General features: G+C 38.9%; 1 protein-coding gene across 1 annotated transcript; it reads right to left on the bottom strand.

The window, feature by feature from the left end:
* Positions 1 to 38984: 38984 nt before the first annotated feature.
* LOC149154832 (laccase-17-like) lies at positions 38985 to 41634 on the bottom strand. Its single transcript, XM_089438459.1, has 6 exons — positions 41477 to 41634; positions 41140 to 41291; positions 40741 to 40985; positions 40487 to 40615; positions 39433 to 40392; positions 38985 to 39310 (listed from the first exon to the last, which is right to left on the bottom strand). The coding sequence occupies exons 1-6, from the start codon at positions 41582 to 41584 to the stop codon at positions 39180 to 39182; spliced, it is 1725 nt and encodes a 574-aa protein (XP_089294585.1). The 5' UTR covers positions 41585 to 41634; the 3' UTR covers positions 38985 to 39179.
* Between the last annotated feature and the right edge of the window lie 30455 nt (positions 41635 to 72089).

Below are 72089 nucleotides of genomic sequence, written 5' to 3'. Positions count from 1 at the left end.
GTGCTGTAACATTAGTTGTACAAATAGTGATTGCATTTTAGTTTTTCTTTCACACTTATTTTGTTTAAATTTAGATTTAATTTTTGATTTAATTTTTCAATTTTTTCACACTTTCCGCTGGCATATTGAACACCTTACTATCAAACACTCAATTGATGCATTGCCCGATTGGGAAATTGAAGTTTCATATTATAATCATGAGCATCAAAAGATATCAATATTTCAATTTCAATCAATGCTAATGTTTCATCAAAAACTTCTATTTTTTCAAAGGCAATGTCAACAAGAGAATGTATTTTTGCAATCTGGTCAGCAATTCAATTCAATTAATAATTTTCCATTTCCTTTGAAAGATTTCCATCCATTTTTCATTAATTCATTTGAAAAATATTTGGAAATTATTCTCTCAAAGGAAATGGTTAATAGCTTAACATTTGTACATAACACTAACAATTTTTTCCAGGCCTTTGAATTTGAAAACTCATATCCACAATTCGGCCTGTCATCTCCTCTTTTGAACGTTTCCCAATCATTAATAGAAATCCATCCAGATTTTTATGATCCAATTGGTAATCAATTGGAAAGGAAATTTCAGGAGAGAGAGATTTTAATTAAGTTTCTAACAATAACTGTACATTCTGATTTCATATTTATTTTTCTTAGTTTAGTCAAATTTGTATTTTTATTACTAACATTTGAACTGTACATACATGCAGCAATTAAAATGAGAAAATGACTACACTGAAAATATGACTATACCTAGTCATTCTCATGTATATGGTTAGAATAGGAGTAGAATTAATTTAGTTAGTTTGTTTTGTATAGATAATTTATTTTTAACAGTTTCGTAGATTAAAAAATAAAACAAAGCAATCAGCCTTCTCATACATGTTCAGCAGAAACATTTTTCCTTATCAGGAAATTTTAATTCTTGCTTTCCTTTTTGAAATTTCTTATAGCGATATCTCTACTCTGCCTATTTTGAATAATGTCTTGATTAAATTCAATTAAAGTTGCACTTGGTATCGATTGCCTCAAAGCCACTTTTTTTTATTTTGAAATTTCCTTCTAAGATTTTCTTTTGAAATTTATATGATAAAGGTTGAAGATATAAAAGCTTCATGATCTCATTATCCCATGAAATGTATGACTGTCTATGATAAGCGTAATTTTAATTCCATCATTATTAGTCAGTCCAACCTTTCACGGTAATCATATGAAGTTCATATTATCTTCCTCGGAATTTGCCAAAAGCTGATCTTAAGGATATCCATTTTGCCAAAGTGCACACATTCAAATCTGTTTTGACATTTCTCCACAATTAGTGGCTTAATCTCATTCTAATCTTTAGTTTATTATCTGATGCTGTAAAATGCATCATCTTTATTTACTCAAGGCATCATTGAACAGTCACTATAACAAAACAGATTTTTCTCAAGATTAATTCGGAATGAGCAGAGGTAATAAATTGTTGTTTCACTTCGAAAGGGAAGCATAGCTTAATATTTATTTCTGATAAATTTTATATTCCCTGGACATGAATAAACAGATTTTATTTAGGCTGATTGCACACTTAGATTTAGAATAAATGATGAGATGATTTTGAACAAAATCAAAATTTTGATAAATCAAAGGAAGAATTTGAAGAATCGTAAGGTAAAATTTGCAGACAATTTCCTTCTAGGTACGCATTTGCAAGTTCGTTCTCATCTCTTATTAATTTCTCTTTTCCTTAGTTTATTTTTGATTTGTGTTATGTTTTATTTGCAGGTTTTTATTTCTTTTCAAAACATAAAATAAGCAGTAAACCCATTTCAAATTTGCAACAAGCTCAGGGAAATTTTATTTGTGATGCATTAGAATTTAAGCAATTTTTTTTTAACTTTGCTTTCATTCATTAGAAAACCCAATTGAAATTTCAAGAAATATCATAAGACCATTCGCATCATAAGATTTCATCGGAAGTAGTTCTTAGCATTTCTTTTGATCACAAATTGTTCATCAAAGACCTCCGATGTATTATCTTACTCATATGTCATATTGCATTTCGCATATCGGAGCTTTCCAAGTGAAGTATACTTCCATGAACATGAATCGCCGATCTCCGATAATCGACTTTACCGATATTGCGATAAACACATAATTCCGGACCCGATATGAAATTCAAATCAAATTCATAAAATATCGCGTCCGCTTAATCGCAATAATGGTAGGAGCATAACTTTAAAAGGACCAATCTCTCAGATCCGATATGTTATCAAATTTTCATCATAAAATTATCGGGTCCACTCTTCATCGCAGATCGGCATATTGAGAATTGTTATATCGTGCGCTTAAGATTGCCGATCGCGATCGCCGATTAGTTATGTCGTTCATCACATCGCCGATATCGCAATCGCTTCCTTGCAGTTTTATTTATGGCCGATGTCTCGGATCCGATATGTTATTGAAATTCCATCATAAAAGTTATCGGGTCCGCTCTTCATCGCATATCGGCATTGCAAAAAATAAACTGTGTTACATCGGGTACCTAAAGTTTGTCGATTGCCGATTAAGCTATGACATCCATCGCATCACCGATAGTGCAATCATTTCATCACATTTATTATGCTCACGTCACTTCTTTGAATCTACAATGTGCGTTTTGCGATACGGGAAGCACAATGTAAATATTTTCTGATCCCCGATATAATGTTTCTTTAATGATGTGATCGCTTCATTTCATTGCACATGTTCTTATCAGCAATTTTCCATTGCAATCTCCGATGCGATAGCTTCCAATGCATGCCTTTGAGCCATTAACATTTAATCGATATATGGCATAGTAATAAAAGTGAAGTTTTGCAGATTAAGTTTGAAGCATGGTGAAGAAACATGTTATGTAAATCATCCGATACGGCAATGTGTTATTTTAAAAGCGAGCTTGGGTAACCACTATGGTAAGAAAGCAGTTAATGACCAATTTGCAGCATATTCAAATTATTTCAATTTCTCATACATTTTAGTTTAAATATATAATTCCATAATTAAAAATGGAATTCAAGACCTCTCTATCTTCATATTTAAATTTTATTATCGTAGATTTGGTCTTGATTCTGGACAATTTATAAAATCATGGAGTTTATATAAAACTAATAATATTTTGGGAAACAGTCATTACTGCAAATTCTCATTTTCATTTCTTATGCATTTCTTTTGATTTCAATTCCCTTGAGCACTAAGCATTCCATTTTTATTGCTTGCTTTAGTTTAAATAAAATAAATAATGATTTTGGGGTTATATGATTTTGGTTAGTATGACTTCTTCATGTTTTTAATATTAATTAAAATAAGAAGTCAGCCACTTTGGAGAAACTGATACCTTTCAGGTAAGATCAAAAGCAATGATCCAATGGTAAGATTCATGTACCCACTTTCATTAATTTCCATTTCATCACTCTAGTTTCATTTTTTGTTTTTAAATTATGCTGATATAAAACTCTGTTCTGCAGCGCTTCACAAAATTTTTCAATCTTCTGCCGAATCATATTTTCAAAGTCCATACTCTTCTTCTGGCTTTATTTCAATAAGCAGCAATAATCTTCATCGAAACAGCTACACCAGGAAGTTTCTGAACCTTTAATCTGTTTCTTTAAGCATTCCTTTTCTTTTAGAAAATGATTAAGATGATGCTTGGGAACAAGAAGACTCATATCAAACAGAAATTATTCATTGTGCCTGAATTTTACGATCACTGTTATCTAAAAGCCTAAAGCATTCACAACTTTGCAAGGTATGTTTTTCTAAATCTCAACATAAGAAGGAATGATTACATGCTTATTTTCTTTTTCTTCATATTGTTGGAGACATTGGTATAAACATTCTTGTTTGAGTTTATCTTGCGAGACTTGGATTTTCCTTTCCATTTTTAGAGATTTCTTTGTTTTTATTTTTGTTCGCTGATTTCTTTTCTCATTTTTAGCAGAAGAATTCTTTTCCTTTGGATTTCAATTTTGATTTTGGTGAATTTGTCATTATTTATATGGAAGGCCTATTTGTTACCTAACAATGGTCAGGATACGTGGAGAAAAATTGTTAATAGTCATCTATTAGCTTTTTCTTAAATCTCTTAATGAAGTTTGATTTTCTTATTATAGAGGTAAACATACTTAAGGAAGAGATTACCAATCAAGAGAAGTTGGCAAAGTATCATAAAATCTGAAAATTTCTTTTTCATCAAATTGTAATCATTTTGAGATTTCAAAATTTTATTAAGATCTTTCAAAGTTTTATTATCAGTCAAGAAAAGTTATTTTTAACCAAGTAAAGACACTTTACAACAAAGCACCTTTAACTCTGAAATTGTCATTCTTAACTCTTAAGGAGTCAATGATTCTCCCTGTCCCAAAAAGTCTTATTTTTCTAGAGTATAATCCAGAAATATATTTAAACTTAAAAGATAAGAGGTCTCATCGTGAGCCTGCTTACCATGATCATAGGGGAAAAATAGACTGACATTACCAACACTGCTAAACAAATCAGGGTAATGGCTTATGATTGCAAACAATTATAAGACATGGGGTCTCATCACGAGCCAGCTTGTTCAGTCCGATTATAGCCAGTGAGTGGCATTGTCAACTATCTGGCCACCAAACCAGGACAATGGCTTTTAAGATTTATAACAAAAAAAATATATATATAAATAAATAAATAAACATATATAAATGGATTTATCTCTAGATCAATAATTCTTAAACAGATGGGATTCTGAATCATTCATGATTAAAAGGTAACCCTGTCGAAACTATAGATGTTTGCTGGCAGCAGTGGCTCTACCTATGACAAAGGAGTATATTTTAAAAGCTAAGCTGTAAAGTGACACTTGCTTTATCTCTACAACTAATTAAGGATTGATATAGAGTTTTGAAATATTTTAATTCATGAGAAATTTTGAGAAAAACTACAATTAGATGATTCCTGTTTTTATTCAGATTAATAAACTTAGTCAAGCATTTCAAGCATAATTTTCTCTTCTTTAATTATTTTTGCTTTAATTTTAGGAAAATCTCATTCATAACAGAGATAACTAGTTCTTCTCCCGTGTGTCGCCATTGTTGTGGTAAAAACACAACCCCCCCATTATTGATGTGTTCACTTCAAATAATGGGGACCCTTTCTATAAAAAATTTTGGCTAAGCACCTTTTGAATTTTTATTTAGTTGATTGCCCTACGCTTTTGTTAATTTTTCGTTTTCTTTAGATTCTTGTTTTGATTGCTTTGATAGAATCGATTTTTTATAAAGCTTCTCATTGATGCTTGTTTCGCCTCATTTGGTCAACTGGTTTGAAAATGGCACTTTTTTGAAAGTCTGATTATTTATGTAGCCTAGGTTGAAATTGCATAAAATGTACAATATTTCATTTTGTAAATAAATTAGTTCAATAACTCATTCATTTTAAATATTAACCCATAGCGTGTTTTTACTAACATTTTTCCATTTTTAGTTATGCAGCCAAATCATTAATTATCAAGATTTTAAGAAATTCACTCCGATGTCTAAATCAATTATTGATCTCGAAAATCCAAACATTCAAGTGGCTGTAGTTTATTTTTCATTTATTTTCCAAGTGGCTGTAGTTTAGTTAATTTCATAACTAAATTTCATTAAAATAAAATCAAAATAAAACATTAATTTTATATATTAAATTTCAAAATAATTAATTTTTTTTTTTTTTCTAGGTTAAGACTAAACTAAGTACCCACGGGGAATTGAACCAGTGACCTATCGCAAGGAGTGCCTTAACAGCGCACCCATTCACCGTCAATCCAAAGCCCCGTGGGCTTTCAAAATAATTAAATTAATTATTATATAAAATATAATTAATTTAATTAAATTAAAATTTAATATATATAAAATAAAATTAATCACGTCGGGACCTTTTTATCGCATCACAAGTTTATTCGCAACATATTTTAAATCTCATAAGCCACCCAATATCGCATCGGGATTTCGCGTTGTATTAAAAGGGCCGACACCTCCATTCCCCGATTTGCCGATGCGATAAGACATCATTCTTTAACCTAAGTCTCATTAAAACGTTTTGATATTTGTTTTTTTTAAATCACTCACGTATGAGTGAAGTGAGGAAAGGTGAGTAAATATAAGGTAGGTATATTAGTTTAAATATATAATATAAGATATTAAATTAATTTTTTAATATTTTAAATTAGTTAATATATATTAATTAATTAATAAATTTTAATTTAATCAGATTAATTAATTTATGATATTTAATTAATTTGATTAATTTAGATTTAAATATCATTTAGAATTAGTTGTTAATTAGATTAAATTTGTTTATAAATAGTTAATTAGATATTAGTTAGTTAGATTAATGATTAACAATTAAATTAGAAACTAATTTAGGATTAGATTTAAATTCAAATTCTGATTTTTAGCCCAGCAACAGAATTTCCAGATTCATGCCAAATTTGACTCATCAACTTTGGAAGCCCATAGAATGAGTTTTACTTGGCCAAATGAGGCCTAGGATGGCTCATTGGAAAGAGAAAATCAAGGAGAATATTTCTGAGGAGATTTCATTGACAGATTTGGTCATTTATTGGGCAAAAAATCAGGCAGAAGATCAAGCTCCGAATTTTGAAAACAAAATCATTTTTCTGAGTTTTATTTTCATTGGTCCAGGCCTCTTCTAATTGCAGATTCACTCATCAATGATATTCTTGGCCAATTAAATCATCCAAGGCATCAAAAGAGAATTTATATTTTATAGAATTTGATTGGATTTGATTTAAATGCCAGCAATGCCATGATTGATTTTATTGTTGCATTTTAATTTATTTTGATTTCTTTTTGCAGGAAAACAGTGGAAAGAATATGGAGAAAAAGATCTCAGTCAATGAGAATGCTCCAGCAATTGAAGATCAGAATTTTGAGCAAGTAAAATTGGATTTAGCAGATTTCTCTTGAACAAACTCTCCTCTCCAAAATTCCTACACAAATATTATAAATAACAGATTGTAGAATGGAATAAGGGCTACTCTCCTCTACAATGCTAGACTTCTAAAAGCACTACTGTAATAGGAATTTAGAGTTGTAGGAGAGAGGAGAGAAAATCTCAGATCTGGGGATTATTGAGGATTTTTCCTTTGTATCTTGAATTATGTATGAGGGGCAGAGTTTTCACTATTGTGGCTTTAGCTTTGAAGGCAGAAGTTCAAGCAATGTAAAGGACTGTTGGAGACCAAGATCAAAGAAATGGATGCAATAAATTGGTATTTTTAATACTACTGTTTTAAATATCAGTTTCATTTTTATGGTAACAGGAATGTGTCATTTTATTCATGTTTGTGCATTATTGTCAATATGGGTAGTTTGTATCAATGTTGTTATCATGTATCTCTGTTCTTATGGATTAATTTCTGATTTCTGAGTAACTATTTACTCAGAAATCTGCCTTATTAAAACTAATTTATTGAGTGGTAATATGTTGTGAACTATTTCCACATATTATTGTTTAGTTATTGGATTTGCTGATTTGATAATCAATATCATTTATGTGAACTACTTCCTGAGTGTTGTTGGTTTATTATTTCAGTTAAAAGGTCTCAATAGGATGTGCTTTGATATCCATAATATCAGTTAATTGAACTACTTCATTAACTTGATATTCATTATAAACAAGACATATCTAAATCCCAATATTTTAATTATCTTGCTCTTAGTTGGGTTAGATCTATATCTGCCTAATTAAGATAGGATTTAGATTAATTTCTTTTGCTTGCATCATAAAATAAGCTTGCATTTAGACTAAATTCTACATTCTTTTAAGTCCTCTCCTCAAAGAGGCAAAACTTTAGTTGTGGCTTGGCTGGACCCAAATCAGCTTAAGGGTCATTCTTTTGCCTGATCAGCAAGAAGAAGTGATTTGATATCCCTGTCTATTGGTATGTAAAGATACATCATAAACCAATAGCAATAGGAAGAATGTAACTGGACCTAGTTGAACAGTTGGAGCCACCACACCAAACGGAAAAGGAGCTGCTTTAAGGTCCAGACCGGGTGGTTATCCCCCAATGTTGTTGCAGCGATTTTCGAGGCATCAACAGATCATTGTTAACTCAAGATCATGCGTTGAATAGTTTTTCTCATGCTCATTCAGTTTTCGTGAATCATAGCACACTACTTATCTTTCTTGCATAAGGACTCCACCAAGTCCTCTCTTAGATGCATATGTACATACTAAAAATTCATTGTCTGGATCTGTGATCTTTAACATTGGTGCATGTGTCGACAATTTCTTGAGCTGCTAAAAACTAGCCTCACACTCCTTTATCCATTCAAACTTCTTACCTTTCCTCTACAATGATGTAATAGGAAAAATTTATTACCTTTCCTCTACAATGGTGTAATAGGATATGCAATTTGAGAGAAGTTCCTGATGAACCTCCTATAATAGCCTGCTAGCCCCATGAATGATCTTATGTCATCCACATTTCTAGGAGTCGCCCGCTCCATGATAACTCTTATCTTCTCTGGATATACAACTATGCCTTCCTTGGAGACCACATGCCCCAAGTAATGTACCTTTGTCTGAAATAAAATGCATTTATTGATCTTAGCATACAAATAATGATATCTCAACAGTCTCAACACTACTGCTAGATGCTCGACATTCTCTTCCTCATTCTTAGAATATGTCAAAATGTCATAAATGAATACAATAAGAAATTTTTCTAGATAAGGATACAACACACTATTCATCAAGAAAATAAAGGTAGCTAGAGCATTAGCCAAACCAAATGGAACTACAACAAACTCATAAGCCCCATACCTAGTCCGGAAAGTTGTCTTGTAAATGTCCTCTTCCTTGATGTGCACCTGATGATATCCGGATCTCAAATCAATCTTTGAGAACACTGCTACTCTATTTAATTGATCAAATAAGTCATAAGTCCTCGGCAACAGGTACTTGTTATTGATGGTCACCTTATTCAACTGCTTGTAATCAATGCATAACCTGAGAGTACCATCTTTCTTCTTCACAAACAAGACTGATGCACCCCACAGTGATACACTTGTCCTAATGTATCCCTTGTTAAGCATTTCCTTCAATTGCAACTTCAACTCTACTAGTTGTGGAGTGCTCATCCTATATGGTGCATTTGATGCTGGTGCTGCACCTGCTACCAAATCAGTGGAGAAGTCCACTTCTCTGTGAGGAAACAACTCTGAGATCTCTATTGGAAACACATCCCGAAACTGTTGTAAAATTGGGTACCTGCTCAATATATCCACATCATTATCCTCCTTACATTTATCACTAAAAATGTGTACTACAAATAATGTGCACCCTTTTCTGTGACTACTTTTTTTTTTCATAGTTGTCACTATCCTAACTGATGTTGCTTTCTTCTTACCCTACAAGATTCTCTGCTCCCCATTGTCATCCAAGAACTCAATGAATTTGTCATAACAATCCACTTTGGTCCTATGAAGATATAGCCAGTCCATACCCAAAATCATACTATATGACCCCAATGGTAATACATTCAAATGTGTTGAAGTAGGCATACCATTCAACTCAAATGCACAAGCTCTTACCCAATGATGAACTCTCTTCTTGGTACCTGTAGCCAACTATACTAACCAAGATTTTGCATGCACTTATTTATTCAAACCACACTTATCCACCAAGTTAGGGTTAACATAACTATAATTAGATCCAGGGTCAATAAAAATAGAAATAACTTGATCAAAAAGCTTACCGTTCATCTCAATGATAGGTGCCTAATGATTTTTCTTCCTATTATCCAACGTGGCATAGATACGAGGAACGCTTTACCTAATATCCCCAACAGTTTGTGCCTCCTGTGCACTAAATATTTGGCACCTACCACCTTGATTCTATGAAACATCCCTCTTAAGATTCTCCTTACCACATGTCCAACACTCCAACCATCCTATGTCATCGCCTCTATTATGTTGTTGTGTCCCATGTCCCTGTCTAGCAGCAATGAACTTCTTATGCGGTGCAACATTCTCTTTTTCTTATGAATTTTGAGGCCTTGTTATTTTCAGCTGCCATTTACCTTTACCTTTATCTTTCCCTTTCCATCCTTGCTGAGATTTTCTCTTGTGCTTTTCTATTCATAACAATGCTTTAGTTTCCCAATAAATTCCTCAAGTGACTGAGTCTCATTATACTCAATTCGATCTCTAAATGCTAATGGAAATCCATTGACAAATATATGAACTTTAGCCTTTTCATCTTTAAGATATGGTACATACCTCAATAGCTCCAAGAAGTTGGTCGTATACTCCTCATCTGTCATTGATCCCATTCTGAGCTCATGGAATTCCTTGGCTTTGCTATCATAATACCTTTCCGACAATTACTTTTTTCTAAAAAGTATCTTGAATTCATGCCAACTAAACTCCTCTATCCTGATGTCTTTGACCTATTTTACATCTTCCCACCAAATACCTACTTTCCCATCAAGACTGAATATAGTTATTCTAGACTTCATATTCTTTGTATACTCATGCAGTTTAAAGAAATTATTCATGCCAAGTAACCAAATCTCTGCATCCTCTGGCTTCTTCAACTCTTCATCAAAATTAGGAGGCTTCACTTTCTTAAACTCATCCAACAAGTATCCCCTATCACGTCTTCTGTAAGGGTGATAACGATAACGATCATAGTGCTTGTGAGAACTAGAACTAGAATAGTACATGTGTCCATCACCTCTCCTATCCAGAATATCCAAGAATCTACCATCTCTGATCGTGTCATGTCTATATAAACTATGACCACCATGAGACCTACTGCCATATGCCCCATTAGTCCCATCTTCATGTCCATAGCTAATCTGGAGTGGTCCCTGTTAGGGTCCTATAATTTTTATAGGGTCACTTGATTATAGCCGATGATTATTATATTTGAAATAATGTAAATAATATTTCATCCTCCAAATTGTTTCCAAGAAGGTGGTCAAAAAGATAAAATGTGGTTAATTTTACATGCAATCCTAATATTTGAGTTCATTATGTCTCTATCCAAAGTTCGGAGGCATTATGTATTATAACCAAAGTTTTCCGCTCATTTCATAAGGGTCAAAAATGACAAAAGGAGTTTGTCGCTTGTGGTTAAGTCCCGTGCACCATCTAGCCGCCTGATCGTCACTCCATCAGATCAATGGTCAATAGGGTTTTTTGGCCCCCCCTTTCCATCCTACCTTTATTAGGGGGGGTTTAAAAAATGGTTTCCTCACCGTTGGACACACCCTTACATGTCTGCTCCTAAACATTTCGGACCCGCTTCACTAATACCAAAATCCACCTCTACCCCCCTCCAAAAACAGTATCTGATCCTTGCACAAATCGTCTTCCCAGTTACATCAACCGCCACTTGGACTATTGTCCTCACTAAACTCCACGTCATGCCTCCATATCATCCCCCACCTCCATGTCACCTCTTGCCTCCATGTCATGTGTTCATTTCATGGTCAGTTAAAAATATGTTTTTTTCCCTATATAACACAGTACTTTCAAACATGGTTTACAAACAATTGAGAACGTATTTTCAAATACTAAAAGAGGTTTTTGTTTCTAATATCCTATTGCACAAAAAACTCTCTTAGTTTTGTGACAACTATTACGGTTTTTGATATACAAAGGGATTACAGGACCCTATTTTTCAAATTTTTAGGAGGAAAAAGATCAAAGATAGTTAGTGACTTGGATGCCACCTCATCAAAAAAGAGTTGCAATCAAATTCAAATTTCTCTTCTTTGTCACCAAAAATCCATAAAGATAGTGCCAAGTAGATTCATTAGTTTTGAATGTCCTATATTTCAATTCTATTTGTGTAATACAGTTTTAGATATTTGTAAACAAATCTTGATATTTTTTCAAGGTATTTTAGTTTAGAATTTGTATAAATACTTCATAGTTTGAAGTAATAGAGGGTTGATTGTTAAATATAATTTCCTCTGCAAATTGTAATTTTTCAAAGTCACCGGAAGCATCAATAATATAGGGACATTTTCACAGGATTCATGTGGTGTACGAAATGCTGATGTTTTTCTTCATTTTATGTGTTTAATCATTGTCTCTTTTCTCTGCTATTTCTAAAAAGCCTAATTACATAACAAAAACTGTGATGAATAGGATATGTTATACAGAACACCCTATTCTAGCTGTTAGTAATTTATATGTTTTCTTCTGAAGTCAAATTAAGGAATTCTTCATTGCTCCTTAGTTTCTACCAAATCTTACATTTCTTCTGTTTCGTAATCTATTTAAAATTCTAAAAGATCCAACTAGTGCAACCTAGCTTGCCCTGTGAAACTTCTTTAAAATTTGATGCAGATCCAGTCAATCATTAGAATCCATAGCCCAATGGAATTATAGAAATTTAATCAACCAAGCAATCTAATCAAAACAATTAGTGCAGTAATAACTAGCCTAAAATTCACATTAAACATAGCTAACTTTTATAGAGAGATCCCTCTCTGAAGCTAGCAGGGCTAGATCCCAGCTTCCAAAGTGGTTTTGATGTTGTCCTATGTGTTTACTCCCTCAACCTCAAAAATACAGAACAAAAACATAGTGGTGACCATAGTGGGGACTGTGAACATTTCAGGTCCCTAAGAAAAACATATCAAGTTCTAGATCTGATTACTAACGGTGGACAGTGATCAGACACAAGAAGGTTGTATCATTCACCTAGCGACAACATGTTTCAAGAATTCGGAGCTCAAAGTTTGCATGGTGACTACCTTATCAAAGAATCTAGAATTGTAAAGAAATTATGGTGACTCCATTCCATTGTTGATTGTTTTCAAAATGAGTTCAAGAATACAATGCAAGTATGCTGCTATGGACATATGAAGACTTCCATGTTTTCCAAATCCCATGCCCAACAATGATTGGTTAATTTATCTTCCATTGTTTAAATATAGAAAAGGAGATGATGCTGCTATACCTTTATTGAGGTTTCTTATGCACATTCATAAGCTTAAAATCAAATTTCATGAAGATTGTCTTATGAAATTTTTTATGGAAACTTTGGAGGAAAAGGCTAGATCTTGGTATGAAAATTTGCCTGTTGCTAGTATATGTTCGTTAAAGAATTTTCATACTGTTTTTTGTGAGAAATACAGAGAGGATTATCCATCTTTGTTGTTGATTCAAAACTACTGTGATCATTTTGAAAGTTTTATTCAATATCTAGAAGATTACTATGATGATGATCAGTTCACAAACGATGAAATACTAGAGGCTTTAGATGGAAATCCTTTTCAATATTATGAACAAAAAGTAGAAGTCTTGCTTGAATTGTCTTCCCCTCAGGAAGAAACAAATGATGTATGTTGTGTATATGTTCATGAAGATTCCCCACAGGGAATAACTCTTGCAGCACCACAACAAATTGATCAGCCAGAGGTTAAGGAAGAAATTTAGCAGCCTGAACCCGATCAAGAAGATGACAACAGTGAAAATCAGCAGGATATTTGAGATACCATGGATGAACACATTAACACTATGCTGTCTCAATCGCAGAAGATCAAATTAAAGAACAAATTCCTTTTCTAATTAGCAAGTAAAGGTAATTGAGCATATTTTTGAACATTTGTTTGTTGATTTACAGTAGTCTTGTGATCCGAAAGAAGAACCAGCAGAGCTTAATTCTCTTGATCCAAAAGAACATTTTCAATAAGTAGTGTTTTCTTCAGTGATTAAAGATCAATCATATTTTCATAATGAAGACTTTTTCTCCAATTCTCTTTCATGTTATATCTTGTCTCAAGTTACAACACTTGAAGAAGATAATAAAAGTTCTCAATCATTAGTTTCTTCCTTGGATGTTAATGAAGAAAGGCAAAATATTGATGCAAATCATATTCCTTCACTTGAAATTAATGAGCGTTCGCAACTACCTTGTAAGCTTTTGTGTGACCAAACAAATGATAAGGATTCGCCTGTTGCATATGATATTGCTTTCATATTTGAGGAGATTCAGGAGCATCCAAAACACTTGACTACAGTGGATAATAACAAGGAAAAACAATTTTCTCCCATTTTGTTTTAAGAGAATCAGTTTCAACACATAAGCAAAACAACAGTTTGGAATGAGGTTTGTTTTCTTGTTTTAAATCATCTTGAATATCATATGTTAAATACTTTCCATGATCCTTTGGTCAGTTTATTACAGTCATTGGTGAAGGGAGAATTTTCCAAATTCATCAATGCAGCTATTGGATCTAGTGGAAAAGTTGAGTTTCCATTTTCTGAATTTAAATTTCCACCTAAAGAAGTGAAATGCAAACTTTAGTTAAGTATCCATTTGCTTGAATGGTTGCACTGGATATTTGTTATCACTTGATATGGAAATCATTTATCATATCAGAGTAGGTAGTAGAGTGCAAATAAGCTCAGTTCCTTGAGCATTTTGTTTTTCAAAGCATTCTTTCTAGTTTTAGTTTTAGATTGCAGTGCAATTTTCAGTTCAGTGTATATTTCAGATTTCAGTGTGTAGATTGGTCTTGATTTCAGTTTGAGATATTTTCAGTCACAAATATTTTTATGACAGAATAGGTTTCAGATTTTGGATCAGCGCAATGGATAACGCTACTAGTCTACGATGTTCTTGGCACCTCCAAGGAGACTACCATCCCCAGTTGGAGCCACTGTTAGGGTCCTATAATTTTTATAGGGTCACTTGATTATAGCTGATGATTATTATATTTGAAATGTTGTAAATAATATTTCATCCTCCAAATTATTTCCAAGAAGGTGGTCAAAAAGATAAAATGTGGTTAATTTTACATGTAATCCTAATATTTGAGTTCATTATGTCTCTATCCAAAGTTTGAAGGAATTATGTATTATAACCAAAGTTTTCCGCTCATGTCATAAGGGTTGAAAATGAAAAAAGGAGTTTGTCACTTATGGTTAAGTCCCGTTCACTTTCCAGCCACCTGATCGTCACTCCGTCAGATCAATGGTCAACAACATTTTTCGATTCCCCTTGCCATCCTACCTTTATTAGCAAGGGGAGGTCTGAAAAATGGATTCCTCACCATCGACCCCACCTTTACGTGTCGCTCCTAAAAATTTCGGAGCCCCCTTCACTAATACCACAATCCGCCTCTACCCCACTCCAAAAGTGGTATCTGCTCCTTGCCACAAACCGCCTTCCTGGTTACATCAACTGTCACTTGGATTGTTGTCCCCACTCACCTCCACGTCATGTCTCCACATCATCCCCCACTTCCATGTCACCTCCCGCCTCCACGTCATATGTTCGTTTCATGGTCAGTTAAAAATATGTTTTTCCCTATACATCACAGTACATTCAAACATGGTTTACAAACAATTGAGAACATATTTTCCAATAATGAAAGACAATTTTTTTGCTAATATCCTCTTGCACAAAAACCTTTCTCAATTTTGTAACAACTATTACAGTTTGGGATATAAAGGGATTACAGGACCCTATTATTTAGAATTTCGGGAGGAAAAATCTCAAAGACAGTTAGTGCCTTGGATGTCACCTCATCAAAGAAGAGTTGCAATCAAATTCGAATTGCTCCTCTTTGTCACCAAAAATCCATAAAGATAGTGCCAGGTAGATTCATTAGTTTTGAATGTCCTATATTTCAATTATATTTGTGTAATACATTTTGAGATATTTGTAAACAAATCTTGATATTTTTTCAAGATATTTTAGTTTAGAATTTGATAAATACTTCATAGTTTGAAGTAATAGAGGGTTGATTGTTGAATATAATTTCCTCTACAAATTGTAATTTTTCAAAGTCGCTAGAAGCATCAATAGGATAGGGACATTTTCACAGGATTCATGTGGTGTATGAAATGGTGATGTTTTTCTTCATTTTATATGTTTAATCATTGTCTCTTTTCTTTGTTATGTCTGAAAAGCTTAATTACATAACAGGAACTGCAATGAATAAGATATGTTATACAAAAAACCCTATTTTGGCTGTTAGTAATTTATATGTTTTTTGCAGAAGTCAAATTAAGGAATTCTTCATTGCTCCTTAGTTTCTACTGAATCTTACATTTCTTCTATTTCATAATCTATTTAAAATTATGAAAGATCCAACTAGTGAAACCTAGCTTTCCCTGTGAAACTCCTTTAAAATTTGATGTAGATCCAGTCAATATTTATACTCCATAGCCCAATGGAATTATAACAATTTAATCAACCAAGCAATCCAATCAAAACAATCAGTACAGTGATAACTATCCTAAAATTCACATTAAACATAGCTAAATTTTACAAAGAGATCGCTCTCTGAAGCTGGTAGGGTTTGTTACACTAAAAAATGTCACCATGACTATTTACAGTTAGTATGGCTCTATCAACAGTCATGCTATCCTCTTAGGCAAGTCTTATGCCTCTGCTCTCCATGTCAAACTCCAAAAAGAGAGAAAGTCTTTATAAATGTATTTATCTCTGGGTACGCAGGTTCTCTCAACCTTACCTGCGGGTACGCACCCAATGTTCACAAAAGCTGCGTACTTGTACGCTCTGTATGTAAAGGGGCAGGTGCGTCCCCCTGTAAAGGTCAAAATGTGCAAGTTTCATCTTTAAAAAGTTACTTGTGGTCATTTCTAGAGCATTCTAGAAGGTTGTTCGACGTGTATTGAGCGCCTCCAGATGGTTCATGTACCCCTACCAAAGAGGAACTTATCCCATCAATAAGGGAGCTATCCCATCCAAAGAGGGGATTATCCCATTGATGGTGGACCTGAATAACTTCCTCTAGACCACTATAAGTATAGGCATTGGGCCAGAAGGAGGAGAGGCTAGAAGCTATACATTTCTAAGGGTAGATGCTGCTGGAATTAGGACTCCCATTTAGAAGCTTGTGAGGAGAGATTGCCATCTTTGCTTGTTCTATTTGGAAGTGGGTGAGCTTTGTCAAAGTAAAGGATAACTCTTGATGGACCCTGGGAGGGACTTGCACAACACCAAGGCTCAGGTTGTAATTGTTCCTTTTGTTTCCTATTAATGCAAATGAGTCCATTCTTCTCAATAACTTGTTATTTATGAGTTATTTCATGTACTCCTTGGTCTATGTGTTAAATATGTTTTATTCTATGAGATTATCAAGTGCTATTTAATCATTTGATTGTTAGTGGATGCAGGTTTCAAAGTGAAGGAGGAGCTCATCCAGATCAGTGAGGCTGGACTACTACAACAGCGTTGGATTACAGGTAGGATCTAAACACTTGATTTCTTATATAGTAAATGCATGTTTAGAGAAGGATTGCTCTTGTTTTTCTTGTTTGTCACTAGAGAGTCTTAGGCTCCTAGGGAGGTTGGTTGTGTCCGCACTATCGACTCTTTCCGCCTGACAAATTGGTGACTCCACTGGGGATGCCATTGATGTGAAAGTTTTTTCCTTTGTATGCAACTTTGATCTGAGAAAAGTCATTTATCTTCTGGTTTTTGGCTCTGTGACTTTGTATTTGGGTGGGTTAGCTTAGAGTCAATTTAGTTTTTATTTTTCTTAGCTTTGCCAGCAATATGCAGTCTCTGGGTTTAACACAGTGCGTACTTGTATGCACTGCGTCTTTGTGCACAGTGCGTACCCGCGCCTGTGTGAACAGATGACCTGCGTACCCCTGTCAATTTTGAGAAAATTTCAATTTTTGCTTGTTTGCTCTTTAGATTTTGTTTTTAATTTGTTTTTTCTGCCCAGATCCACTGGTTACCTGCCATAAATCTTCACCTAAGCTTGTTTCATTAGCATTCCTGCTCTAAGCTTTCATCAATTGGGTGTTTTGAGTCTCTTTCTGGAGAAATTCTTGATTTGTTTTCCTTTGGTCATTACTTGGAGGTTTCTCTCAGTCTTTTCACAATTTTGCATCTTTTTGCTTTTGTTTTTGCAAAAAAATTTCCCCCTCATTCACCGGGGGGGGGGCTAAATTGTGTATGAGTGTTAATCGCCTTTGAGTGTTCTTATTTTTTGATCTTTGGAAGTCTCACCCAATTTTCTCGACTTGCACTTGATTGGTTCTTAGATGACATTAGAATCGTCTTATGTTTGAGAATTCTCTTGCATAGATCACATTTGCATAATTAGAATTCTCATTTTTGGAATATGAATGAAAAATGTGCATAGATTACATTTGCATACTTTTCAAGTGAATTGTGCATAGATTACAATTGCATAGTTTACATTCTGAAAATCAAACGTAGATTTAGATTAGCTTTCTTTGATTTGAATTTACATAAAAAATAAAAATAAAAATAAAAGGTTTGGAATTGATTTGCATTAGTTTTTCTTGATAAAATTAGTGCATTAGAGAATTTGTTATATTTTCTCTTAGTGATCAATTTTTGCATTGTTGGAAGTGAATGGAAACTCTCTCCTTACTTTAGTTAGGATTCATCGAATTGAAAATATTACATTATCATATTCGATTGCATTCAGTTGAGTCGGGTCATAACACCATTGGTTTCGTATCCATTTACCCATTTGAGTAATAACAACCTTAATAACACATTGCTTAATTAAAATTCATCTAGTAATTTTTACATTTCTAGGGCTCTGAAACACCAACATAGCTTAAGCTAGTGTCTTGGAGTAGGAGAGTAATTAACTCTCCAAGATAGAAAAACCAAACAAGTAGCTCATCTTGTGGTAGGATAAATCCAACTGTTACATTTATGCTCTGGGAAAGCTCCTCTTAAAGGAGAAGCACGAGACCGTGTCCGAACCAGTGAGGGGATCAATCCTCCTTCATTGGGAAAGACGCCAGATACGCACGTACTACAAACGGTAAACCTCGGATTATTGTCGAGGAGCCTGGGGTCACTTGTCGGTAAACCTTGGATTATTGTCAAGGAGCCGGCAAGAGGATTGAGCTTGTTACTCTACCCTTGCGTGCTATCGGGTCGTAGACTATTCCCCCAGGTGTATTTGTTGCCGTTGGTGACCTTAGTGACCATTATCTTTAGGGTTCTACCCAAGGTGACGGTGGAGGGAAGATCCCACTGTACCTGGAGCAGACGTCGGCTAGACTCACTTGGATTTTCTGGGGGGTTCACTTCACTCGAGACGGTTAAAGGGGAGGAACTTGGTCCAGTCTATTCATTAAGCAGGTTGCCAGGGTAACTGTTCCACCCGCCACTTCTGTACTGAATTCTGCGATGTTGGATTTCATCCCCAACTAGTGTTTTCGGTCCGGAAGGTTACTGTTTGTGTATGGTTTGACTCCTAGATTTGATAGCGCGTGTTAATTCGTTTGTTTTTACTTTTAGAGACCATAGGTGTGAATTGTGAATTTTAATTGTTAGGTGTGAATTGTGAATTGTTAATTTTAGTTATAAATTGTTAATAAAATTCACTGAAGTTGAATATAATGGCAAATGTTCCAGAATTTATCAACCTAGGAACCCCTCCTAACGAGAATCCTAGTACTTTTCCTTACTTTGGAAATGTTGGTCCTCCTTATATGGCTACTTTTTCATTACCTGGATTTACAATAGGTTTACCGATATGGTTATTTTCAACTTCGTTGGCCCAAAGTACTCCAATTGTTCCATCTCAACCGGATGCTTCACCTCAACAGAGTTCACCATCTCAACATCACCAACCTTCTGTTGACCCTTTACCTTCTTCGCCTAATTTTTCTTCCTCCATTTCTTCCTCTTCGCCTGGTAAAAGCCTTGATGCTAGTAACCAGGAGGCTAAGAAGAAGAAGAAAGGGAAGAAGAAGAAGAAGAAGAAGAAAGGGAAGAAGAAGAAGAAGAAGAAGAAGCAAGATAAGAAAGAAGTCAACCAACCAACCACGACTGTAAGTGTTAGTTGTGTTGAGGAAAACTCCGACATGCATCGTAAACCCAAATACCCTTGCAGGCTTTGTAAGGGTGACCACTTCCTTGTCAATTGTCCTGGTATTCCAAAGGTCTTGGAAGTATGGTCAGAAAAATCTCATCAACTTTCCATTGATCCATCAACCAGTGATAGTCAGGTTCTTGGGAAAAAGGGTAAAGTTAGGTTTCCTTGTAAGTTATGCAAAGGGAGTCATCAAACTCACATTTGCCCTCACATGGATGAAGCCTCAAAATTGTTTGAAAATCTTACTGTTCCACAGCAATAATTTCCAACTGGTTACCGTAAACTTTCTCCCAACCTACCGTCAACTGACGGAGTGATTGATCTAATTTCAAGTACAGTCGATCACACTCTCCCATTGGAGAGTGAAACTCATGTCACTCAGGTTGATGATCCATTAGTTGATCAAGTGGTCGATTCAATTTCACATTCGGTCGATCACACTCTCCTTTTCGAGAGTAAATTTCATACCGCTGATGTTCTTCTTGTTACATCGGATTCTTCTATGCCGGGGGGCATTTCACCTGTTTCTACAGAACCCCCTCCAAGTACTGAGGTCTTTTCCTTTGATTGGAATGGACTGACAAAACCTCGTCTTCCTTCCTCCATCCCTTTCCAAATCATCGTCAAGGCTGGTGGTAGGGACATACATCGTACTCAGGTAGATGAAGGTGCTTCTGTTAGTATTTTATCCTCAACTGTTTGGAAAGATTTGGGTTCCCCTCAGCTTGCACCTATTACGCAGAATCTGAAAGCTTTTAACAGAACCATTAGTGAACCTTTAGGGATCCTTCCTAATTTTTCTATTACCTTGGAAGGTAAAACTGTCTGTATTGATCTTATGGTAGTTCGAGGTCCCTTGGATTTCAATTTACTCCTTGGGCGAGACTATGTTTATGCAATGAAAGCTGTCGTATCGACACTCTTTCGCGTGATGTCTTTCCCTCACAATGGCAGTATTGTGACTGTAGACCAGCTTTCGTTCCCTAGTCTTGTTTCAACTACCAATAATATGACAGCCCTAAATGTTTCTGATCCTCAAGTGGTATCTACCCTGCCACGGGTTAATTATGTGGCAACTGATCCCATGTTTTCAGTTACCGATGTAAGTGAGCCTTCCACTGTTTGCTCAACTTCCTTTGATTTAGATCCGGTAATTGACATGGAAAACTCTATGGGATTACTTGAACAAAATTTTCTTATCCCTTTTGAGACCCTTGACATGTGCTCCTTCCAGAGAACTATTCTTCCTTCTGATGAAGATCTCTTGGAAGCCATGATCAAGGTATGTCCGTTGACATGTCTTTCTTCCAGTTGGAAGCCATGATCAATGCTGTGAGGAAAGTTCCTGTTACTGAGTCAACCTCGTTAAAAAATGAATCAGGTATGAGGATAGTTCTTTTCTTGTGTCAACCTCCTTTAAAAATGAAACAACTCCCTTTTCAAGCTAAATATTGAAAGTAAACCTTGGTTCCATCCATCCATCTGGTTGAATGCAATGAAGCCTGGGGGGCATGTACCTCGCTTTGCATCGTTATACTGGGGGCATGCGAACTTTTTGAGCATAGTTCCTTGTCTTGTGTCAAGCTCGTTAAAAAATGAAACAAGGGTAGGTTAAGTAGGTAGATTGTAGAGAGTAGTCATGAGCATAGTTCCTTGTCTTGTGTCAAGCTCATTAAAAAATGAATCAAGGATTTTAGAGCATAGTTCCTTGTCTTGTGTCAAGCTCGTTAAAAATGAATCAAGGTTTTTAGAGTAAAGTTTTTTGTTAGGTAGATTGTAGAGAGTAGTTATGAGCATAGTTCCTTGTCTTGTGTCAAGCTCACTAAAAAATGAAACAACTCCCACAAGTCTTTCCAAAATCTTGAAAGTAAATCTTCATTCCATCCACCTCATTGAATGCAATGAAGCTTGGGGGGCATGTACCTCGTTTTGCGTCATTATGCTGGGGGCATGTGAACTTATAACAAGCATAGTTTTTCATTTCAAGCTTGCATAAACATGAAACTGAATCCGAGCATAGTTCTTTTCCTGTGTCAAGCTCGTTAAAAAATGAAACAAATCCTCCTCTAATTGAGTCGAGAGATTGACTAGATTTCGTAAATGTTAAGTTGTATATTTAGGTTAGTTATTTCAGTTTTTTGCATAATTTTCTTACAGTTTTAGGTCAAGTCTTTCAAATGATCTCGTAACTCAACCTTCATTTCATCCAACTGGTTGAATGAAATGAAGCTGGGGGGCCATGCGCTCTAGCAGTTATGCTTAGGGGGCATCAAGCACAGTTTTCTCTTTGTTTCAAGCTTGTGCAAAAATGAAACTACTTTGAAGCATAGTTTTTCTCTGTTTCAAGCTTTTGTAAAAATGAAACCTATCTCGAGTCAATTTCAGTTATTTTCAAGACTCGTTAAACTCATGAAAATCCCGAGATTATTTTGCTATCTTTCATTCTCGTAAAACAAACGAAAATGCCGAGTTATTTCCGTCTTTTCCTGCTCGTAAATTAAATTGAAAGTCGGCCATATGAGTACATTTTTATCCCTTTTTCGAACTCATTAAAATTTACGAAAAAGTGAAAACCATGAGTACATTTTTATCATTTTTTCGAACTCGTTAAAACTTACGTAAAAATGAAACCTTAGAGTCCTCTTTTAAGCCCTTTTCTGACTCCTAAAACATGAAAAGATTGCCGAGCGTTTCTTTTACACTCGTTAAAACGGAATTAAAAGACGGTCCCCTTATAGCTCTATTCTGACCGTAAAAACAGGAAAAGATTGCCGGGTTTTTGTCGTTTCAAACTCGATATGGAAATAAAACGACGTGTCCTTGATCGCTTTTTACTTTTCAGGTCAGAGACTCTAATCATGAAAGTACTCCTTGGTCGCAAGATCAAGCGGTTCCCCCAGGTATTATTTTATACTTTTTCGGGCTTGAGGGACACAAATCTACGAAAAAGTTCAATTTGGAGTCTTCTTAAGTTTTTCAGACTCTCTAAAATTGAAAAACGCCGAGTTTCTCCTATACTGGGCTCGTTAAAATTTCACAGTAAAGGACCTGTTCAATTACAAACAGGAACGAACCACTCCTTCCTAGGGTTCGAATCAAAACTAGGTTGGACTCATCCGAAGGATGAGCTTATAATCAAGCATATGTTATCCTCCTCAAGCTTGTTAAAAATAAAGAGGTACTTGCCAGAAATGGTGGGGGAAAAGAGAGAGGAATGAGCCTATTTGTTATCTTTTGTCTCAGAAGAAACTTTATTACCACTCTTGAACACGACACTTTTCATTCACCTGGGTTGGGAAATCTTTTACCTCACAGTTGATCAAACCACTTTGAAAGTCTTCAACCGTTTCCGGGTATTAACTTTGGGTCAAATAGTAACCAAACCATCTTTCGTGTCGTTATGTGTTCAAGAGGTCTCTGCAAATAAACTTTCATATGCAAAATACTTGTCGTCCATTTGACCATCCCTGAGTCAGTCCTTACATCAACATTTTCTCCAACTTGAACTATGATTTCGTGTTGTGGGCTTGCCTGCAACGTGTCGCTTTCTATCGACATCAACACATTATCTAGAGAGATGACTTAGAAATCATCAGTACCTTGAAGTCTGCATGCATCAATGGCAGGTTTCTTGCCTTTGACGTCAGTTTACATCATTGACTTTCGATCAAAGGATTCCGTGAAATGTTCGACATCAACTCATTCATTCACATCTCATGGATTGTACTGGGTACTTTGAGAACCATTGACATTACTGGTGGTCTCTCTCACACTTGTTAACAGTTTACATCATCGACTGGTAATCAAGTGGTTTCTACCATGTTCGACATCAACTCGTTTAATCGCATGGCTAGAATCGTACCAATTCGGGAAGCAGAAATGAAGACCCTGGATCTAGTTTCCACCATCTAGGCTGCGAGGAGTTTTGTATTCATTATCTAAGTAGACTAATCATAAACAGATGGTTGCACCCATACTGTGTCTACAAAAGTCTATGATTATGATGTACTACAAGATCATTCCTATATCAGAGTAGTTATTCTATTAGTTAAAGTTTTGATCTGAGTATGGGAATGCCTACCTCAGTGATGATATAATATTATACATGTATTTTGTGTTGAAAATTGCAGGTTCTGACCAGGCTCTCCACGAGATAATCCTTGAAATGATAAAGCGCTTCACCCTTCCTAGATAATACAAAACCCTAATCTATTACAGGCTTCGCACTTTAGGGGGCAATCTGTTACACTAAAAAATGTCACCATGACTATTTACAGTTAGTATGGCTCTATCAACAGTCATGCTATCCTCTTAGGCAAGTCTTATGCCTCTGCTCTCCATGTCAAACTCCAAAAAGAGAGAAAGTCTTTATAAATGTATTTATCTCTGGGTACGCAGGTTCTCTCAACCTTACCTGCGGGTACGCACCCAATGTTCACAAAAGCTGTGTACTTGTACGCTCTGTATGTAAAGGGGCAGGTGCGTCCCCCTGTAAAGGTCAAAATGCTCAAGTTTCATCTTTAAAAAGTTACTTGTGGTCATTTCTAGAGCATTCTAGAAGGTTGTTCGACATGTATTGAGCGCCTCCAGATGGTTCATGTACCCCTACCAAAGAGGAACTTATCCCATCAATAAGGGAGCTATCCCATCCAAAGAGGGGATTATCCCATTGATGGTGGACCTGAATAACTTCCTCTAGACCACTATAAGTACAGGCATTGGGCCAGAAGGAGGAGAGGTTGGAAGCTATACATTTCTAAGGGTAGATGCTGCTGGAATTAGGACTCCCATTTAGAAGCTTGTGAGGAGAGATTGCCATCTTTTCTTGTTCTATTTGGAAGTGGGTGAGCTTTGTCAAAGTAAAGGAGAACTCTTGATGGACCCTGGGAGGGACTTGCACAACAACAAGGCTCAGGTTGTAATTGTTCCTTTTGTTTCCTATTAATGAAAATGAGTCCATTCTTCTCAATAACTTGTTATTTATGAGTTATTTCATGTACTCCTTGGTCTATGTGTTAAATATGTTTTATTCTATGAGATTATCAAGTGCTATTTAATCGTTTGATTGTTAGTGGATGTAGGTTTCAAAGTGAAGGAGGAGCTCATTTGGATCAGTGAGGCTGGACTGCTACAACAACGTTGGATTACAGGTAGGATCTAAACACTTGATTTCTTATATAGTAAATGCATGTTTAGAGAAGGATTGCTCTTGTTTGTCTTGTTTGTCACTAGAGAGTCTTAGGCTCCTAGGGAGGTTGGTTGTGTCCGCACTATCGACTCTTTCCGCCTAACAGGGTTAGATCCTAGCTTCCAAAGTTGTTTTGATGATATCTTATGTTTTACTCCCTCAACTTCAAAAATACAGAATGAGAATAGTTCCTGTTTCCGCAATTTTGACAAACTCTGAAGAATTACTGCATTGACTTCTACTTGTTTCTCCTAAGCCTGCATGATTATGTCATTATCTACTTTACAACTCCTTATTTCTTCCTCCAAACTCCTCAATGTGTCTGCTAAGTTAGAAGAGTGTCCAACACCTCACTACTCATCTGATTTATAGGGAGAATATTTGTAATATACCATATTTCTAGTCATCTTGATTTCTTTCTGCAAGGCACACTATGTCAGTTAAACCAAATCATAAGCAAACCAACATATCTTAATATAACTTGGGGAGGATATCTCATCTGCAAGACTGGCCAAATTAGCACAATACATATATAAAAATAATCATATCAGCATTTAATCATCATCTCAACCATTATCCAATCATTAATGCATGACCATACCCGCCACTCATCATGACCTCATGCATCAAAACTATAACCTTATCATTGTATGCATAAAAACATATGTATCACAAGCACACATACACATTACATACAAACATTGACATACATATCGAGTGCATAACCATCATAAACTCATGATAAACACATCCAACAACAATGCCATTAACTTTTCACATGGAAACACCAGTAGAACCATAACCAACACCATGCATACATATCCAGTACATAGACCGCAAACATGAGAACACATAAGAAATCGACATGAATGCATGACCAACACACCGCCCATCTAGTCCAAGGGTTGAACCATGCTCTGATACCACTCTGTAACACCCTCCTCGCACATCTACCCAAGTAAGTGACCAACCAGGGTAAATATGTGACGAGAGGTTACTATGATCTGATTCAACCTCCTAGGTCACCGTAAGGAAGTGGAACCGAAAAAAAACAACCAAATTGACCATCCACACATCCTGCAGAACCTCTAGGAGCTACCCCACCTTTCCAAGTGACCAACCCTTAAGGAAACTCAACATTTCAAGGACCTAGAGTCCCAATCGCTCCCTTTCCAAGCCCTCAAGCAACCGAGGATCCCAGTCGCTCCCATGAGCCTGCTTGAGTGCGACTATAGCCTTTTTCTGCTAGTTCTATGCCAATGACTGTGATATTTAAGGCTGAATTTCAGGGCTAGGCAACAGTCACTGCCCAAAACTTCATGGAGTTTACAAAAATGAAAAGAAACATAGAGACAATGATGCCAATGCAAATTTTTGAACAAAGACTTGACTGGCACCTATTATCCATAACATGTATTTCATCAAACATGTCACAAATATGCATTATAAAGGTCATAATAACATATCTGAGCATGGTGGTCTTATACTTATATGAGAATCACTAAGAAGAATTGATGCCTTATCACATTAGTTGCATTATCATCTATTAGGTCATAGATTCATTGCTCAATCATTTACAAATCAAAACATGATGAGAACCATACATTTTCATTGTCATAAAACATATTCATAACCAACATATAAACAACATAAATAATGAGGATACAACAACCATAAGTGCCACATATAATCCAATACTTTTACACAGAAAATACCAAGGAAAGGAAATCTTATTAATGAATGCAAAATCCAACCCGGTATGGGACTACCACGTTGCACCCAACCGTAGATTGGCTTAGCCAAATCTCTCTTTAGCTAATCACCACCATACCATTTTCCAAGCATGAATGTGGGACTCAAACTAAAAGAACCAATCAGGGCTTCTTGAGGCTAAACCACCTCACCCTCATCAATAGAATCAGGCTTTACTACAATCCCCACTAGATCAATACACCACAAACAAGCATGGATGCCACTGGATTTCTCCACCCATCCCGTGAGGAATTTCATATCTCCTAGTCTCTAGGATTTACCACAATCCACATTCCAATATAAGGATCAGTAGGCCATAATTGAGGCACCACCTTCCAGGCTTTACCATATATCTCTTCATTCACTGACAAGGATTTCTGGGCCTGATCAAGGGAAATCACCTCTAGTATTTACCGTATATCCCTTCATTCACCAGTTTTGGATTCCTAAGCCCACTGAGGCACACAATAACTGAATTTACCACAATCCTCATTCTAGTTTAGAGGTCACTAGGCCAGTGGCTCTACCGCAATCCACAGTCCTGTTCAGGGATCACTAGGCCATGTGTTCTTTCATTCAGAGATCCACCTCACTTAGCTTTGAATCCATTCAACAATCTAGCTCAACCAAAACATGAGAACCCCATCACACCATGGCTATCTGGAAATGGCAAGGCAAGGCTGAAGAACATTGTCACACTTGGAAAAACCCATGCCCATGACAACAAGAGAACTAAGAACACACATGCATAACCATGCATGCCAAATCTAGCAAGGAAATCACACATGCAAATCGATACCTGCAAGTAAACCCGTTGTAGCTGCTTGATCCTGCTCTATCTTGCTTGATCTTTTTCTTCCTCTTTTCCTTCTTTCCCTTTCTTAATCCAATGCGGAAGTGCTCCAATAAAAATCTAAGTGTCCAAGAGTGTGTGAGAGATAATAGAGAGAAAACTCAAAAACTAAACTGACCAAAAACCGTGAACTGATCCTCAAAAGCCTTTTTATTAATGTGGCCTCTATTTTCTTCATTTTCCATTATTTCCTTCATTTTTATTTTCTTTCACTTTCCTCCTCGCATGCAGCCTGTGACCTTTCACCTTCTTTTTCTCCTAATTTCCATTATTTTCATAAATAAATTGCCAAAAATTCCATTTTCCTTTCCAAAGTCTTTGCCATTGCCTTTGCCAATTTCCATAGACATTAATTAACCTAAATAAACACCCACATTAGGATGTTTTGCCCAACATCCAACTTGGAATAAGTGTCTCATAACCGTGGTTATTATTTTGTCTTTATTAACTTTTATTACATGAAATTTTCACTAGAGCTATTACAAAATTGACCGAAATTTATCTAAAAAATATTGCTAAGTGACTATCATGATATATTCTTGATATTACAAAAATTAAATAAAATGTAAGTAGTGTCTATTACATCAATGCAATACCACCAGTAATTTACCACCTGTAATTTATTTAGATTTATTAACAACTTAAAATGTTAAATCTATTACATCAACACAATGCCACCATTAATTTATTTAGATTTATTAACAATTTAAAATGTTAAAAACAATACATAAACTTTTTTAAGAATAAAATCACAATTACCCAATTATATTTTATATTTACATAAGAATTTGATTGATAAAATTGTATTTAATCGATTCGTTCTCAACACATATTTAAAAGTGTAACTAATGTAGTAAAAGAATTATGAAGATTAATTATTTATTATTGTTGAGATTTTCTGTTTTATTAAATTTGGGAAAAATATCATGTATGTGACAACAATAGGATTAGTTGCTATATTAGCTCCAGTATTTTTTGAGGAGGAGTTAATCCATCATATATTTGTTGTGAGGGAATTTATGATTCAGTTTTATGCTCCAGCAATATAGAAATGTAATCCCGTAGAGGATTGAGAGAGTGTGTGTAGAGAATGTAGAGAAAATAGGGTGAGCTGAGAGTATGTGTGAAGAATTAGAATTTGTTGTAATCTCCTTTGAATAATAAGATTGTCGATGCCTCTGTTCTGGTGGACGTAGCCCAGATTGGTTGGGTGAACCACGCTAAATCTTTGTGTTATGGTTTTGTGAGGTTTTTTGTATGTGCTGTGTATGTTTATTTTTATTTCAGCTGCGCTTTATTTAGACTAACAAGTGGTATCAGAGCGGCGCAGCGGAGTGTGGAGGGCCCATAACCTACAAGTCTCTGGTTGTGGAGCTGGTGCGTGTGACAGATCGGCTGAAGGTGGAATTTTGGCGATTGGCGCGGTTTTAGCAGAGACAGTAGCGCCACTTTCTGGCAGTGAACGAATTGGCGTGTTTTATTTTTTGAACAGAAGCACCAATTGGCGCAGATTCGAGATTGATACTCGCACCAGAGCTCCAATATACCGATTGGCGCGGAATCAACGGGATTAAGAGCGCAAATTTTTCGTCACTTATACGGATTTTTCTCTGGCGCGGAGCATCTGCTGTCAAAGGAGCGCCAGGTAGTGGATTGTGTTTTAGGCACGGGTTTTTTGCTGTCAAGGAGCGCCCGAAAGTTTTTTTCTCTCTGGTAAAGTTGCAAGTTTTGTTTTTCTTTTCAAATTGCATTTACACGGTACGATAGAGGCATTTTTTTATTTGGAATTGGAGATTTTTTTATTCAACATGGCAAAAAATCAAAGTGCTCGTTTTGAGATCGAGAAGTTCAATGGCAAAAATAACTTCGAGATCTGGAAAGTGAAGATGCACGATCTGCTTGTGCAACAAGGCGTGGCGAAGGCGCTGTTGGGAAAATCCAAACAGCCTTACCCCATGACAGATGATGAATGGAATGAATTGGATGGAAGAGCTCCGAGCGGTATTCGACTATGTTTGGCGGATGATGTTTTGTTTAACATCGTGTCAGAGAAAACTGCTGCTGGTTTGTGGACAAAGCTTGAGAAGCTGTACATGACAAAATCCTTGACCAATAGGATTCTTCTGAAGTAACAATTGTACAGTCTGTGCATGAAGGAAGGTACAACTATTACTGATCATTTGAATGTCTTTAATACTCTCATGGTGTAATTAGAAAGTATAGAAGTAAAATTTGAATCAGAAGATAAAGCTATAACTTTATTGTGCTCGTTGCCCAAGTCATGGGATCATTTTGTTACTTCTATAAGTCTAAGTATATCAGAAACCCTTGAATTTGATGATATTGTTGGAGCTTTGTTGTCCGAAGAGACAAGGAAGAGGTCGAATTCTGAAACCTCTACATCAGAAGCAATGATGGCTAGAGGTCGTTCTAGAGAAAGACGCTCTGGTAAGCACAGCGACTCACGATCAAAATCGAAAGGGAAGAAGAGTAAGGTAAAGTGCTGGTTTTGTGGCAAATCGGGACATTTGAAGAAGGACTGTTGGAAGAGACAGCAAGCATCCAAAGAAGACTCTTCACCAGCGAAGCAAGAAGCAAACACGACAAATACAGGTTCGGCATCCAAGACAGGTATGAGTGATGAAGTGTTATCAGTTGATTTGTCTAGTCATGATCAACATTGGCTGTTAGATTCTGGTGCATCAAATCACATGTGTATTCATAGGGAATGGTTTAAAACTTATAAACCAATCAATGATGGAGTAGTTTACATGGGAAATGATGTCACATGCAACATTGTGGGAATTGGAACTGTTCAGCTTAAAATGTTTGATGGGACAAATAAAATTTTAACTGATGTAAGACATGTACCTGAACTAAGGAAAAATCTCATTTCATTAGGAGTACTGGACACAAATGGATATAAAACCTTTATTCAAGGTGGAGTAATGAAAATTTACAAAGGAATTTTACTAGTAATGAAAACAAAGAAGGTTGGAAATCTTTTTTAGTCAGAAGGAAGAACAGAGTCAGATTATGTTTCTATAGTGTCCGAAAGTAACAGTAATTCTATTCGTTTATGGCATCAAAGGTTGGGCCATATAAGCGAAAGAGGTTTAAATATTTTATCTGATCGTAAGTTACTTCCTAGTCTAAAGTCTGTTAAGTTAGATTTCTGCAAACATTGTCTGTTTGGGAAACAAAGCAAGCAAAAGTTTCAAACCGGAAAACATACTAGTAAGGGAATCCTTGATTATGTCCATTTTGATGTTTGGGGTCCGTCTCCTACAACCTCATATGGAGGTTCTTCATATTTTGTATCTTTTATTGATGATTTCTCTAGGAAAGTGTGGGTCTACATGTTAAAGAAGAAGTCTGATGTGTTTACAGTTTTCAAACAGTTTAGAGCATTAGTTGAAAACATCACTGGAAGAACTATTAAATGTTTAAGAACTGACAATGGTGGTGAGTTTACTTCAAAGGAATTTGATAATTATTGCAAGGAAGCTGGGATCGAAAGACATAAAACCACTGTGTATACTCCTCAGCAAAATGGAGTTGCTGAACGCATGAACATGACTCTGTTAGAGAGAGCAAGAAGTATGTTGAGTAACGCCAATTTGCAGAAGGAATTGTGGATAGAAGCAGTTTCTACAGCTTGCTATCTGATAAATCGATCACCATCAACTGCAATAGGATGCAAAATTCCTCAAGAGGTATGGAAAGGTCATCCTTGTGATTATTCTAAACTGAAAGTTTTTGGTTGTGATGCATATGCTCTAGTTCCAAAACATCAGCGTTCTAAATTAGATCCTAAATCAAAAAGGCATATCTTTGTTGGATATGGTGATGGGACTAAGGGATATAGATTGTGGGATCCTACTACTCACAAGATCATCATTAACAGAGATGTTAAATTTAATTAATCCTCACTTGAAAGTTCAGATGTAGATGATAAAGTGAAACAGGATAATGTATCTAAGCTTCAACACATTCAGTTTGAAACCAGTCCAAATATTGATGATGATCAAGATGAACAGGGTTCAAATGTGAGTCATGAACAAGTTTCAGATGCAGGTCATGAACAATTTTCAGATGTAGATCATGAACATGATTCAGATGTTGATCATGAAGAAGTTCCTACAGACAATAATCAACAAATTGTGGAAGTACCAGAGACATCTTTAAGGAGGTCCAAAAGAATTAAACATCCTCCTAGAAGGTATGATGATTATGTTACTTCAGTTTCTTTAACCGCTAACGATGATGAACCTTTGTGCTATTAGGAAGTTGTAGAAGGTTCTAAAAGTGAGAAGTGGAAAGAAGCTATGAAGGACGAGATGAAGGCATTACATGAGAATGACACATGGGATCTGGTAGAACTTCCTAAAGACAGAAAAATTGTGGGATGTAAATGGGTGTACAAATTGAAAAGGGGTGTTGATGGTTCAAAGGACAAGTACAAGGCAAGGCTGGTCGCGAAAGGTTTTTCTCAGAAAGCAGGCATTGATTTTCATGAGATATTTTCAGCAGTTGTAAAAATTGTATCAATTAGACTTGTATTAGCATTAGTTTCTTTGCTTGATTTAGAATTACAGCAACTAGATGTTAAAACTGCATTTTTACATGGAGATTTAGATGAGGAAATTTACATGGAACAACCGGAAGGGTTTGTTCAAGACCGCAACAAGAAATTTGTCTGCAGGCTCAAGAAATCATTGTATGGTCTGAAGCAGTCGCCTCGACAATGGTACAAGAAGTTTGATTCTTTCATGTTGAGTCAAAATTATATAAGAAGTGAATATGATCATTGTGTTTACTTTAAGAAATTAAGTAATGGCATGTTCATTATGTTAGTGTTGTATGTTGAAGATATGCTTTTAGCAAGCAAAAGCATAATAGAGATCAACAGGTTAAAGGCTCAGATGGCTAGGACATTTGATATGAAAGATCTAGGAGCAACAGGACAAATTTTGGGCATGGATATTTTCGGAGACAGGAGCAATGGTAAGTTGTGGCTATCACAACAGAAGTATATTGAGAAAATACTCTTGAGGTTTGGTATGAACAATGTGAAGCCTGTTTCAGTCCCTTTAGCTTCCCATTTTAAGCTTTCTTCAATTTTATGTCCTAGTACAAATGAAGAAAAGGAATATATGTCTCGCATTCCATATGCCAATGTAGTAGGTTGTTTAATGTATGCGATGGTTTGTACTCGACCAGATATTTCACATGCGGTTGGGGTTGTCAGCAGGTATATGGAAAATCCAGGAAAAGAACACTGGTCAGCAGTGAAATGGGTGCTTCGGTATTTGAGACGCACAAGTGATTATTGTATCACTTATAACGGAAGTAGTGAATTTGTTTGCGGTTATGTTGATTCCGATTTTGCAGGTGATTTGGATAAGAGAAGGTCACCTTCAGGATATGTCTTTATTCTTGTAGGTGGAGCTATTAGCTGGATGTCAAAGCTACAAAATATTGTTGCTTTATCCACTACTGAAGCAGAATACATAGCTGCCTCACATGCTTGCAAAGAAGCAGTTTGGTTGAAAGGTTTGATTGGTGAGTTTGGTAGGTTGCAGGACAACATCAAGTTATTTTGTGACAGTCAAAGTGCAATCCATTTGGCTAAGAATCTAGCCTATCATAGTAAATCAAAGCATATACCTATCAAGTACCATTTTGTAAGACAAGTTATCACTGAAAGGGGTGTTTCTCTTGAAAAGGTGCATACGAAGGAAAACTATGCAGACACGTTCACGAAACCAGTTTTGTTAGAGAAGCTACGTTGGTGTCTGGCTTCTCTTGGCTTGTAGGAAAGATAAAAATAATAAATGAACAGGGCATCAGGCTAATTGTTGTTAAGGTGGAGATTGTTGAGATTTTCTGTTTTATTAAATTTGGGAAAAATCTCATGTATGTGACAACAATAGGATTAGTTGCTATATTAGCTCCAGTATTTTTTGAGGAGGAGTTAATGCATTCTATATTTTTTGTGAGGGAATTTATGATTCAGTTTTATGCTCCAGCTATATAGAAATGTAATCCCGTAGAGGATTGAGAGAGCGTGTGTAGAGAATGTAGAGAAAATAGGGTGAGCTGAGAGTATGTGTGAAGAATTAGAATTTGTTGTAATCTCCTTTGAATAATAAGATTGCCGATGCCTCTGTTTTGGTGGACGTAGCCCAGATTGGTTGAGTGAACCACATTAAATCTCTGTGTTATGGTTTTGTGAAGTTTTTTGTATGTGCTGTGTATATTTATTTTTATTTCAGCTACACTTTGTTTAAACTAACAATTATATCTATATTTTACGAAATATAATCTAATATTTATTTTAATACAAATGTATTAGTACATGAAATTAGATCATCAAGAATAATTTTCAAGAATAACATCTGGGCCAACGTTCCCTTTTCCGTGACAATCTCAATACTTGTATTTTATAATATATAATAAATATCATTAAATTCATATATACTTTGCAATAAACATCGTTAATTTAAATCAATTCCTAGAGGGAGCCATAATCATTATTACACTTTTTAACAAATTCTCTTTTGCATATAATAATTAATGTTCAATGGAATTAGTTTTTAGAAAAAAATATATATTTTTATAATAATTTTACACTTATAAATTATGAAATTAATCTTATGATATATTTTCATTAGCGCATGGGCTTTAATGTCATATAGATCAACCCTAGTTTGAAAACAATTCGTGATAATTTTTGAAAACTTAAGGTGCATCCTTGACTTACAACTGCAAGGTGCTCCCTTCAGGTCCCTAACTAAAACACATGTGCCTATCCTATTGAGTTGGATACCCTATGCTCATCATTATTTTTGGAATGCCGGCCGAGTGCATGCCTGCGTTTATCAATGATTAACCTACCACCTTCTATAAGCTTTAGAATAAATTCTATGCACACTTAGATCCCATGTTTCTTTGTATTTCAAATGACCGGCAGAAAGCAGAGACGTTCGACACCATGGAGCGGGGCTGATAAGTGAACAGTGTGAGTAAGTGGAGCTTACCGGTAGCGGTGGTGATATAAATGTTAATATTCATTTATAGTCAATGTCACTATACAGAGAGTCAATGTTTACGTCGAGAAGTATTACTAGACTACTTATCATTGATTACAAATATATATATTTCTTTATTAACTATTTCAAAATTATACTTTTAATTAATATATAAAAATAAAAGTAAAAATTACTTCTTAAATTAAAAATCAATAGATATTTTTTCAAGAATAATATTTATACAATTTAATTCCCAATTAAATTTTTCAATTTTCATTTTAACTCTTTATAAACATAGCACTCTATTTATGTTATTGGTCCTAAGTTATCTTAACCACCAGACCATCTCATCCCCAAGGTCAAGGAAATGGATAAAAAAAACTCATGGGAAACACCCTTCAATTTAGCCTAAAATAACTATCTAAAATCAACATGAGTATTTCCTCGTGTCGCAAAGGAGTTATCCTACTTTGTGTCACAAAAGATGCTGTAAACAAGAGTGAATGACCATGTATGCAATCAAAACCAATGTAGGAATTAGTGAAATGGACAAACAATGAAGCTGATGGAGAGGGTCACTGAAACGGCGACCACTAGTTCAAAAACAATGTCATGCATGTGACACTTAGGAAAGACAATGCAAAACTTGAAACAACACTTCTAAAAGTAAAAACAAACCAAAACACTAGTGGTATTTCAATGAGTCATGTGAAAAAACACTCACACAAGCCAAGGAAATAAAAACGACAAAAAAAGCAGTAAAAGATTTGAAAAGCAAAACTTACCCAGAAAAGTTGTGCCAACTATGCCGAAGGTTCCTAGATGCCTTAGGAATGTGTAGAATGAGCTCTGGGGCGTTGTTTAAATAGATTTAGAAGACTTAGGGTTTATGACGTGCATGCCACAAATCTAATTTTCTAAAATCGACTTCGCATGTAACTCCCAGTGCTAAAAATAGATCCGTATTTTTTAGGGATACTTTTTGTTTTTTCTTTCTTTTTCACGAAAGTCTGCCATGTATGCATGGAAATATTGCGCAGTTCTAGAGGGAACAGAGCAACTTGCCGACACATGCATTGGACATACATGCATCAGACAGCAAACTGAGGAATGCTTCTATGTAATTCCTGGGCTGAGTGGCTCTGGGCTGAGTGGCTCTGGCTACCTCTACGCAATTTTCTAGTTGAAGACAAGCTGCCAGCTGGGTTAGCACAATTCCAAAGTTGAAGCCCAATGTCTGGATTTTCTGTGCAATTTCTCTGAGCAAGGCAGTATGTCGGACTCCTCTGCATATTTTTGGAGAGAAGTGCTGATTGCGAGGCTGCTCTGCATAGTTCCTGAGAGCAATACTGGTTGCCCTCTAAGATTATGCAGTTTGCCAAGACAACGCGAGAACTGAATGTGAACCAAGTCATGTGAGGTCAACTTGTGGGTAGAAAACAGAACAAGTTAGCAAACATAAGTTGTCAAGCGAAAGATAACTTCAAATAAAAACACAAGTACCTAAGAAGTGCAAGACATGCTGCTAAGATGCTGAGGAGGGAGGCTCTAATACAAAGCGAAGGAAAATTTTTGGAGGGTGGTTGTAATCGCTACAACAAGTTCATGCATCGTCCTTGGATCTCTAATTGGTTTTGTTCCTTGGACAACTGGCTCTCCTTGCTACTGTCGACTATAGTCACTTTCAAAATCCATATTGATTACATCGAGTTAGGGATTATCAAAATAGCAATGTGAGGAACCATATTGCATATCAACCCTTGAAACAATAAGATTCATAGAGGACTGACACAACCACATACAACAATAATCCTGCTGTGCATAAGGTACCAAGCCACAAGCATAATCTAGATCTGATTTCAAAGTTTTGCAGAGTAATACTACGGTGCTCCAATAACAATTTATAGGTTTTACCATTCTTCAGTTGATCTCCAACATATCTAGAACTAATGCCAATAGATCATGGTCGTTCCCAACAGAGCTACACTCCTAGTATATCACAACTTGCACAACTAATAATTACTGTCATTCATTTATTATCAAGAATTCTCATTCATTTATTATCAAGAATTCTCATAATGCATATGCATTAGGGATTTCCACCATGGATCCATCCAACTAATACCGAACAAATCTTCCTTCCACAGCTGTACTAAAATATAGGACCAATATCAGAATGTAGATACACTAGGATACACCCTCATCACCCTAGGGCTACATGACCACCGTGCGCCTGTACCAGAACAAAAAAAAGAAAAACCATTGCGATTCCAACCACATATATTTGATCAAGAGTTGAGTCATTAATCGCTTCAATGGTTAATGTTTTCAGTGTTAGATATGGCAATTTATACAAATCACTTGAGACCAAATCTTGCTGACAATCGTAATAACATGGGCATAGTAAACTTTGATGTTAATTAAAACGATGCTACACTAAGGAGCCAATGTGAAGTTCTTGAGTGGACCACATAATTTTCAATGTTTGACAACATCTGTGTGGGCTTCTGATGGATAGATAACACAATTTACTCATGGTGTACAACATAAGGAAACATAATTTACATAGTGTGTAAGAGGTTAGCTTCCGTAAATAACGATCACTCTTTATTGGATGATGTTTGGAAGTATTTATTCCTTTATTCAAAGTTTCAGTCATAACGACTTGGCCAGATAGGCAATGAAATGAAAGGTTCAGTCATTTAACGACTAGGAAAGATAGGCTACTAACACTTACATATTCATGTATCTGAATTTTAGTTTGGGTTGCTTATACTTTGTGTTAGTTTGCCCTACATCAACCACTGTTAAATAAACATATAGCATTATATTAGCTAAGTACATCAACTTAGAATCTCAATCCACTGTATGCATGCTTACTACATTAAAACAACAATGATCTATGCTACTATCGTGTTACTATTGTTGACATCAATGCCAACTCAATGTCAATAGAATATTCTAGAATATTGTATGGAGGTTAAATTCCCACCATCCACTTAATAATTATTGATAATTAAATTACAATTTTAGAAACCTTATTCGAAAATTAGCTTAGATGTAATATTTTATCTTTTAAATATTATTTTTTAATAATATTATATATAGGGGGAAGCTCAACTTGCTATAGCCTTGTTATGAAGTATTATGTAAACCATGAGATTAAAGGTTAAAATGCCCCAAAGTGACTCGGTGGAGGAAGTATGTGTCTAAGTCAAAAGTCTTAAATTATCTTAGGAAAAACTATTGAAAGACAACATAAAAGAAAGAATATATATATAAAAGAAAAGAGAGTAATAATTTAAAAATATATAGGAAAAATGACCATTTTCTTAATAGTTATTAATAGGCTATTCTAAAAATAATTTTTTCCAAATAATAATAATAAATTAAATCACATTTATGAATAAAAAAATTAAATTATATCAAAAAGCATTCATATTTAACTAATCTTGACATAGTCTTAGTGATAACATTTCATTGTGAACTGATTATTTTTCTCCTATCCAATAAACTCACTAGCCTAAACTTAAACTCAACCTACTAAAAAAGCAAAAATAAACTAATTAACAATTAATTATGATATATTACTAATGTAAATGATACAAATTCTATGCAATTTGATACAAATTCTATGCAATTTGTTTTCTAATGTATATATTCATTTATGGAATTTAATTGATTTGCTTTTTCCAAATTTAAATATGAGTGATTCCATTACAATATGTATTCATAACGCAAAAAATAATTAAAAGTTTTCTCTCTTATATATATATATATTCTCAAAATGTAAAAGAACTACATAGCACTGCATATTTTTTAAAATATTGACTTTAGAAAATTGGAGTTTTAAAGCTCTTAACTACATCAATTTTCGAATTTTTATTATTGTTGATAACCACACGCGGTTTTAAAGCAGTCTCAAACCATTCGGTTTCCAGTTTAAAAACCATTATCGCCATTCTTTTCAGAGTTTGACGGTAAATTTTAAATTTTAATGCTGTCAAAAATCATTCAGATGATGACCCAGAAAATTGTTGGCTGCTCTTTAAACATGGTTCAGAAGATTCAAATAACATATAATAAGACCGTGTGACGCGATTCACGAGTTTAACAAAAAAAAAACTGACGTGCACGGAAATTTAGAAAATTATCAGATTACATAAACTCTGTCCACAAGAATGAAACAGCATGTATGGCCGCTCAGAACCATGAAAATGGGAAAGTCGAACACAATCAATATAATAATTCAAGTCCTTAATTCCTTCTCACTAGTGTTAAAACTCGGGCTACTCATACACAATCCTCAGTTATCCACGATTGTAGTGCCACGATCTGAGAAAATTAAATGTTCTTATCACTTTCAACAACTTAGAGTTAAGTATAAGTAGATATATGTCTTCATAAATACCAGCCAGTTTGAGCCGTGACTGGAAGCATCTGTGGTGTATTGATGATGGTGAGGAGCTAGCAGGCTGGAAGATCCGAAGGAGGAGGAGGCAGAGAATGATTTGGCGCATTTCCATCCAGAACAACCCATGCCATTTTCAATCCCCAGCTCGTGTGAACCTCCAAGTGACAATGCATGAACCAAACGCCTGCAAAAGTTACACAATAATCATCAAAATCAAACAGATATGGCAGTAGAATTTGATGTCTTAGATCAATGCGACTAGGATTGTAAGAGGGGAATAGATTGGACAAATGTAAATAATATTACCTGGGTTGTCAGCTCGGAATCGAATTGCCACCCAACCTCCACTGGGAACACCGACGGTGTTTCTCTGGGGAGGATCCACCAGATTGAAGTGTTTGGGGTCAGAGCGTGGATTGTAGTTCCCCGTGCCCTGCCCAACTACGAAGAAATCGTATCCATGAAGATGAAGAGGATGGCTCTCCGGCCCAACAAGACTTGTATCCTGGAGAACCACTTGTATGGTTGCGTTGAAGGGAACCACTTTGAGCCTCGTGTCGTTCAGAGTCCGTGTGTTATTCGGAGGGGTGCCAGTGTAATTAAATGAAAATGGCGGATTGTCTGGGAAATTCAACTTGTATACTCCCTTTGACTTCCCAAAGTAGTGGGCTTGAAGAAGCGCAGTGGACGGTAGAACGAAGGATATATTATTCATGGAGGCTGCGAATTTGGTTCCATTGGGACCTTGGCATTTCTGCCCTTTTGGACACGGATTCAATCCCAAACCAACGGTGAAGAAAAAGTGTTTATCAACGCTCTGAGGAACAGCTGCGGGAAACTGTGGTGTGGCCAAGCTTCTTAGCTTTTCGCTAAACTTGGTAGCAAATGAGGTATCGTTTAGAGCTGGAAGCGTTGGCTTAAAGGTGAGAGCAGGAGAGGATGAATTTGAAACCTGCGCGTACTCTAAGATGCCGGACGTGGTTGAGTTATCAAAGGTTCCACTGCCTGTAACATAAGGCCGTGCCGCCATTAGAAATCTGGCGTTCAATGGCGGCGGAGCCGATTTAGCTTTCAAGAGCACGTTCGTGGTTTGGCCAGGAGAGATGAGAATTGCTTTCGTTTGGAAAGGCTTCACATACAGAGCGTCGATTTCCACCACGGTCATCGTGTGATTGGCGATTGCAAAGAAGAGTTCATCATTGAGAGCAGCATTGATTATACGGAGAAGATATATTTTTCCCGGGATCACTTTCAGCTTGAATGTATCTGCGCCATGCGTCAATATGAATTATATCCATCGAGATATGATTATGAATATATAATATTAGGATCTAATTGAAGGTCGAAGTTGATAACATACCTTTGGTGGAGCAGTTATAGAAGGGCCCAGGGAGCCCATTTATGGTATATGCGTCAGACACATTCGGCCCGCCACCATTTTGCATCGCTTCATTGATAACATTCTCCGTGTTTGCATTCCACCATTCTCCTGCAAATTCCAATTAATTCGAGAGCCAATTTATACGTAATTAGACTGTAAGTTCTGAACAACGCACAATTCTAATTACAACATGATTATGATGCAAGAATATTGGTGATTAATTAATTCAGTACCAAGGAGAATGGGTAATTCTCCGTGTGGTTTAGGGAATGGATAAGCAGCGTTTCTCTTGGGGTGGATTATAATAGGTCCATACAAGGTAGCACGCAACCAAGAAATGTGTGCATGCCACCACAGCGTTCCTCTCTGCCCTGTGATGGTGAAATTGTAAATATAACTCTGTCCAGTTTGAATGGGGCACTGGGTCACGTAGGCGGGACCATCGGCCCATGCAGATCTTATCTGACGAATCCCGTGCCTGAGGAATGCATTGAAACCGTTACATATCATAGGAAGGTAGCAGATAATTAAAACGTAAATTATAAATTCGCCACAACAAATATGATGCCCTGATATATCAGTCAGAAGAGAAAAACAGCTAAAGAAGTTCGCCAATGAATTATTAGACCTACCAATGAATTGTAACGTTGTCTTTCACATGATTTGTGACGTTAATTACCACTCGATCTCCTTCGCGAGCAATTATAGCTGGTCCTGGATATTGCCCATTGACGGTTATCAGAGGTTTCTTATGGCAGAGGCGAGTTATATTCTTCAGTCGGATCTGTAAATTATAATTAACAAATTACACGAATTAATTCATCTTCCAATGAAATATCTATGAAAATTGGATCATAACTTCTATAAATTTAATATTTAACTTCTAATATCCAATCCAAGACCTCAATATAACTCATATAAAGGAAAAGTTAATCAGAAAGCACAATGGATGAAATATATATGACCCACATGGAAATGATAGTGTCTCGTCTCAGCGGAAACATAATGAGCTAAAAAGGCGAATGCTAAAAGTTGGAAGAGTAGGCCTTTCCATATCTTCAAACTGCGTATTGCCATGATATTCGACCTTTGTCCTCGCAGACAACAAAGTTTTTTTATTATTATTCTGTACTCTGTACAGAAAAATACTTCAGAGACTCTATACTCCTGCTGATACAGTCTGACCAGCTTGAATGATTTGATGCCGCTGATCTGATCATTCTACTTGTGCTATTCTGTGTACTTATAGAAATGGAGAAAATCGGTTGTGAGGTCTAGTTTTAATTAGGTCGCGAGTTGGTCAGAAATGTTAACGTTAATGAATGACTGGCTACTTGGGAGGTGCGATAATTTCTTTTCTTCCTTGCGATGACTTTATTTGTTGAGAGTTAAAGGCTGTTGGGCCCATTGAAACCAAAAAGAATATTGAGTGGCAACAAAGAAACCATGTAAATTAGTGATCTCCATGATCTCCCAGGATCAATATGCAAACAAAGACACCAACTTAACGATCACCATATTTGTAAGCATTGTTCAATAGCCTGCGTTGGTGTACCAGCTGAAGCTCCCTTTCCTTTAATTTCCTTCTTAGTCCCTTCAATCCCAAGCAAAGAACCGGGGGCTAACACCGCCGTCCTTTATTTTATTTTACGTAAACAGCTGATGACTTGTTTTGACAGGAACGAATAATTTTATCACATTTATATTGCGTGTAAGCGAACAGTATTAATTCACTCCTCCAAGTTCCATCCACCCATTTGAAGCTACTGCCTCCCGCACCTTATAACTGGATGAAGTTCAGAGACATCACTAAACAATCAATCTGGGAATTGTTAAACATAAGATAGAATGGAAAGCTGTTCTTAGGGGAAGCATGTCGCTGGAAGGCATGACGGGGATAGCACACCAACCAGATCAAGGGAGTAGTTGGTGAAGCTTAGATTTGATTTAGCAACTAGTCGTTGGGAAATAAGTGCATTTATTCGTCACGATCAGAGCAATCATCCTAATACAAATTTTGAACGTGTTGCATAGAGTAAATGATAATTCCTTATTTCAATAAAAGCTAGAACAAGAGACCCCAATCATAATTTGGATTTCTTTCCTTTTAGTCAATCTCAATTCCTCAAACTATACTTTTCTGACCCATCGACATTCTACGTCCACATTTCTCTCTATATACAAGATCTAATTTACATTGATCTATGGAACCACCACTGGATACACTTTATCACGCCTCTACATTGGCGTTAATTTTCCAACCGCACTATAGCGAGGTGCGGCACCACTGACCACTTTCTTTCCACCAATACTTATGACCATGGACTACGCCTAACATTCGTACTTAGTTTATTTTTCGTTATCAAGTATTATCTTTATCCTTTATACACGATGAAGCCATTAACATTCATCATAAACAGCAATAACATGAACAATTGCATAACAGTATAAAGGGAGTGGCAACTGCCCGATGTGAGTCTACCTGTATATCAATATATATAATCTTCAACTTTCAAAGTATAAGTTGAATCTTAGAGGAAACCCTAAATTTATAGTTAGCCAATTTTACAACTTTCGGCAAACTCAGTTGCCTAGCCTCGTTGGCACCTCCGAACGGTTGCCACACGTTCTGCCCAACTCTTCGTTCACCCCTGAACACTTTGTTCAGCTCGTCGCACAGTTTGCCCAACTTGGGCACCCACCCGTGTCACCGTGCACGCCTACTCGGCACATCTGCACATCGATCACCTTCGTTCACAACCCGTCGCACTTCGTTTCACCTCCGTGTCGTTTGCCCAACATGGGCGCGCTCCTCGTGTCTATGTCGCCCAACCTGGGTGCCCTCCGCACGCCGGTCGCACGTCTCGTTCATAACCCAAACATCTTTGTTCACTCGGCGCCTAACCTGGGTCGCCCGTCATTTAGCCCTGCACGAACGCCCTACCCGGGTCACCTGTCGTTCAGCCCTGCACGGATGCCCTACCCGGGTCGCCCATCGTTTAGCCCTGCACGGACGCCCTACCCGGGGCACTTGTCGTTCAACCCTACACGAACGCCTTGAATGGTCCGCCCATCGTTCAACTTTGCATGACGTCTTCGCCTGTTCTGCTCGTCGTGTGGGCACATCCGCACTGCATTTTTTCGCACTTCACTTAGCTTGTCCAAGTGATCTGCGTCAAAGTGTTGGTTGAATGAATGCTCTCCATGTTATGCTCTTAACCTGCAAAACGATACCCAAATACAGAATATGCGAAGAGAAGATACCCAGAACATAGAACAGCAATGATTTTATTATTCAGAGAGTAATGTTCACTTGCCTCTTCGAGGGGGCAACCTCCGATAGAGCAGAGCTCGATTACAAAATAAGACACGATGCTCCTCGCAGGGAGTCTCTATCCTTTATATATGACTCATACATGCAATACCATGGATCAATACCGTGGGTTTTATTAATACCATCTATCTAATACTATGGCCCATTTGCAACTAACTGTGGTCCCGTCATTAATTGCGGGTTAACCACTTACAATTATTAATATGGGCTTTATTGACTCTTGACTATGACGTGATCCCGTTACATAAATAAGGGGGTTAGGGTGGGACCCTAACATGCCCTCCCCCTTAAGACTAGCCATGTCCTCAAGGCTGAAGCTGCGGAAACTGCTGAAGAATAGTGGTTGGTTCCCAAGTTGCATCTTCCGGAGAGGTGTCTTTCCATTTGATGAGGACTTCCTTAATCATGCGGCCGCGCAGTTGCTTGTCTCGTGTGTCTAGGACCTGTTCGGGTTGAAGCCAGATGGAGCCTTCTTCGTCCAATTCAGGTAGACTGGTATGAATTCTGCAATTGTTCCCAATCACTTTCTTGAGGCATGAGACATGGAAAGTTGGATGGATTTTTGCAGTAGGTGGCAAGGCCAACTTGTAAGCCACTTCTCCAATGCGCTGAAGTACTTGATATGGTTCGTAGAATTTGGGAGATAGTTTTTGACACCCCTTGTCTTTGAGTGATGTTTGCTTATATGGTTGTAGCCGTAAAAAGACCTGATCCCCTTCTTGAAATTGGCGCTCTTAACGATGCTGGTCTACCTGTTGCTTCATGCGGTTCTGAGCTTGATGAAGATTCTCTCTAAGATGGGCGAGCATGGTTGCGCGGTGTTGTAGGAATTGATCCACTGCTTGTACTTTTGAGCACCCCTTGAGATACGAAGTAGGTGAAGGCGGGAGTTGACCATATACTGCTTCATAGGGATTCATTTTGGTGGTGGCATGATAGTTGGTGTTATACCACCATTCAGCCAGAGGTAACCACTGTACCCAAAGGTGTTGCTTTTCTGAAGTGAAACACCTAAGGTAGGTTTCTAGACATTTGTTGATGGCTTCGGTTTGACCATCCGTTTGAGGATGATAGGAAGTACTGAGTTTTAGTTGAGTGCCTTGTATCCTGAAGAGTTCCTGCCAAAAATTACTGGTGAAGATCGGGTCGTGGTCGGACACAATAGAAGTGGGCATGCCATGTAATTTGAAGATCTGATCCATGAAAGATTGAGTGACAAAAGTTGGTGTAAACGGGTGGGGTAGGGCACAGAAATGAGCATACTTCGACAGTCGGTCCACAACCACCATGATGACTGACTTGTTCCCTGACTTTGGAAGACCTGTAATGAAATCCATAGAAACCTCCGTCCAAATTGATGCCAGAATGGGCAATGGTTGTAATGTGCCTGGTGTGTTGACGGTTTCCCCTTTGTGGCATTGACAAACATTGCATTCTGCTACGAAAGTAAGGATGTCCTTTTCATGCATGTCCAAAAAAATGATCTTCTGGTGCGAGCATACGTCTTCTGAAAGCCCGAATGTCCTGCAATGGGAGATGAGTGCAATTCTGCCAAAATGCGACTTTTGAGGGTGGATGTTGGTGATATTACGACTCTGTCCCTGTAGCGAAGAATATCGTCCTGCCACGAGTAGCCCTTGGTGGAATTTGGATCTACCTGCAATTGAGAAATGAGTTGGGAGAGCCCGGGGTGTGAAAACCATTCCTTGTGAGCCTCTTCAATCCATTCTAGAATGGGGAGGGAAATTGCTAGCAGAGTACTTTCCTCCTCAAATTGGCGAGATAATGCATCTGCTACACTATTGTCTTTCCCTTTCTTGTAAATGATCTCATAATCATATCCCAACATTTTGGTGAGCCATTTATTTTGTTGTGGGGAGGATAGGCGTTGCTCCAAAAAATATTTAAGACTGTGATGATCTGTGTGGATTTGGAAACGTCGCCCCAATAAGTAAGGTCGCCAGGTCTCGACTGCATGTAAGATGGCCATCATTTCCTTCTCGTAGGTAGATTGGCCCAGATTCCTCCCACTTAGTTGTTGGCTTGTGAAGGCCAAAGGTCACCCTTCCTGCATTAAGACCGCCCCAATACCTATACCCGAAGCATCACATTCAATGACAAAAGATTTGGTGAAGTCAAGTAGTGCTAAGACTGGAGTGGAACACATGGCATTTTTTAGAGCTGTAAAGGCCTGTTGTGCTTCCTCATTCCAGAAGAATGAATTTTTCTTTAGGAGTTGCGTGAGGGGCTTCGCTATGCGACCATAGTTGCGGACAAATTTACGAGAATAGCCTGTGAGACCCAAAAATCCTCTCAGGCTCTTCAAGGTCTTAGGTTGAGGCCATTCCTGCATTGCCTGGATCTTTTTGGGGTCCACCTTGACACCTTCACGCCCCACAATGTGGCCCAAATACTCAACTTCTGCCATGCCAAACGAACACTTGGACATCTTGACAAATAATTTATGCTTGCAGAGCAGTTGCAAGAGTAGATCTACATGCTGAAGATGTGCGGCCCAAGTGCAACTATAGATGAGGATGTCATCGAAGAAGACAAGGACAAATTTCTTGAGATATGGTTTGAGAATGTGGTTCATAAGGCTTTGAAAAGTAGAGGGGGCATTACAAAGATCAAATGGCATGACCAGGAACTCATAATGGCCTTCATGAGTTTTGAAAGTAGTCTTGGGAATGTCGACTTCCTTCATGCGAATTTGGTGGTAGCCTGAGCGAAGATCCAGCTTAGTGAAGAATTGAGCCCCATTGAGTTCATCCAGAAAATCGTCAACCACCGAGATGGGAAATTTATCTTTGACTGTCAACTTATTGAGGGCTCTAAAGTTGGGACACATCCGCCACTCCCCATCTTTCTTGAGCACCATGACCACTGGGGATGAATAAGGACTAATGCTGGGACGAATGACACCTGCTTCCAAAAGTTCCTTGATTATTTTTTCTATTTCATTCTTTTGGGTGAATGGATATCTGTATGGGTGCACATTTGGGGGTTGGGACCCTGGAACCAAGGTGATGTTATGATCATGTTCCCCTCGCGAGGGTGGAAGCTCATGAGGCTTGTCAAAGACCGACAGATGGTTATTTAAAATCTATTGCATCTCAGGATGAATTGGCAGAGGCTTGGCTTCGACTACCTGGATGGCATTAAATTGAGCTACAACTCCATGATTGCCCTTTTTTAACAATTTTTCCATCCTACGCAAGCTGATGATAGAGGGGGCTCTCGCCTGGAGTCCACGGAGGGTATGTGTGTAGTTGTTCTGCTTAAAACTCATATATAACTCCTGGAAATCCATTGTGATTGGCCCAAGAGTGCGGAGCCATTCAGCACCGAGGACAATGTCGCAACCCCCCATGTGTATGGAAAACATGTGGGTTTTCAACTGATAATCCCCCATTTGAAGTTTGACATTTTCACAGCGGCCTTCACATTTCATTGTGCCTCCATCCGCAATTTGGACTTGGAAGTTAGAAACTACTCATACAAAACAATGCACTGCTTCTGCAACTTTTTGATGGATGAAATTATGTGTACTTCTACTATCAATCAAGACTACTACTGGGCGATGTTTAATAAAACCTCTGATTTTGAGAGTTTGAGGGGAAGAAATACCTGCCAAAGCATGCAACGAAATAACTGGTTCGTTAGAGACATTTTCCTTTTGGTTGTCTTCTTCTAGCAGCTCATGTTCCTCAAGTGGTGGATCTTCCTCTGTTGAGCTGTAGTCAGTGGCATCAATTTGAAAAAATTTGGGCTCTTTGAATTTATGACCTAGGGAGTATTTTTCATCACAGTAGTAACATAGGCCTTGCTTTCTTCTTTCGACCATTTCCGCAGGTGACACCTTTTGAACCTTAAGTGTTTGAGTCGTGTTGTGAGCCTGTGGGGGGCGACCTTTAGCGGAGAAATTTGGGCGACTGTATTGGGCTGCTAATGCACGTTCCACGTTATGAGCTACCTTGCAAGCCTCCGTCCATGTGGGAGGGTGGTGCAGCAGGACTTGGGCTTTGATAGCTTCTTTAAAACCGTTGATAAAACAGTCCGTGTAGAACACATCTGAGAGACCCCAAGTGCGGAAGGCTAAGGCTTCAAAAGCTGTAATATATTCATCCATTGTACCAGTCTGTCGGAGCTTAGTAAGACGACCCAAAAAAGAAGATTCCTGGTCAAAGCGGTCTTGAAGAGCTTTTGTGAATTTGGTACAAGTCCTAAAAGGTCCATTGCAACGTTGATGCCATTCCCACCATTGCCACCTTTCATTGTCCAAGTACATGCTCCCCCCCATCAGCTGAGTCTCATCATCTAAGATGTGATTCAGATTGAAATACTGCTCCATTTGGGCTATCCATGTCGACGGGTGAAAACCGTCAAATTTATGCATATCCAACTTGGGAGGTCGCTGACGGGGTTGTTGGTGGGTGTGCCAGACATGAGGAGAGTGGCTAGACTCACCCTCATTGTGTCCATTGCCATTATACACGTCCTCGTGGGCTTGCTCCTTGCCCTTCTGGATCATGCCCTCGACCAGGCTACTTAGTCGGTTAAGCTGAACGTGGACGGTTTGCATGGATTCTTCAAGTTTGTACATCCTTTCATTGGCCATCGCTTGAGCTCTAGTTTCTACCATACACCAACCTGATTTTTTTGAAAGTTGGGACCGCCTAAAAATTTTTCACTAGGAATTGAATGGTACCACTGTGCTCAGCTCGTCGTCCTAATTCTGATGGGCTAGATCACCAATAAGCGCCCCAGAAGATCTCAGTATAAAGGGAGGGGCAACTCCCTGCAATATGAGTCTACCCAAATCAATATATTATATAATATTCACTTTTACAAAGTACAAGCTAAATCTTGGGAAACCCCAAATTTACACTTAGCCAATTTTCACAACTTCTGCAAACTCAGTTGCCTAGCTCGTCGGCACCTCCGCATGGTCGCTGCACGACTCACCAACCCGTCATTCACCTCGTCGCACGTCTTCGCCGGTTCGCTCTTCGTTTGGTCGCAAACGCCCAAACCATGTACACCTGCCCACACGCAGTCCCACTTGCCAACTCTTGACAAATGCCCAAATCGTGTGAACAGCATGTAGTACCACTTGCCAAATTCTACGACATCCGGTTCCAACCTTTGTTCAGCTTCGTGCACACTTGCATAATGGGCGGGCGCTCAGCCGAGCCACCAAGACACCCTCGCCAAGTCTCAGCACAACAACGCCTCTGCACAATCAACCCGGGCACGTCTTGCCCAACGTGTTCACCTCTCGCCAAGAGCGTTTCCACCAAGTGCATTCTACTAAGGAGAGCGTGAGCTATGCGCTCATCTCTCCTCAAACCTGCGCATAAGTGTCTCTCCTCCAAGAGCGAAGTGCGTATGAGAAGTGCGAAGTTTGTTGATTGGTTTGAACGCTCCAACGTCCAACATATATACACCTCCTTCGTGTGTGGGTGGGCTGTCCAACCGACCGCCCACACACCCCATACTCGCATCGTTCGGGCGTTCCACAAGTCGGCCACACCCTCATTGCTGGTCGCCCAACCCTCCACCGCAAACATTCCAAGGCATGGGTATTGTTATAGACATTTTTGTGCCTTACAGTTATAAGCATGAAATGTCCATAATCCAAGGGATCCAAAGTCCCTAAAGATGTTGTTACAGCTCCTAAAGGAACAAGGTCAACCAATGACAACTTCTCCCAGAAGTTCTGCACAAAAAACCACTCAGAACTAGTCAAATCAGGATTAATTCAGAAGCTCCAATAGCTGCCTGCATTGCAAAGCACCCCAGTACACTGTCTAGGTGCGTTGCAACGCACTTGAATGCACTACCCAGGTGCGTTGAGCGGGAAATGACAAGTGGCAGAGTCATTCAACGAGGTGGAAAGACCATGGAAGCTTCCAGAATCTTCTCCAATGACACTTGCCTCACTGAATTCGACCAAGTGATGAGTAAGAGGCTCTCAGTCTCCAAGTGGAAACAATAACTGACAGAGAGAAGCCACAAGTCAAAACATAAGCTGACTCATCCTCTCTGCTTACATCTATATATGGATCCCTCATCCCAGAGATCCGGAGGCTGGAATTTGGTACTTTGCAGAGAATTGCTGTTGGTTTGAGATTGAGATTAGTACATTGGGTGATTTATGATTTGTTGGAGGAGAGGAAGGGATTCCTTTGCTGGGAGGTAGATGCTGGATCGGGACTCACTTGGTTGTATCTCCTCTTGGACTTTATTATCATATCAATAAACTATTTGAGTTTCTCCTACATGCTGTGTATCAATGATGTTTTGTTATATTTGCATATTTAGCTTAATCTGATCCTGAGCTTTTTATGAGTGTATATTTGTATCTTCGTGTAGTTTCTCTCTCTTGTGATCTTGCAGGAATTCGATGAAGCTGGGCTGGTAAGGGAGTAGGGAGCTATTGAAGAGAGGAGCGATTGGATCAACAAACTAGCGAAAGACACAGGTTAGTTACATCCTTCCTCCTCATTTACATTTCATAAAGAAGAATACTCAAGTAGTTTTCCTTGTTTGTTGCTAAGGCACTATCACACCTTAGAGTGGGATAGGGGCGTTCTAAATAGATACTTTTCCCAACAACAAATTGGCGACTCCACTGGGGATCGTATCTAGTTAGTTTATTTGTGTTTCTATTGTTGTTCTTCTCATAAACTTAGGAGTGCTGAATCGAACTGCATTTTCCATTTACAAATGCAAAGTAGAGATCTGCCACTCTAGTCCACTCACTGGGCCTGTTTATGATCTGAACAAGCTGATCCACAAATGCTCTAACTGCCCTTTGTGATAGCTCTTAGTCCTCCTTTAAATCATCCTTCTAATTGTACCTTATTGATAGCTTTTATCCGGCCAAAAACCTCAGATCAAACTGCAAACCGTGACCCAGAACCCAGAGACAATTCTCGTTTCTGCTTCAGCGCAGGCTCTGTGAAGAGACTCTGCATTTCAACGCAGGTCCCGAGAGGGCTACCTGCCCTGCAATTTAGTTTCTCTGTGCAACAGGTGCGCTGATCAGCCCTTGCCCTGTGCAGCTGTGGTTCTTTGCATCCTTGTGTTCAATTTTATCTCTGTTTTTGCAGTGTGTTATTAGTGTGTGTACCTATCTGAAAACCCCTTTTCTCCGCCTTAATTCCGCGTCAGTTGTATAAAAGAAACTGTATTTGTTTTTGTGTATTTGTTACATCATTTGCAGTTTCCCATTACAAAAGTAAACTAGTCATACTGTCGCCTTTAGATCTAGACATGTCGTAAGTGTCGTTTTGATCTTAGGAGTAAATTTGTTTGCTGTTGACAGTTGATTGCGCTTTTACTTTTGTCTTTTGGTTTGAATTTGTGAATTTCTAGTGTCGAAACAAGTGTTTAATTCAAAATCATAAAGTGTCGTAATCGTCTTTTTGATTTCAAAAAGGAACTTGTTTGTGTTTTCACTTGAAATCGAATTCAAATTTGTACAACAGCTTTCTTTTTAGGCATCAATATTAAGAAAGTAAAAACAAATACATGCATTTGTGCATTTGCATTTTGACGGTTTGCATGCTTTGATTTAGGAAAAGTGCATTTACAGTGTGCTCTATGCTCTTTGAGAAAAGATTGTGTCTTTCTTTTCCCCTTGTAGCTAGGATTTTCATTGTTGAAAAGAGATAAATGCTTGCTTATCATCTTTAGACTGCATTTAGGAATTGTATATACATCTCGTGGTGATCCAAAAAGGCAAACTTCTAAGAAATATCAACCTAAAATAAATTGAATGAACTTAACAACGCTTTGTAACTTAACGCACAACATAGAGGTCTAGGCTAGAGACGTGTTCCGGCGTCGTAAAACCTAGTTACTGTCGGCCTCACTGATGGTTGGGTGATTCCTCCTGAGAGACGATAAGCACCAGTACGGATTGTGCTCCCATGTACCGTCGAGTATATATTGGGAGACCCCTATAGGCATAAAATCTTTATCCATAGGAAGCCGTGTCGGCCGCCCTATTGATCGCAATGCACTGAACACAGCATTCAGGAAGATTGACCGCCCGTACCTTAAAAAGTATTCTGCGGTTTTGCGAAAGGTTTGGCACACCCTCTACCTAGAACTCCAGAGCAGTCCCTTTCGTTCCTTTTCAGACTCCTTAACGGAAAAGGTCCATCTGAGCACTTGTCACTTCAGGCTCATTAAAAATCGAAGGAGACTAGAGTCATCTTTTGATTTTTCTCGAATCTTTAAAATTGAAAAAGCAAGTTGTGTCTAAAGCGTCTAAAATTCATTTAATTCGGAAACATATTTCCCCTTTTGTATTTTAGTTGATCGAGTAATCCGCAATCATGGAAGAAAGTCAATTGAAACCCTGTTGTTCGCGGAGGCTTACGAGTCAACCGTCTTTGTCTCCGGAATCTAAAATAGTACGGACAAAGCGAACTCGTTTAACTGGTTCGAAATCTCCTATTAAAGTTAGAACAAGTGTCCCAACAACATCCGAGGTTCCGGTTACTCCAAACATTTCTGGGAACCCTGCCTCTACAGAAGAAGTTCAACAGCCACAGAGGGACAGTGATACTGATCCTAGTCTGAGAGCAAACACTTGTGTTACTGAACCAGTTCCATCTGCAACCGGTTCGGAGAGTCTTGCTCCTCAAACATCTGTCGCTGTCGATTCAACCCCCTCTTCGGCACCAGAAATATTTTACGGACCTGACGGTCTTCCCCTTCCACCTGGTTTGATTGCGATAGAGGAAATTGTAGAAGATCCGCAAGCAAGTACTCCAACACATTTTGGAGTCGGGGTCACTCTATTTCCTTCGACATAAGAAGTTAGTCTACCACCAGCGGAAGTTCCTGTAGAATCGCTAGGTAATCTTTTGGATAGACTCAAAATGTTTGAACAACTGTCAACATCTAGGACTGTGTCGGCTGACACAGCAACAACAGAACTCCCTGCCATCACTCCGACAATGTTTGCCGGCGTACCATCTGTCCCGACTAGCTCACAACCGCTAGAAGGAGTCCATCTAGGGGCTATTTCGACAGTATGGTCCGTTCCTGTTTGTTCCTCCGGAATAATATCTGGAAACTCTTATGTTGAGACTCACCAAATTGATCCATTTGGAGGTCAATTTGGGCAATCCAGTACCCAAGGGCAGACAATCCCTTTGAGTTCCGGATTGCCACCGTATGGGGGGCAGTATGCCCTTTCATTACCCCCTCCGGGAGGATATCCATACGGAAGTTCACAACAGTATTCAGGTTATACTGGAATTACATCAAGTGGTTGGGTACCTATACTACCCCAACAACCAAGGGTTGTGTATTCTATGCAACAATGTGTACCTATGTCGAACATCCCGACTACACCAGCCATTGTAACAGTGTCACAAGTTCAAATGCTGCCTGTTGTATATCAACTTTAGATTTCTCAGGTTGTAATGCAACACCCCCTTGACCCTGTGACTCAACCACAATCGCCGACTAGTGGGGTGACACAGGTCCAAATGGGTACAATTACCGCGCACCTTGGTCCAACGGTTAGTATAGCACAACAGAACATGGCCTCACAACCATGGCTAGTGCAATATCAACAACCACAATTCCAACAAGTATACCAAGGTACTGAGCAGCAGATCTTTGCGAATAGTGGACAGCCGTACATTCAAAACGGTCAAAATCAACCACTTTACAATGGTCATGTCCACTGTTACACTAAAATTTGTCACCATGACTATTTGCAGTTAGTATGGCTCCATCAACTGTCATACTATCCTCCTTGGCAAGCCTCATACCTCTGATCTCCATGTCAAACTCCAAGAAAGAGAGAAAGTCATTAAAAATCTATATATCTCTGGGTACGCAGTTTCTCTTAGCCTTACCTGCATGTACGCACCCCAAGTTCACAATACCTGCGTACTTGTACGCTCTGTCTGTAAAGAAATGGGTGCGTACTCCTGTAAAGGTCAAAAGGCGCAAGTTTCACTCCAAAAAAGTTACTTGTGGTCATTTCTAGAGCATTCTAGAAGCTTGTTTGACGTGTACGAAGCGCCTCCAGATGGTTCATGTATCCCTACCAAAGAGGAACTTATCCCATCAAGAGGGGAGCTATCCCATCCAAAGAGGGGCTTATCCCATTGATGGTGGACCTGAATAACTTCCTCTAGAGCACTATAAATACAGGCATTGGGCCAAAGGGAGGATAGGTTGAAAGCTGAACATTCCTAAGGGTAGATGCTGTTGGAATTAGGACTCCCTTGTAAAGCTTGAGAGGAGAGATTCCCATCCTTTCCTAGCCTTATTTGAGAGTGGGTGAGCTGATCAAAGTAAAGGAAAACTCTTGCTGGACCCTAGGAGGGACTTGCACAACACCAAGGCTCAGGTTGTAATGGTTCCTTTTGTTTCCTCTTAATACAAATGAACTCATTTTTGTCAACAGATTGTTATTCATGATTTGTTTCATATACTCCTTGGTCTGTATGATGGATATGTATTTTTTTATGAGTTTATCAGGTGCTATTTAATCTTTTGGCTTGTTAGTGAATGCAGGTTTCGAAGAGAAGGAGGAGCTCATCCGGATCGGTGAGGCTGGACTACTAAAAAGCGTTGGACTAAAGGTATGTTAAGATCCCCTGATTACTTGTATTCTCAATGCATGTTTAGAGAAAGGTAGTGTTTATTTGTCTTGTTTGTCACTAGAAAGCTTTTGCTTCTAGGGAGGTCGGTTGTGTCCGCACTATCGACTCTTTCCGCATGACAAAATGGCGACTCCACTGGGGAATCCATTGATGTGAATTTTTTTTCCTTTGTATGAAATTTTGATCTGAGAAAAGTCGTTTGCTTTCTGGTTTTTGGCTGTCTGACTGTGTTTTTGGGTGGGCTAGCTTAGGGTTAAATAGATTTTAGTTTTTCTTTGTTTTGCTAGAAATACGTAGCCTCTGAGTTGAGCACAGTGCGTACCTGTACGCACTGTAGCTTTGTGCACAGAGCGTACCCGCACCTGTGCAAACAGGTCGCCTGCGTACCCTGTCAAAATTAAGAAAATTTCAATTTTCTTCTTTTTGCCTTTTAGATTTTAGTTTTCAATTTGTTTTTCTGCCCAGATCCACTGGTTTTCTGCCATAAATCTTCACCTAAGCTTGTTTCGTCAGTGTCGAGAGTTTTAGTGAAATTCATAGAGGTTTTGCCTTAGGGTTTGATTTTTAACTGGTCCTGTAGTGACTTTGGCGTTAGAGGTTGTCAAACTTTGGATCTCCCTGGTTTTGTTCAATCCTCTTAGGAGTCGGGCCTGTCATAGAATTCACCCTTGTGAGAGACCTACCTTTGCGTCTTCTCTTTGCGAATCTCGAAAAAGTTTGTTGATTGGACTTTGAATTTTATTCTTGAGAAAAAGAACAAAAGATTTTGATTTTTGTTTTTGACTGGTTTTTGGTTCTGCATTAACTAGTCCTTAGTTACATTTTGACTGAGTAAAACATCCAGGAATCATCTTTAGTAGGATTTTGCCTCGTTAGATTTACTTTTAGATTTATTTCTCTTAGATTTGCTTTTGAGTTGATTTGATTGCCATAGCTTTTTTAACTTTGATTTTTGTTAAAGTAAGTTTTACATGCTTTATTAATTAGGAAAAAATACAAAAATATCTTTTGAAGGAAAGTTTGCTTTGGTAGCATTTGAGTCTTTGAAAGAAAAAGGAATTTTCGTGAAGTGATTAGTGGTCATGTGTCGTATGTTTTGAAAAGATAAAGAGTTTGTTTCTTTGATTTTCATTGCCAAGAAAGTTGTCTTTATATCAATTTTGCATTCTCCAACTCTCTTAGCTAGGGAATTCATTGAAAAAGAAAAAATTAGTATAAATCATCCTAAGTGCATCTTTTTAGTGGATTTCGGTCGAGTCTACACACCATCAGTTTCATCTCCACTACCTTTTGTCTTAAAGAAAAGCCATAAAATTAACGCTTAAAGTAAAATCAATTTAGTAACTTTTATTTACTAGGGCTCTGAAACACCAATATAGATCAGGCTAGTGTCTTGGAGTAGGAGAGTAATTAACTCTCCAAGATAGCAAAACCAAACAAGTAGCTCATCTTGTGGTAGGATAAATCCAATTGTTTCATTTGTACTCTGGGAAAGCTCCTCTTAAAGGAGAAGCACGAGACCGTGTCCGAACCAGTGAGGGGATCAATCCTCCTTCATTGGGAAAGACACCAGATACGCACGTACTACAAACGGTAAACCTCGGATTATTGTCGAGGAGCCTGGGGTCACTTGTCGGTAAACCTTGGATTATTGTCAAGGAGCCGGCAAGGGGATTGAGCTTGTTACTCTGCCCTTGCGTGCTATCGGGTCGTAGACTGTTTCCCCAGGTGCATTTGTTGCTATTGGTAACCTTAGTGACCATTATCTTTAGGATTCTACCGAGGTGACGGTGGAGGGAAGATCCCACTGTACCTGGAGCAGACGTCGGCTAGACTCACTTGGATTTTCCGGGGGGTTCACTTCACTCGAGACGGTTAAAGTGGAGGAACTTGTGCCGGTCTATTCATTAAGCAGGTTGCCGGGGTAACTCTTCCGCCCACCACTTCTGTACTGAATTCGGCGATGTTGGGTTTCATCTCCAACTAGTGTTTTCGGTCTGGAAGGCTACTGTTTGTGTATGGTTTGACGCCCTAGATTCTTTAGGCGTGTGATTCAAATTTGTTTGGTTCTTTAGAGACTTTAGGTGGTTTGCTTTGAGATTTTACTTTGTTTACGTGTGCAGTAGTTAAAAGTTTTTAACTGTGGCTGAATTACTGAGACAGTCCCGTAGACTTCTGGGCAAGTCTCCTGAGATTGTTACCGTGGCCGATTTGTTGAGGAAGTCCCGTAGATTGCGGGGCGAACCTCCTGAAGAGGTCCCGTAGATTGCGGGGCGAACCTCCTGAAGAGGTCCCGAGTCATTACGAAGGTTTGAAGGTCCTTGTAACTCCTAGTGGCAGTAAAGTAGGTTCACCTGAAGAAGGAGAATCGTCGTTGGTAGTCCATCCAGATTACCAAGGTCTAGAAACAGGTTATAATCCCGAAGCAGTTGCAGTTTCCGAGCTTGCTGGTAGTTTTTCATCTACTAGTGATATAGGCGAAGAACCTGAAATATCTGAACCTGTTACTCCAACTTCTAGTGCACCTGGTTCACCTAGGGTAGAAAGAGTCATCACCGAAAATCTTCCTGCTGGTTTGATAGCTATTGAAGAACTTGCTCCAGAGGAAGAATTTGGCGTATCTATCCTTGAAGATCAACCTACTATTGATCTAAGGGAGCGTGAATCTATCTTTTACAGTCCTCCTAGAAGTACTACTTGGTACCTTTCGTTAACCAATTATTTAGACAACTCAGGGATAAGTTTTTCTTCACCTCGTACTCCTTTTCCACCTGGAGGTATTTATACTCCTGTAAATATGTCTGGTCAGTCTTCCGTGTTCACTCAATCTCCTGAATCTTTCTTGTATGGCGGTCCTTCTATTCCCTCCGGGTATCAGTCACTTTCTGGTACTTTTGCGGGAGCATCTCCTCAACCCATTGAACATGGGTTATTAGCTGGAAACAATGGTAATAAACCGTTGGGTGTAGGAGACATTTACATGATGTCAGGTTCAGTTCCCGGTTCTCAACCTCAAGGTGGCCAATTACCGCCTGGGGGGCAGCCTCAATTAACGCCTGGGGGGCAACCTCAAGGTACACAAGTTGCGTCTGGGGGGAAACCTCAAGGACAGTATGTACCCATAGTACAATACATTCCTCAAGGTCAACCCCAGCCTCAATATGTACCCCAGGGTCAACCTCAGTATCAGTATTTACCTCAAGGGTATCAACCTCAAGGTCAAGGTTAACCCCAGTATCAGTATTTACCTCAAGGTTATCAACCTCAAGGTCAATACTCGAGTCAAGGTTATCAACCACCTCAAGGTAAATCATATGTTCAAGGTATGGGAACTGTGCCTTTCAGTTATCAATCCTACCCCCAATCTGGTTATGGATCTCAATATCCTCAACCTGTCATGGGTCCATACCCCGGAATGAACATAGTGTGGGATCCATCGCAAGTTCAACAGGTATTGCAGCCAAGTGTACAGTTGTCATCTCAAGCTGGACAACCCTTAGTTGCTGGTCCATCCCAGCAACCAGTCCAGTCTAATATTCAAACTTCTGTACCTTCGGTAGTTACTCAGTCGCCAATTGCACCTAGTACTCCATCTCAAACGACTGCTGCAACTACCGCAACATCTTCTCCTTCCACCACACTTGCTTCTGGAGTATCGACAGCTCCGGTTTCTACTGTCTCTGCAACTACTCCTCAGACATCTTTACCATTGTCTGGATCTACGATTCAAACTACGGTTCAGATGCCTGTAGGACAACCTGGTTTAAGTACGGTTGTCACTAGTCAACCACAATTCGCTTATCAACCGTACCAGGGACAGTACCAATACGGGCCTGCTGTCCAACAGCCGGTTTACCAGTATCAACCATATCCTGGGTACACTTATCAACAACCTCAACAACCCCAGTACGGTCCGGTTAATCCTGGTTTTCCAGGAGGATACAATATCCCGAATGCGATACCTATTCCAAGTTATCCTGGATATCCTCCTCCTGGGACTGGTCTTGTGACCCAGAGTTTTAGGGATCCTAATCGGCAATTACCATTTATCGTAACTTTATATTTACCAGACTTGTCGCGCCTAACGAACGATCCAATAAATTATCTTCCGTTTTGGCCGCCAATGCCAAATAAGTTGCCCAGTGATATACCCAAGTTCGAAGGTAAGTCTGGAGAGGATCTGTCCAATCATGTGATGACTTACCACCTCTGGTGTGCTTCAAATTCCATCTCGGATGATTCGATCCGCTTACGTCTTTTCCAGCGTACGCTCATTGGTCTCGCGACCAAGTGGTACATTGAGTTACCATGGGCCTCTTTTTACAATTTTAGTCAGTTAGCTACCTCGTTCCTAACTCATTTTCAGTTGCCGGTCAGATATGATAATGGCATGGAGCTACTAACTTCATTAAAAGAGTCGACGTCCACTTATATTTCCGATCATATACATGAATGGAGACGTCGACGAAGATTAGTGAAAGTTTTTATCCCGGACCAAATCTTAGCTGAATGGTTTGTTAAATCATTATTACCGAAGATTACTGAAGACGTAGCTAAGGCCGGAGTAGTTACTGAGGAGCAAGTAATTGCTCAAGCGCAGTACCTTGACTTAGTTTACACTCAGTCAGGTACGTTACATGAAAAGATCCCAGATCTTCCAAAGTCAAATCAAATCGCTACTGCTCCTTCGGGATCTCATGCTGCTGATGGCATGATTGGTACGGTAAATACTAAAAGAAAGAAGAAATCTTCAAAGAATTCTTCGCCCATTATAACCTTACCAGATTCCCCGACAGGAGAGTCTTCTCCTGAAATTTCCGCTGATATTCACGCTGTAGAGTCATCTATGGCTAAATCAAAAAACGGTGGGAAAAAGAAGGGTAAAGTAGACAAGACTCCAAAGGAGAAAACAGAAAAGTCGGAAACCAATGACGAAAAGCGCAAACCTCGATATCCTTGTCTTATTTGTGAAGAGGATCATTTTACAATAGATTGCCCCCATCGGGCCGAGGTTGTGAAAATCGTCAAAGGTTCCTCAACTCCTGCTGTTTTGAAAGACCCATTTCCAAAGCAGGAGAGTAAGATGATAGGTTCTTCCTCGAGTGCCACTGAAGAACCCATATTGATGATGTCTCATGTAAGGATTGCGACTCGATCACACGATTATGGTAGTAAAAGTCCTGTTGATGGATCGAAAGAAGCAGAATCTTCTCATTCAAATCCATCAACCTCAGCTCCCGGTTCTGATCCACTACAGATCGAGAAACCTAACCCTGACTTAGTAATAAAACCGCCCACCAAGGGTGTACTTCGAAGGTCTACTTTCAATCCACATGCGAGAGCGGCCTAGAATTACAACATTGTTGAGGATTTAGCTGTTTCACCCTCAGCAATGTCGGCTTTAGAAGTGCTGCAATCATGCCCAGCACAGCGAAAATTACTTTTGTCGACTATAGGAGCTGTTGATGTTCAGGACCCGAACCTGATAATCTTTGATCTAGAAAATAGTACACCGCGTCTCCCTCATCAGATGGCTTTCCAGATTCCAGTGATAGTAAAAAACAGGCCTATTCATCGAACTGTAATTGATGAGGGAGCTTCCACGTGTATTATGTCGATTCAGTGTTGGAGATCGCTTGGTTCTCCTTCGCTGCACCAATCCCCGACAATTCTTAAGGCTTTTGATGGCCGTGGGTTCCATCCGTTTAGCATTTTACAGGATTTGCCTATAGGGGTTGAAGGAAAAACCGTTAGTATAGATGTGGAGGTGGTTAATGCCCCTCTGGACTACAACCTTCTTTTGGGTCGAAGTTGGTCTTACGCTATGACAGCGGTCGTTTCATCGGTCTTCAGAGTCATAAAGTTTCCACATAATGGCAAGATCGTAACCATAGACCAGCTGGCTTATTTTTCATCTGACCCAGCCTCTTCAGAGAGTATCCAGCATGTCGGTAAAACGACTATCCCTTATAAGGATGTTGGCGTAGGATTAGTTAAAGATTCCGGTTTACTGGGAACTTTTCCTTTTCCTCCAATCAACGCAGACCCTTCATTCGCATTCATTCATATGATTACTTCAGACACTATTATTTATGACGATCCTTGGATCGTTCCTTCTGAATCTGAGATAGACTCATTTGGTGATGCAATGCCTTTGAGTCCATATGAAATTGCCTATGAAGCCGTGCAGTCTTTTTCCGACCCAAGTTCAACCAAAATCGACCAAATGAATGTGGTCCGTGAGGAATCCCTTTTCGCGTCAACCTCGGAGTTAATAACGTTTCCCGAAGTTGTGTCATCTGACGAACAACTTTGTGAAGTCCTGTGTGTAGACGATTTACCATGGGAAGATCTCCATCATAGATCTTCGTTTTTACCTGAGGATGATCGTTTTGAAAATGATTTCTCATCAATCTTTACAGCTGAATATGTCAAAGATGCTCAGATTCCAATGAAACATCTTGATTCAGAGCTGAATTTCGGAAACGTTTCTCGCACTATTCCCATTGACATTTCAGTAAAGCCCGGAATTGTTGAACACATTCATATAGGTGCCTCATGTTCAGATGACGAAATTCAAACATACAAGGCCCTATTTCAAGAATTCCGCGACGTGTTTGCCTGGTCCTATGAGGAAATGCCAGGAATTGATCCCTCCATTGTTGTTCATGAGATCAAGACTTACCCGGACGCTAAACCCATTCGGCAACGTCTGCATCAGATACACCCTCGGAAAGTGGCTGCAATTAAAGCAGAAGTTGAGAAGCTGTTGAAAGCAGGTTTCATTTATCCTATCCCGTTAACGGATTGGGTATCGAATATTGTTCCAGTTAACAAGAAACAAGGAACAATAAGAATATGTATCGACTATAGGGATATCAATCATGCTTGTCCCAAGGACAACTATCCAATGCCCTATATCGATCAAATAATTGATGATTGTGCTAGCAGTGAAATATTTTCCTTTATGGACGGTTTTTCTGGTTACAACCAAATCAATATTCTACCTGCCGATCAACCAAAAACGGCTTTCATTTGTCCATGGGGGACATTTTCTTATTGCAAATTACCTTTTGGGCTTAAGAATGCCGGAGCCACTTTTCAAATGGCGATGTCTTATGCATTTCATGACATCAAGCACATTGTGCAACCGTATCTCGATGATTTTCCCGCTCACTCCTTACATCGAGCTGATCACCTTGTCCATTTACGAGCAATTTTTATGAGGTGTAGGCATTATCGTATACGGTTGAACCCACACAAATGTGTCTTCTGCATAGAAGTGGGACGTTTGCTAGGATTTGTTGTTTCAAAAGCCGGCATTCGCGTCAATCCCTCGAAGGTCGAAGCTATCATCAAATTGCCTCCTCCTTCGAGTCTCCGCCAACTCCAAAGTTTGCAAGGGAAAGCAAACTTTTTACGCCGATTCATTCCTAACTACGTCGAAATTACCAAGGGTTTTACCCGGTTGTTGAAACAAAATACTCAATTTTCTTGGGATGAGATAGCTCAGAAATCTTTTGATGCGCTAAAGCACGCGTTGACCCATGCACCGTTGCTGCATCCTCCAAACTACAACCAGGATTATTTTTTGTACCTCGCTGCCACTCATTCCACCATTGGAATGGTCTTAGTATAGGAAGATGAATTCGAAATGGAACATGTGATATATTATCTTAGTAGGACGTTAAATCCCACTGAGCTCAAATATTCACATGTGGAGAAATTGGCCTTGGCAGCTGTTCAAGCTGTCCAACGTTTTCGTCACTACATTCTTCTCCGTAAAACTACAGTCATTTCGGATTGCAACCCTATGATCTACATTTTGACTAAACAATTGCTAGGGGGCAAGTACTCTAAATGGATTGTTATCTTGCAAGAGTTCGACTTGGAGTTTAAAAAATCTAAGTCTAAGAAATCTTTAGTTTTTGGAGAGTTGATGTGTGACTTCCCGCGTGCTGACACAGAAACTGTGGCAGAGGAACCCATTGCGGACGAATCTCTGTTTCTCATCAGCACTTTAGATCCCTGGTATGGGGATATAATTGTTTATCTCCAAACCCAATCCTTTCGGCCCGAAGCTTCAAAGTCGGAACGTCGGAAAATTCGATTCTAGTCCCAACAGTACAAAATTATTGGAGATACTCTTTATCGTCGTGGGGCAGATTTGGTTTTTCGTCGTTGCTTAACTCATGAAGAGGCAGAAAGGGTTATGAATGACTGTCATTCTGGAGCGTGTGGCGGTCATATGTCTGGGTATGCCACAGCCCAGAAGGTGTTGCGTGCTGGCTACTTCTTGCCGTCCATGTTTAAAGATTGTATCATTGCGGTCCGAAAATGCCACAACTGTCAGGTGTTTGATCGCAAGATGCGCGCACCACCTGCTCCTCTCCACCCTATAATTGCCGTTGGTCCTTTCGCTAAATGGGGTATCAATTTTATTACATGTAACCCTCACTCGGCCGGGGGGCATGCGTATATCATCCTTGCGGTTGATTATTTTACTAAGTGGGCCAAGGCGATGCCTACATTCGAGGCAGACGGTAAGACAACTGCGATTTTCATATTCAATCATATTATTGCTAGGTTTGGTGTCCCACAAGCGATAATCACTGACCATGGGCGCCATTTTCGAAACATTATGATGACAGAACTTACAGGCCAGCTTGGTTTGCATCACGATAGTTCAACTCCTTATTATCCACAAGCCAATGGCCTGGTTGAGTCTATCAACAAAGTTTTAGTTATCATGATCCGACGAATCATTGGTATTCATCGGTCGAATTGGCACAACATGTTATTTTCCGCGCTTTGGGCGTACCGAACCTCAGTGAAAACATCAACAGGGTTCACTCCTTTCCAACTAGTTTATGGTTTGGAAGCAGTGTTGCCCATTGAATGCGAAATCCCGTCACTTCAAATGGCTGTCGAATTACTTCCAGCTACTTCCGAAGAGGAGAAGCGTTTATTATACTTAGCTCAATTAGATGAGACTCGACGCGATGCTGCACTGGCAATCGAGACTCATGCAAAAAGGATGAAAGCTCAGTATGATCGCAACGTGACCCCTCGTAATTTTTCGGAAGGAGACCTAGTGCTATTATATGATCAAGCTAACGATAAATTAGGTGCTGGAAAATTTGTTCCTATGTGGCATGGGCTCTACATTGTTAAGCGAAAGCTAGCAAAAGGGGCCTATGAGCTGGTAGATTTTGATGGGGACTCTTTGGGTAAGCCCAGAAATGGACTTTACCTAAAGAGGTATTATGTTTAAATGATGGGTATGGAGATTTAGTTAGGTTATTTTTAGCTGGTGTGTTTGTTAGTATAGACAATGTGCTTAGCTTAGAGAGTGTTTTTAGTCGTTATTCTGGCTTATCTTGGTTTTACTCTTGATATTGCAGATGTCGACGCCTCTCCAAACGTACATTGGATTCGCTGATGGTGCTTGTCGTAGTACACGGAATATCTCTTCCGCAGCTTGGGTTATCTATTCGCCCTCTGACGAGTTAGTTTCTATGAATGGGGTGAGCCTCGGTCAAACAACAAACAACATTGCAGAATACAGTGCAGTGATTGAGTTATTATCTGAATCTATTTCGTTTGGGATTCGGAGTTTGATAGTGAGGTTAGATTTTGAACTCGTTGTATTACAGCTTAATAGAGTATATGCCATTAGAAATCCAGTGTTATTAAGGTTATTTTTGAGAGTGCGCCTCTTGGAACGTGAATTTGATTACATTGAATATCAACATATTCCAAGGTCGTTAAATACATTAGCGGATGTAATTGCTTCTCGAATGTTAGACAGACATTTGCGATAATCATACATGTAAATTTAAAAACATTTCATAATACATGTTTAACAAGATAAGCCGGTAATAATGATATATATAGATAGGAGTGTGTAAAAATATACATCGTCTTCGAACATAGGTTGAAAAACACCTTATGATCGGCAAAAATGATAAGTACAAAAAAAAAACCAAAATGTCACATGTTTCTACAAAAGTGACTAGCCAATCACTGGTGGTGCTCTCTATACGACACCACTGCCCGCGCTACCCTACACAGGAACCTCCTGAAAGGTCCTGGGATTGTGACCACATAGCGCTGAAGTCGGATAGGAATATCGTCTATAGTCGTCTCTAGTATGTCCGCCGTGAGACGCTCTAGGTCCTGTTCCAACTCGGCTAAGGTCTCTGCGGCCGCATCCTGTGGGGCCAGTGCTGGTGCAACTGGTACTCTTCTCTCGAATGGTCGGAGATTGGCCGGATGCTGTGGACCTACATCTGCATTTTGAAAATTGTCACTGTCAGTTTTGAGACGATATAAAAAACAAACAAAAAAGTAAATAATTTAAAAACTTGTGAAAAATGAATTACCTCTGTCGTCCCATTGTTCTCCCTGTGGAAGAACCATGTCCAGATCACCGCGAAAATCTACTCCGGCATAAGGAAAATCCTGGATCGCAAAGATTTGGTCCTCCAACCAATGAAAGTAACCCGCAGGAAATCGGACAACTCCCGCTCCCTCATCAGGATGCCAGGCCATCACCACAACCCATCGCATCAACTTTGGCTCCCTAGGAGGCCCAACTGCAACAGTGAGATGCTGTGGGATCAGCATCGGAACTCTCTCTAGGGCAAAGCTCACAACTAAAGGCCCATACCCAAAGGTCTTTAATTGCCCATTCTTTGCCCTAGTCAGTTGGCCTTTCATATTGGCCAACACAGCGTCACACCAGTTGAAAATGTGCCTCGGTAGCAATCAATCGCCATCCGCATTTGGGACCCGGTGGCAATATGCAAGGCGGCTGCGCCGCAGAGTCTGGTAATCGTAAAGGCAATTACCATAAGTTCAGGCAAGGATATGTATTTGATTTCTATCCCCTTCTCCTAGTGCTGATTATTGCACCACTCTAGCCAGAGACTAGCAAGGGATTGGCCACCCAGCCTAGTCCCGGACAGAGTCAGTTGCTCGCCCCTATTAGGCAAACCAGTGAGAAAATATATGTCTGAGGGCTCTATCTCGAGCTGGTGCCCTCCGATGTAAAAGCATTGATCCTGAACGTTCCACCTTTCAACCAGCCACTCTAAGAATCGCACCTGGGCCCTCATGCCAGGTATGGCCCAGTATTTGTAGAGACCGCATGCCTTCAAAGCATCAATGGAAGGTTGATGATCTATTGCGGCCAAATCGACATCTTCGTGTTCTCTTTCGCGCCAATCAAGCATGGTGGGCAATCTACACACCAGAAAACATTCATTAGAATTCATTAAATCAAAAATTAATGGTTTAGTTTTGAGATTTGGGGTTTTAAATTTACTTTGTGCAGAGTACGCACCCCGCTTTCAGAAAACAGAGCGTGGGTACGCAGCTGTTCTGAAGGTAGGCTGCGTACTCCTGCCATTTTCCCATTAACGAAAATGTCGGGGTACGCAGGTCACCCATGGGGCACCTGCGTACCCCGAAAAGCGGATCTTGAAACCCCAAAGCCCCCAAAAAATCAAACTAGGGCTTAAAATGAAATTCTAAATGGATGAAAACAAAGAGGAGGATGTTGTGAAATACCTGAAAGAGACGGCGCTCGATTCCGACGGTCGGATTCTCCGCAAAGTCCACTGGAATTTTCTTGCCAAAAGCCCTTTTCTCTCCCTCAACAGTAAAATGGTAAAAATGACATGGTAAAAGGTCTTTTTATAGGTTTTTTGGATAAATGAATGCTAAGTTTGTTTATTTTTTACCATAGAAGGATATTTTTCAATGCATTTTTGCTTATCTTAAACAGGTATGAGTAATGTGTCGTTTTTGTGCAGGACAAAAGGACTTTCAGGGAAAATTATCATTTTTCACGAACCAAAAAATCAGAGTCATCTTTTAAGCCCTTTTCTGACTCCTAAAACATGAAAAGATTGCCGAGCGTTTCTTTTACACTCGTTAAAACGGAATTAAAAGACGGTCCCCTTATAGCTCTTTTCTGACCGTAAAAACAGGAAAAGATTGCCGGGTTTTTGTCGTTTCAAACTCGATACTGGAAATAAAACGATGTGTCCTTGATCGCTTTTTACTTTTCAGGTCAGAGGCACTAATCATGAAAGTACTCCTTTGTCGCAAGACTAAGCGGTTCTCTCAAGTATTATTTTATACTTTTTCGGTCTTGGGAGACACAACTTTACGAAAAAGTTCAACCTGGAGTCTTCTTAAGTTTTTTCAGACTCTCTAAAAATGAAAAACGCCGAGTTTCTCCTATACTGGACTCGTTAAAATTTCACAGTAAAGGACCTGTTCGATTACAAACAGGAACGGACCACTCCTTCTTAGGGTTCGAATCAAAACTAAGTTGGACTCATCCGAAGGATGAGCTTATAATCAAGCATATGTTATCCTCCTCAAGCTTGTAAAAAATAAAGAGGTACTTGCCAGAAATGGTGGGGGAAAAGAGAGAAAAATGAGCCCATTTGTTATCCTTTGTCTCAGAAGAAGCCTTATTACCACTCTTGAACACGACACTTTGCATTCACCTGGGTTGGGAAATCCTTTGCCTCACAGTTGATCAAACCACATTGAAATTTTTCAGCCGGGTATTAACTTTGGGTCAAATGTCACTAAGCCATTTGTCGTGTCGTTATGTGTTCAAGAGGTCTCTGCAATAACCATTCATCTACAAAATACCTGTCATCCATTTTGACCATCCCTGAGTCAGTCCTTACAGCTACATTTCTTCAACTTGATCTATGATTTCGTGTTGTGGGCTTGCCTGCAACGGGTCGCTTTCTATCGACATCAGCACATTATCTAGAAAGATGACCTAGGAATCGTCAGTACCTTGAAATCTGCATGCATCAATGGCAGGTTTCTCGCCTTTGACGACGGTTTACATCATTGACTTTCGATCGAAGGATTCCGTGAAATGTTCGACATCAACTCATTCATTCACATCTCATGGATTGTACTGGGTACTTTGAGAACCATTGACATCACTGGTGGTCTCTCTCACGCTTGTTAACAGTTTACATCATTGACTGGTAATCAAGTGGTTTCTACCATGTTCGACATCAACTCATTTATTCGCATGGATAGAATCGTACCTGTTCGGGAAGTAGAAATGAAGACCCTGGATCTAGTTTCCACCATCCAGGCTGCGAGGAGTTTTGTATTCATTATACAGTAGACTAATCATAAACAGATGGCTGCGTCCATACTGTGTCTACAAAAGTCTATGATTATGATGTACTGCAAAATCATTCCTGTATCAGAGCAGTAGATAGTCAATTAGTTAAAGTTTTCAATCTGAGTATGGGAATGCCTACCTCAGCAATGATGTGATCTTATATATGTATTTTGTGTTGAATACTTGCAGGTTCCAACTGGGCTCTCCACAAGATAATCCTTGAAATGATAAAGTACTTCACCCTTCCTAGATGATATGAAACCCTAATCTACTACAGGCTTCGCACTTTAGGGGGCAATCTGTTACACTAAAATTTGTCACCATGACTATTTGCAGTTAGTATGGCTCCATCAACTGTCATACTATCCTCCTTGGCAAGCCTCATACCTCTGCTCTCCATGTCAAACTCCAAGAAAGAGAGAAAGTCATTAAAAATCTATATATCTCTGGGTACGCAGTTTCTCTTAGCCTTACCTGCGTGTACGCACCCCAAGTTCACAATACCTGCGTACTTGTACGCTCTGTCTGTAAAGCAATGGGTGCGTACTCCTGTAAAGGTCAAAAGGCGCAAGTTTCACTCCAAAAAAGTTACTTGTGGTCATTTCTAGAGCATTCTAGAAGCTTGTTTGACGTGTATGAAGCGCCTCCAGATGGTTCATGTATCCCTGCCAAAGAGGAACTTATCCCATCAAGAGGGGAGCTATCCCATCCAAAGAGGGGCTTATCCCATTGATGGTGGACCTGAATAACTTCCTCTAGAGCACTATAAATATAGGCATTGGGCCAAAGGGAGGAGAGGTTGAAAGCTGAACATTCCTAAGGGTAGATGTTGCTGGAATTAGGACTCCCTTGTAAAGCTTGAGAGGAGAGATTCCCATCCTTTCCTAGCCTTATTTGAGAGTGGGTGAGCTGATCAAAGTAAAGGAAAACTCTTGCTGGACCCTAGGAGGGACTTGCACAACACCAAGGCTTAGGTTGTAATGGTTCCTTTTGTTTTTCTCTTAATACAAATGAACTCATTTTTGTCAACAGATTGTTATTCATGATTTGTTTCATATACTCCTTGGTCTGTATGATGGATATGTATTGTTTTATGAGTTTATCAGGTGCTATTTAATCTTTTGGCTTGTTAGTGAATGCAGGTTTCGAAGAGAAGGAGGAGCTCATCTGGATCGGCGAGGCTGGACTACTACAAAGCGTTGGACTAAAGGTATGTTAAGATCCCCTGATTACTTTTATTCTCAATGCATGTTTGGAGAAAGGTAGTGTTTATTTGTCTTGTTTGTCACTAGAAAGCTTTTGCTTCTAGGGAGGTCGGTTGTGTCCGCACTATCGACTCTTTCCGCATGACAAAATCTACAGGCTTCGCACTTTAGGGGGCAATCTCTTACACTAAAATTTATCACCATGACTATTTGCAGTTAGTATGGCTCCATCAACTGTCATACTATCCTCCTTGGCAAGCCTCATACCTCTGCTCTCCATGTCAAACTCCAAGAAAGAGAGAAAGTCATTAAAAATCTATATATCTCTGGGTACGCAGTTTCTCTTAGCCTTACCTGCGTGTACGCACCCCAAGTTGTATGTCAACCTCAGATTTCTCAGGTTGTAATGCAACACCCCCTTGACCCTGTGACTCAACCACAATCGCCGACTGGTGGGGCGACACAGGTCCAAACGGGTACAATTACCGCGCACCTTGGTCCAACGGTTAGTATAGCACAACAGAACATGGCCTCACAACCATGGCTGGTGCAATATCAACAACCACAATTCCAACAAGTATACCAAGGTACTGAGCAGCAGATCTTTGCGAATAGTGGACAACCGTACATTCAAAACGGTCAAAATCAACTACTTTACAATGGTCATGTCCACCAACCGTATCAGTCATACCAGCATCAACTACATTATGTTGGTATGCAAAGGCCAACTGCTCAGGCAATTCCATCATATCCTGGGTATGCTTCACCTAACCTGAATCAACAATTACCATTCGTGGCAACTTTAGAGTTACCTGATTTACACCGGTTAACAAACGATCCAATTGCTTACGCCCCTTGGTGGCCAGCAATTCCACACAAACTTCCATTAGATATTCCTAAATTTAATGGAAATCCAGGTGAAGATCCATCGAATCACGTGATGAAATTTCATCTATGGTGTTCATAAAACACCCTAAACGATGATTCGATAAGGCTTTGCCTTTTTCAGAGGACGTTAATAGGTCCAGCGAAAAAATGGTATATTGAATTACCTAGATCTTCGTTCGACAACTTCATTACCTTAGCCACGACTTAACCCATTTTCAATTACTGATAAGGTATGAAACAGGAACAGAAATTCTAACCAACTTCAAACAGACAACAACCACTCACATATCTGATCATATACATGAGTGGCGACGTCGTCGTAGGATGGTAAAAACGTACGTTCCTGATCAGCTATTAGCTGAATGGTTTATCAAGTCGTTACTTCCTGCTATAACGGAAGATGTGGCAAAGGGGGGAGTCGTAACGGAAGAGCAAGTTATCGCTCGTGCGCAATATCTAGACTTGGTCTATACTCAGTCTGGCACGCTCTACGACAAAATACCTGATGCCCCTAGACCAGAATTCTCAATTCCTCCTCCTCCTAAATCAAACAATGACTCTCACGCCGGCGATGGCGTGATTGGCACGACAAACGCGAAATCGAAAAAGGCTACGTCCAAGAAGGCCCATAAGATTTCAGATCAAAATGCAAAAGGTGAAATTCTTGCTTCGGAAGTAAATGCCGTATTATTAGATAAAGGCAAAGAAACCAAACAACCAGGAAGCAAGAAGAAACATGGCAAAGGGAAGAAGAAGAAACAGGGTGAGTCATCTCCTGAAAAAACTTCTTCAGACCCTCCTGGAAATAGGAAACCCCCCTTTGGGTGTCAGATATGTGATGAGAATCACTGGACGAAAGAATGTCCATACAAAGCTGAGCTTAAAAGATTCTTTAAAAGTTCGCAAACCTCAGCTGTGTTAACTGATCCGTTTCCAAATCCAGGAACTAATCTAGTTGATAGTGGAAATTCTTCCCCGTCGCAAGTGCTAATGCTGTCGATTTCGAAACAGCAGAATGATGCTTTGATTTCGACAAGGAACAAAGATTACGGGAATCCGCAGCTGTCGAACAACAAGGATAAAGATCAACCAAGTAGTTCGACAACAACTTCGACAGAAGTTGTACCACCCATCATTCCTGAATTAACAATAAAACCGCCAAAGGGAGTAGTACACAAGTCGACGTTTAATCCTCGCGCTAGAGCAACGCAGCATTATAACATAGTGGAAGATTTGGCCCAATCGCCATCCGCTATGTCGACTCTTGAGGTGCTACAAAATTGCCCGTCCCAAAGGCAGGCTTTGTTATCAGCCATTGGTGGGGTTGATCCTAAGGATTCCAATCTTGTATCCTTTGACCATAAAGGATACAATCCTCAGTTACCAGCCCAACTAGCTTTCCTTATTCAAGTGAAAGCCCTCAGCAAAACTGTTCATCGAACAATTATTGATGAGGGAGCATCTACATGTATCATGTCGATGAGTTGCTGGAAAAATTTAGGATCTCCAACCTTGTCGCGATCTTCGACAACATTAAAAGCATTTGACAGAAGGACATATACCCCATATGGTATCCTAAATAACTTGAAAGTTGAACTAGGGGGGAAAACAGTAGAAATAGATGTTGAAGTCATCGATGGAAATCTTGATTACAACATCCTACTAGGAAGACCGTGGATATATGCCATGGCAGCTGTTGTATCGACCTATTTTAGAAAGATTGCATTCCCCTTCCAAGGAGGGATTACAATTGTCGATCAACAAAACTTCCTCCCTAATGGTTCTCAAGTTACAGGAAGCATTCCCATGATCCATGGAAGCCCCCATTCGCTTCAGAATATCGGAGTAGGCCTACTGAAAGATCCTATACTAATGGGAACTTTCGCTCTTCCACCTCCAATCAATATGGCGGAAGTAGCGTCGATAGGAACCTGCAATATGATATCTTCGACAAAGATTTCAGAAAACGATATCAACATGGCTCATGCAATGGTTTTGCCCCCAAGCCTAATAGAAGTGTTATAGCAATCAATGTTTCTAGCATGGGAGGCAAACCCGAATCAACGCTCGTCAAGTGATTGGGTAGATAGGTCTAGAGAATATGGTACCCCTTCAGATCCTTGGTCGCGAGTGCATGGAACCGACGAAGGAATTGTACAGTCAATGTTGATTGAAGGGGCACCATGGAATGATTGCCACCATCGTTCCCTTCTTCCGGATTATGAAGAAGATACTCAAGATGACCTTTATCATCCTTCAGTTTTTGAATTTCTTTCAAATACTGTAAATATGGTGGATTCCGAGCGAAACTTATCCAACATTGAAGAGACTATAG

The sequence above is a fragment of the Pinus tabuliformis genome, chromosome 9, assembly GCF_031772625.1.
Source record: "Pinus tabuliformis cultivar Carrire ecotype Pingquan chromosome 9, CPIR1, whole genome shotgun sequence".
NCBI lineage: Eukaryota > Viridiplantae > Streptophyta > Pinopsida > Pinales > Pinaceae > Pinus > Pinus tabuliformis.
Note: the sequence above shows the minus strand (reverse complement) of the source record. Positions and strands in the feature narration are given on the sequence as shown.

Coding starts and splice junctions, on each gene's coding strand:
- LOC149154832 (XM_089438459.1), bottom strand. CDS start 41,584: ATGGCAATACGCAGTTTGAAGATATGGAAAGGCCTACTCTTCCAACTT. Junction 41,292..41,476: donor CGAGACACTATCATTTCCAT/GTGGGTCATATA, acceptor TATAATTTACAG/ATCCGACTGAAGAATATAAC. Junction 40,616..40,740: donor AGAATTACCCATTCTCCTTG/GTACTGAATTAA, acceptor TGGAATTTGCAG/GAGAATGGTGGAATGCAAAC.